The 72089-nt window shown below is 40.5% G+C and overlaps 1 long non-coding RNA gene across 5 annotated transcripts; it reads right to left on the reverse strand.

Moving 5' to 3' along the window:
• Window positions 1-350: 350 nt before the first annotated feature.
• LOC138745096 (uncharacterized) lies at window positions 351-39666 on the reverse strand. Of its 5 annotated transcripts, XR_011346015.1 has the most exons (11): window positions 39401-39666; window positions 24174-24270; window positions 14984-15158; window positions 12621-12724; window positions 11613-11741; window positions 9226-9342; window positions 7217-7609; window positions 5790-5876; window positions 3291-3493; window positions 2637-2731; window positions 351-470 (listed from the first exon to the last, which is right to left on the reverse strand). It is a non-coding gene; the product is annotated as an uncharacterized lncRNA (long non-coding RNA). The 5 variants fall into 5 exon arrangements; XR_011346013.1 differs by lacking the exons at window positions 24174-24270; window positions 39401-39666 and adding an exon at window positions 21119-21245; XR_011346017.1 differs by lacking the exons at window positions 24174-24270; window positions 39401-39666 and adding an exon at window positions 19717-19859.
• Window positions 39667-72089: the final 32423 nt, after the last annotated feature.

Genomic DNA, 72089 nt, shown 5'->3' on the forward strand with positions numbered 1-72089 from the left:
AAGGGTGGGAGGAAACCAGAGCAGCCAGAAATAACCCAAAAAGAACATACAAACTTCCTGCAGACAGAGCCAGATTCAAACCTGGGTCACTGGCACTGTAATAGCTTGGAGCTAACCACTATATTAGCCATGCTGCCCAAAAGGCAAATACACTCCAGCCAAAATATCCTTGATTCTGTTTCTTGGAATACTCTGACAGTCTTTGAAAGTTAATTGGTTACGAAAGGTTTTTTTAAAAAATAATCGTAAATACTGCTTAAAGAAATTTAAAATCAATTTAAGTTTTTTTAAAATGCAAATAAAAGGTGCCTTAGAAAAAAGGAATTAAAGAACCTACCTTCCACCCCCCCCCCCCAAGAGAAGAGGAGTCCTGTATTGATGGAAATGGGTAGATGTGGAGTCTTCAGTGCGTCACTGTCCCACCACTTGGCTCAATGAAGACTCACTATCTTTTAACATGTCTCTGGTTCCTGTAGGAAGATGAGAACAATGAACAAACATACTGAAGGAACTCAAAAGCACACATAGCATCTGTGTAAAGCAATAGGCAGTTGAAACTTTGGGTTCAGCCCTTCATCAGGCAATTGAAACCCTTCAAAAGGCAGTTGAAACTTTGGGCTCAGCCCTTCATCAGGCAATTGAAACCCTTCAATAGGCAGTTGAAACTTTGGGCTCAGCCCTTCATCAGGCAATTGAAACCCTTCAAAAGGCAGTTGAAACTTTGGGCTCAGCCCTTCATCAGGCAATTGAAACCCTTCAATAGGCAGTTGAAACTTTGGGCTCAGCCCTTCATCAGGCAACTGAAACCTTTCAAAAGGCAGTTGAAAGTTTGGGTTCAGCCCTTCATCAGGCAGTTGAAATCCTTCAATAGGCAGTTGAAATTTGGGCTCAGCCCTTCACCAGCTTTCCTTTCTTTTGCTACACATTCGATTCCATTCATCAGGAGATTTTACAATGAAGACTTGATCACCTCAGTCCTGATTTGGAGATTTCTGAGAAATATCAGTTTTAACAGAGAAGCACCTCATGAAATAACTAGATAAAAGTTGCAGAGTTTACAATATTTTTGTGACACAGTGGCAACATCTAATTTCAGCTGCTCTAACTAATATGTGGTTGAAGAATACAAGTTGGTTGAAGACAGAACAATACAAATCTGGATCTGGGGCAAAAAGTACATTTCTCAAACAAATCAATGGGTTTAGCAATATCTGTGAAAGCAAAAGGATGGTCAACATTTCAGGTCAAAGTTCAGGTTTTTTGTCAGTGTCTGTACAGGACATCATGAACAACCCTGACTGAAATGCTTTTCCCTGCAGGCACGGCAGAATCACCACCAACTGGTCGTGCAAAAAACTATACTCAAGACAATACATACACATGTAAGCAAATAAAAAATGTAAACAAACTGATTGTGCAATACAGAGAGAAAAAAAATCAATAAAGTGTACAAGTAAGTGTCTTCGGCTGACTCTCTGATTGAGTTTGTCATTCAAGAGTCTGATGGAGGAGGGGGAGCAGCTGTTCCTGAACCTGGTGGTGTGAGTCTTGTGGCACCGATACCTCTTTCCTGATGGTAGCAGTGAGAACAGAGCATGTGCTGGGTGATGCGGATCCTTGATGATTGCTGCTGCCCTCCGACGGCAACGTTCCCTGTAGATTTTCTTGATGGTGGGGAGGGTTTTGCCTGTGATGTCCTGAACTGTGTCCACTACCTTTTGCAGGGATTTTTACTCAGGGATATTGGTGTTCCCGGACCAGATTGTGATGCAGGCTGATCAACACACATTGTACCACACATCTTTAGAAATTTGTCAGGGTTTCTGGTGTCATATCAAACCTCCGCAAACTCTTGCTTCAGGACTCAGAGTTCAAGGGGAAGATAACCAGTATATTAGATGATGGAATGCTCTACCTAAAACAATCGGGAATGAAATGCCACCTTTTTCAGCTGTTGGGTTTATTCCTGATTCTGACCAAGAAAGCAGTGATTTTAATCTCTGTTATGCATGTAATTACATAACATATTCTCATAATTAAACCCCTAACAGAGGGAATGTTGTCTGGTTGGATGCATTCCTCGGAGTTAACAATCAATTCAGATGCTCCAAACCATCCAGGGCACAAGGTGGAGCGATGACGTTTCTTGATGTTTGGTTAATTTGATAAAAGTTCAACTGGTATCTCTCTCCATGACTACTACTTGACGTGCTGCAAAATTCCAGCATTTTTGGTTTTCAGTTTATTTGTCCAGTATTGTATTCGCAGTTGCTTTTGCTTTTTAAATAACTTCAGTTTGTTTTTCAGTTATTTGTGAAATGCTTTAAGCACAAAATGGTGGTCATGTTCATCCACGTGGGCTGAAATTCACTCTCAATCCTTTGGCTGAAAGAAATTTGGGGCATCCTGAAATGCAAAACAGGCAAGTTCTCTCTTACAACACTGATACATCATCAAAAGATATTTTCTGTCCCACATCCTCAGTGAATGCCTCTATGTCCTTCTCATAGTGAGAGAAAAATAGCAAACAAAATTCACCAGAGGGGAGTTTTGAATGAGCAAGGAATTATCAACATTGCAGCCTATGAAAGCGATTTTAGACGAATCAGTAACATAGAAAAGAAACAAACACTTACCATGATCAGCAGGATCCAGAACATCGACTGAACCATTCACGTTCTTTAAAGCACGACATGTTGCCGGAAACTTCATTCTCCTGTATAGGTTTTTTCTGATTTTATGACAAAAAAATTTCAGCTACAGGATCTTTCAGAAGGTGGATAATAAAAGCAGCAAACATAAACATGGAGAACAGAGAAAGTGAGGATGAGGTATTTTTAGGGAAGAGATTATCTAAATCTCATGGGCTGAAGAACTCCATCCTTTTTTAACTACGCAGTTAAAATAATACATACCGGTATTTTTTTCCCACGTATTTGGCCCAGATTAATGTTAACTTTAAATTCAAGATTCAATCCTAATCGGAAATATTCCATATCCCATTATATTCCCTTTTATTGATTGACTATCAACCACCTGCTAAAAGTGCCCAGCGACTCTATCTCAGTCATTAAGTCTGTTAAAGTAACTTCATATTCTACATAAGGAAAGTTGATCTCACTTTCTGTCATTGGTCTCTATCTACAATGGATTTCTCTTGGCCATTAAAGCATTGGGGGGAACAAAGTCAAAATTCAGATTTATTGTCAGAGAACATATACAATCCTGAGATTCTTTTTCCTGCAAGACAGGCAGTATACACACAAGGCTATTTAACAAGACAAGAGCACCTGGTATAACAGGAAACATGCAAGTGTGGCCAAGCACTAGTTGTTTGGTAGGAAGCAGAGAGTCAGACTATAGGGATCATATTCTGGTTGGCTGCCAGTTGCTAGTGGTTTTCCACAGGGGTCAGTGATGGGGCCTCTTCTTTTTATGTTGCGTGGGCCAGATGGTGTGTCTGTGATTGAACGGTGGAACCACACTGATGCTCCTATAAATAAAATAAATACTGAAACACAGACATTACGTTATTTAAGTTTACGATTGTCTCTACTCAAAGCTCGTAATGTACAATGTATAGACATAACTGATGATAATTTATCAAAGAAACAATCCACAGATAAAGTTCAAGCAACAAGATCAACCGTATGAATTAATAAAAACAGAAAAGTCAAAAAGGAGAAAAATTAGTCACAAAACAGACAAAAGCTCAAAATCAGTGGGAACCTTGATTTTGTTTGTTGTTTGAAAATGTTTCGATATTGGGTGATGGAGTTGTTGATTAAACCAACAGCAAGACCTCATCTCAAGGAGTTGTGCTGACATTCTTCCCACTGGTAGAACCAAGACCTTAGCAGGAGTGAGAAAAACAACCCTTGCTGGATATAAATATTTCAAACGTGTGTGTGGAGAGCTGCCAACTGCCATTTAAACTTGGTTCCTCTTAAATAATTCTTCAAATAGTTCAGGAGTTTTAAAAATAATCAGTAACAATTATTTTTGTTGCCAAACTACAGACATAAATAAATTTGTCAAATGCAGCATCTTGAATCTATCTCAGCAGAAGCTGTTGTGAATTCCTCTCAACTTCTGCCTTTGATCCAGATCTCCCGCTTTGATTTAATTTCTCTGCCCTCCAAGGAGTGTTTTGAACTACGAGGATGTGAGGAAAATCCCATTTCCAAGTGAACAAGATTTGATTTGTGCTGAATGAATTTTGCTGCAGCCGAAGTCGGGTGAAGGAGCATCTGGCCTTGAGCCTTTTTGAATGGTTCGGGGGAGACGGGGAGGTGGGAGCAGGGAGAAGGGGGGTGGGTGGGGTGGAGGGGAGCAGGGAGAAGGGGGTGGGTGGGGTGGAGTGGAACGGGTAGAAGGGGGGATGAGGAGGGGGGATCAGGGAGAAGGGGGGGAATGGGGAGAGGGAGGGGGAGTGGGGAGGTGGGGAAGCAGGGAAAGGGGTTGCTTAGGGAAGCAGGAAAGGGGGGGCAGTTGGCAGCAGCTCAGGAGAGGGGAGGGGGCACCTTGGCCTGTTGGTTGCCTGGCTCCATATTCACCAGTGGGTGAGTAGCCTGGGACCAAGAGTGAGACAGCTCGCCATTGACACACAGCTTGTCTTAGGGCCATCTCGAGGGTAAAGCATGTTCTCGGGAGCGCCTTGGTCAGTTATTTTTTCCAGGGGAAGAAAGTGATGTGATTAATGATCGGTTCATGGTTGTAACGACGTGGAGAGACTTCAGTGAACATTCCACGTAAAGGGAGTCATTTCACTGCCAAGTTCATGATCCCGAAAGAATGGGCAGCATTACAACTTAATACCCATGACTCTGGACAATAAGATCCTGGACACCTGGTGCCACAGGGGATCAGATGTATCAAGGATTGTTACAACTGAGGGCAGCTCATATCATTCAAGGAGTTGAGGAACAAATATGATTTGTCTAATAAAACATTCTTCTGTCTTCTCCAACTAAGATCCTTTTTGAGGGACAAATTGGGACCATCTATGACCCTGGCAGGGTGTAGTTACATGGAGACTCTATTTCGAAGGGGGATTGTGCTTAAGTTTATCTCTATAATCTATTCCATATTCCAAAGTGAGGGCTCAAAGCCAGGGTTACACAAATCAAGGGAAAGGTGGGTGACTGACTTGGGCACGGTTATCCATGAGCAGTTATTAATGTCAGATACAGGTTGGTGCATTACAATTTCCTGCATCAACTGTACCTCACACCACAAAAATTGCACGAATCTGAACCAGAAATTTCAGAAATATGCTTGAGGTGGGGTGTGGAGATTGGAACCTTTATCCACACAACCTGGCTGTGTACAAAGGTGAGTTCCTTCTGGGAGGTCCTGGTGAACATTCTGAAAATAAGATTACAAAGGTGGATTTTCCACAGGATCCGGATTGTACCTTTTGGGCAACATTATGGGTTTGTGTTTTAAACTGTCCAAGTACCAAATTCAGTTTGTGAAGGGCGCCTTGTTTTGTGGGTGTGAGGCCACTACAAGCAAAAGAAATGGAATTTCGGTTCAGCTGATATACTAATTCAAAATTGTGCGCTTAAGAGGCCTGCGCTTGAGGGGATGTCATGTGATGATGTGGGGTTAGGACGTTGAATCCTCACCCTCCTGAAAATCTGTTGAAAAAATACTTTAAAATTAATGCATGAAAACTCCTTTAAACTAACTTTGAATATATCCACTTAGTTACAAATATGGGGAAAAAGAACGAATAATTTAAAAATAAAAAATTAAAAATTTTTAAAAAATCGCTGTTGACTTACCCGTGCAACGCAAAGACGACAAGAAGGGAAGGATGACGAGGCCTGAACTGACTCCAGAGCCATGGGCCAGCGTTTCAGCTGTCTCCGCTGCCACGATGAAGTGTTCCGCATCCGGTGGAACGAGATGATGGCGCCAAAGAGGAAGAGGAAGAAACCAGAAGTCAGTCAGGTCCATCCAAATCAGCGTCGGAGTTGGAAAGTTCACCTGACAGTGACCAGGGAGAAGGTGCATATACAGAACCCAGGGAAGTGAGTAATGTGGTTTAAGGAGATTAGAAGTTTGAAAGTAGGTGCAAAAGCTGGAATAAGTAAAATAACTGAACACTATGAAACAACATATTGACAAAATAAACATGAAGTGAATCAATTGAAAGAAGATATGGAGAAGTTAAAGACAGAATGTCACGTGTGGAGAATAATGAGGCTACTTTGGTTGTTTTAAATCAAAAGCTCTGCCAAAAAATTGATGTTTTACAAAATTACAGCAGAAGGAAATAATATCATGGGTTTAAAGAAGGGGTGGAAGAAGATAGGGCACAATTCTTTTTCAAAAATGGATACCAGAAGTACTGGGTCGAGAATTTTGTGGGAGAAATTGAAAGAGCAGACATAAACCCCCAGCCCCTCCACCACCAATCAAAACCCATGTTCAGTACTGGTGAAATTTCTGCATTGTCAGAATAAAGAAAAAGTATTGAGAATAGCTGCACAGCAAACTCGTCAAAGACCAGGGCCACTCAAGGGGAGTAAAATTTTATTTTATCTGGACACCAGTGAAGATCTTTTAACCATGTGTAAAAGGCCCTGTGGGAGGAAGGAGACCATTCTTTTCTATGACAAGCAGCGACCTTGAAGATTTTTCTCCAATCACCATGAGACAGAAGAATTTGTTGAAACCTTCCCAAATCAACAAACAGGTTGAAGACCTTGAAGATGAAATAGGTTGAAGACCTTGAAGATGAAAAGCAACATTTTTTTGTGTTGTTGACTTATCTATTTGAGATGGAGTTTATTTTTCATACATAAGATAAAAGAAACGCATTAAGTTTTTTCGGGGGAGTGGGGAGGTGAAGGAGGGTGCTGACCTGCTGCCAATTCATGTGTGTACCCATGACCTCGGTCATGGCCCGCACAAGGGAGGGTGTTAGTTTTGCTTATGTTAACCACGCAATGTGTTTGTATATTCTGATTAATGGTAACATATTTAGCATCGTATTTGATTTTACTTCTTATTCATATTCTTCCTTTTTACGTTTGGATTGTCAGGTGGACAGGGACCAAGCGCGAAAGATGCAGGGATAGTTGATTGTTTGGTGAAGGTTCATGGGACAGGGTGATAGAACTAGAGATTAACTAAACAGCAATAAGTAAATCAATAAAATTTAAATTTTAATATAAATAGGCCCATGTGCCAGCACGTCACTCACCAGGGCTGATGGCATGCGGTCACCCAAGCTGTTCAAATGTAGCAGTCACATGGCCCATTCGCGGTGTGAGAGGCCAAATATGCCAACAAACAGGGCCTGGAGTGCTTCATACCTGCCAGCCTCTGGGGGCTGTTGCAGAAAGTTGACTACTCAGCCCACTGTTTCCTGGTCGAGAGCAGCCGCCACGAGGTAGTATCTGGTCTCATCAGAGATAATGTTCCTGACCCGGGCCTCTGCTTGTTGAAGCCAGATGAAGGGCTGAGTGCTCCAGAAAGCTGGGAGTTTATATAAAACGGCATTCTGAAGAGTCGAGTCCTTCACATTGTCCATGTCAATTGTGTCTGGTCCAAATGTTGTTGGATCTTCAAGGTCACCAATGTGGCTGTCATGTGACTACAAGCAAAAGAAATGCCCTGACTTGAGTGGTGTTTTGGTTCAACTGATTGACTAACTCAAAATTGTGCGCCTAAGAGGCCTGTGCTTGCTCCAACGACCCTTGCATTCTGCAGGGAGGGAAGTGAAGTAGGCTTCCAGGCCGAGGTTTTGCCCCACACAGAGTCCCTGTGAATGCCACCGGCTGCAAATTCACCTGCTGGAGCCAGATCGCCTGCTGCGAGGATGAACAGCCAGAATTTTTTTTATTTCTTACCTTTTGTTATTTAGTCTCCTTGGTTGTTTTTCCTAGGTTTTTGTTGGGGTCGTTGACCCCACCAGTATTTGTGTATTTTGTATCTGTAATAGTTATATGACTTTATTCTCAGTTGTAACGGGGCAAGGGGGTGGAGGTGGGGTTAAAAATGGATTCTGTATTTCATATTGTATTGTTCATTTGAATTTAACGATTCTTTAAAAATCAAAAATAAAATATTCAAAAAAAAGAACGGGCAGTATTTATATAGACACAAAGTATTTCCTTCGTCGAGGAATGTTTAATCCAAACGCAGTCCCCGGGGTCACTGACGACAGAAGCTGACAGTTTAGTGTGGCGAAAAGTGTACGTTGGAGTGGCTGAGGGTGATCGGGTGAACGCATTGGGTTGCATGCCAGATAAATTTGAATTTCAGACCAGATCCAGCTCGCGGGACATAGGTTACCCACCCTGACTTAGTTATGGAACGAATAGGTTTGTAGCCAAGCTGTAAATGATATGAAGGTAGGTGGAGGAGCAGGTAGTTTTGAGGAAATAGGGAGACTGCAGAATGGTTAGGAGAATGGTCAACGAAGTGGCAAATGAAATATAGTGTTGGAAAGTGTACAGTCATGCACTTTGGTAAAAGAAATAAATGACAGATTATTTTCTAAATGCGGAGAAAATGGAAAATTCCCAGATGCAATGGGTCATTTCGATTGTTGAAAGTAGATTGTCAGAGTAGATGTAGAAAGGTTGTTTCCCATGGTGGGAGAGTCTGAGACAAGAGGGCACCACATCTGGATTGAAGGGTGTCTGCTTAGCCAGCAGGTGGTGAATCTGTGGAATTTATAGCACAGGCTGTTATAGAGGCCAAATCATTAGTATTTTTAAAGCAGAGATTGAAAGGCTCTTGATTATCCAGGGCATCAAAGGGTATGGGAAGAAAGCCCAAAGTGGGACTGAGTGAGAAAATGGATCAGCTGTTGATTAAATGGCAGGGCAGACTCAATGGACTGAATGGTCTATTTCAGCTCCTATGTCTTATGTTCTTAAGATCCAAATACAAGGGAACAATGGCAAAACATCAATTCTGGATCAAAGAAAATAAAAAAAAATGCAGGTGGGCAATATCTGAGAAGAGAGAAAATTGGCATTTGCAAACAATGCCTTTAATTAGAAATTCAGAGATTACTTTGATATTTGGACTTGACTCCAACTTGAGTAGAAAATTTATAACAAAAATGTCCTTGATGATAAATTCACATCTTGGCCAAGTTTCCGATATAAAATTCTGTCTGAACAGCCACAAAGGACATGGAATAGGTTAAAGAGATTGATAAAAATGTTATACTCATTAATTTGCATTAATCTCATTCACCCTTTGTGATGTTCCTTAGAAAGTTCTTGGAAGCCTTTCAGCGGTCCAACTGTTCATTCACATCATTATAAAGTCTCCTTCATGCAGGGAAATTCTTTCAATGGCAAAAAGTCATTTCTAAGGAAACAAATATTTGAAAAGAAGTGTGAGTAAAAATGAATGACTGCATTATAACAGAAGCCAACCATGCACATTTGATTTTACTCAGAACACCCAGACAGTTTGGAAGAATAGTCTGTCCATATTAATGATAATTTAGTTCAGGCAACTCGAAAAGGAATTTAGAAAAAAAAATAATTAAACAGAAACAGACCATGTAAGAAGCAAAATGGCTAAACACACAACTCTCCCTCTTGATTGCAGGGTTCGAAGGAATTGTTTTACTTCCCAATGCAAGTACAAAGCATTAGTTACTTGATTTTAAAGGAGACCTGATGAAGTATATGGAATGTTTTACTTTCTAATCTGCCAAATTTAGAAAGTATTGCTAAAACTAGTCCTATCTTGTTGTACTTAAGTTTAACTTGATAGTGCTCATTCGAACTAAGTTAACAGAGGTATCACCACCAGCAGGACCACTTGTTATAACGGCCAGGTAGAGAGGGAGAATGCCACCATGTGGAAGGCCATCCTCTTTGCCCTTAAGTCCAGGGGCTGCCTGTCTCTCACAGGCATGAGGTGCTTCCTGAGGCATTCCACGTAATCAGGTCACTGCCACCAATGCTACCCCTCACAAACAAATTTTCTCCTTCCCCAGGAAGTCCACATCAGGACCACCCTTCCATCCTGGTTAATGTCCCCAGAGCCAGTCTTGCTATGGAAGCACATGAGGGACTATAAAACTGACCACTGGTCGAAAGGGTCCAACTCCTCCATGCGAACCCCCAATCCACGTATGTGGCCTACCCGGATGGTCACAAGGAAACTGTCTCTATCTGGGACCTCGCACGTGCGGGGGCACCCGAGGAGCATGCCCACCAAACTGCATCCTCCCCTCCCATTGTCACACACTACATACCATGGCACCATACCCCTGCCCCCACCCCAGTCACTCCGGTCGAATCGCCCAGCAGGTCAACACAGAGCTGGAGGGCCAGGATGAAACAACGGCCCCAACTTCAGTAGAACAATCGACTCTGCCGGTCACAACGGACGACCAAGCCACCGAACAGATTTAACCTCAAAGACTTCTGTAAGACTTTGTGCCCATGTCATCCCACTGGACAAAATAAAAAAAAACAAGGGGTGAATGTGGCGAATTGCTGTACCCTCACTAATCTGGTTCTGCCCCATTCTATGACTGTACCCAAGGCTCCTCCCCCTTGTCCCTTTATAAAGGCTCCAGTGTCATAATCCCTCCCCAGAAAGGTTGGATCACAGCATAGGATGACCTTCACATTTATTGTAAATAAAAGCCTATGGTCTTTTGAGTGCATCAGGTGCACAGACCTGAAGTCATGGGATCAAATTCAGACTTGAGAAAGGGAGAAATAAAAGCAGGTGCTGAACATTGAGCTGCCCTGTTAGAGCATTAACAGTACAAGATAAACACTCACATCCAATTTGCCTGCCAGTTGCTGAACTTCAATTCTATTAGAATAAAATACATCTTGTCCAGAAAGAATGGCAACCTTCTGCAGAGCAAGTAACAGTGTTGAAATTAAGGGGGAGCGAGTGAGGGCTTCTGTTCAAAAGCATTACAAGTAATCTTATTAATGGTCATAGTCTGTTAAGCATGCCATTTACACATGTCCTGGTGCCTTAATGAGTAAAAAAAACCTTTCGTCTGATGAATTGATAGAATAAAGGATCGCTTTAATCCAGCCCCTTGGAAGAAAATTAATATCGCAGGACATGAAGGAGCAGAAATCACACATATTCATTGAATAGAACACCATGCAATGTACCAAAGCCCAGACTGGTAGCTTACCTGCAGAAGGCTTATATAGGAGAGGAAAGCAAGACTGAAGAAAGACAAGTGAGTCCAGAGATGCACACTACATCAGCAACACACTTAATTCTCCAGGAACAGCTCGAGCAACACCAGTTACAAAGATGAAAGAGAATTCATTAAATTTGTTCTCTTCAAGATCTAGTTCCAGATCGAAGGAAGGCCAGGATTTATTGTCCATCTGTAATTGCCCTTGAGAAGCTGATAAGCTGTCTTCTTTAATAGGTGCTGTCCATCTGATGAAGGTACTCCCACACCAGGGAATTGAGTATTTAGACTGAAGCTAAGTATTTATTTTACAAAATCAGGAATGTTCTGTGGTTTTCAGGGGATCCTGCAGTTTGTGTTCCCATACCATTATCCTTTTTGAGTACAGTCGTGGGTTAGAGTAGTTCACGTGAGCAATTTTAGTGTGCTTAATAAGTAGAAAAAATACCTGCTGAGAGTAATCGATGGGGTGATCGCCAAGTGGCTGTATTGTCTTAGATAGTGACAAGTTTCTTTCCAATTATTGGACAATTGACATCATGTCCCAAAGAGCCTGTTCCTGTTCTGATCTTTGTTCCTTTTAAAAGAGGAAGCAGTGGTAATAATTCATTCAAATCTATGATGTTAGTAAATGACATCATATGCACTGCTTGGAAAAAAAAACAATGACTGACTGACCAAGCAAAACTTAAAACACCCTATGTTCTCTCCAAATTCCTTGGAGTGTAGAAGGGAGAGGGGGGATTTGATAGAGGTCTTTAATTTTGAGGGGGACAGATAGAGTAGATGTGGATAGACTTTTTCCATTGAGGAGAGGGGAGATTGTTTTGCGGCAGAATAAGGTGCAAATATTACTCTGACTTACAATTTCGTAAATACCAGATTTAAATTAATAAATAAGTCATACGAAAAGAGAAAAATGAGTAGGTTCGCTGTCCATTCGGAAATCTGATGGCAGAGGGGAAGAACCTATTTTTGTCCCATTGGGTGTTTGTCTTCAGGCTCCTGGACCTCCTTCCTGATGGTTGCAGTGGGAAAAGGGCATGAGTGGTGAGGGCCCTTGATAATAGGGTTTTTCAATCAGCCAAACTTCACAGATGGTAATGTCAGGGAAGATTTCTCATTCCAAAGACCAAAGTTGCCCTTTAGTTTCTAGCCCTATTACTTTTCTTCTTCTACTTCTCAGCAGCATCCTTTGTGGTCTGCAGGATCTGTTGGGAGCTATTAGTTCTCCTTTATCAGATCAGTAGTCACGCTGAGCCTGAGCTTAGTACAAATGAGGCAGCCAAGATTGATTTGACAGAATGCTGCCTGTGCTCAGGAGAGTAGCACGGTATTTTTACTGAGAGGGATTTGCTGCTTGTCGCACCTACATCATTTAAGTGAGGCTCCACAGCTTGCAGATTTCCTAGTCAGGCAAATATGTTACCCATGCACGCACTGAATCTTCACCCACCTCCAGTTTGTCGAGTTACCATGACAGTGTGGACTTGCATTGCGTGGACCCCATTCATATCATTAACATCAATGATACTAATGCACAGATGCTACCTTATGATCCTGCAGACATGAACATAACGTTGGGACATGCATTAACATTCAGTGAAGTAACGAGATTTTAAAAGGAATAATCAGTTCAAAGGGATGGCTGCAATTTTGTTTCTTAAATTATAAACAAAATGAGATTAACTTGTTTTTTTTCCCTGTACTTTTTCATATTATTGCAGAGTATTTGAATTAAATTTAGAGGCGGGTCCACACTGAAAACCTGTGTAATTTACATTTCTCTCAAGATTCATTTCTGTATAAGCAAAGTTGGCCTAATGAAAGAATACATTGCTCTGTAACATCTAATTACTTTTTAAAAATCTTGAAAGCATTTGATTTGGTTGGCAATAGCAGATGATGATGTATTGAGGCGATCATCTGATATTACAATGGTCCCAAATGCACTCATTTTATTTGATGTACATAGAAACTTACAAAAATGACATCTCCAAAGGTATTGCTTTCGAAGCTGCCAGTCTGATCCTTGTTGGCTAACTGAACAAATGACACTTTTCATTCTTCCTTTCTTGTTTTATCATTTGAAAATGGTGACACATTTTATGCTGTCAAAGTTTCTAGTCCAGATCTCCAACTATCAGTATGAAAGGAACAATTCCAAGGCATAGAATAAGACCATCTACGTCATATTGTCATTCTATGGCCATCTAATAAGATGTTCCTGTCTGGTTTTATTCCAGTGTCTGGATGGTCTCAACCGAATCTTCATATCTTGCACGATTGAAACAACATGGGAAATTTCTACTTTCATGTCCTCAGTAAAATTGAACATGAACGATGTTATAATTTGCTGCTTTGAGATTTTACACATCTTTCACTATTTTACCTCAACATTGAACTGCGAGCTATAATACGAATATCTCGTGGGGTTTTAAATGCATTAATATTTTGGTGTCCTTACATTTTGAATACTCAACATTATGCTTCCTGATGTCAATGTTAAAGATGTTTTTCATTTATTTTACTGTTGAAATCTTCAGCCTTGAAAACACTTTATATGATATCTGATATTACCATGCAAATGCTGAACATAGTGGCCTAATTAACTTTGCCTATTATTTTAAACAGGTGAGAGCTTGTTTTATTAAATATATTCAAAGAACTTAAAGAGGAATGCATTTACATCATAAAATCAGACAGGGCTTTTTCAAAGCATTTGCTTTTACAAGCAAAGGTCAAACGTAAATCAAAATATTTCCATAATACTCTTGTAACAATAACCAATAATTATTTATGAATTTTATCCTGGTAATTTGACTGTGGGCATTACATTGGGTGGGATGTGCTGCTATTATGAATTGTTTTGACATCTTTTGTAATGAACTTCAAAAGGGTTCACATATGATAATTAGAGTAGACGGGAACCCAACCTCATGCAAAAATAAGGATCTTTCTCCAGTTATTGAGGACCCTCCCCAGTGCAGATTGCCACTTGCAAAGTTTTATCTTATTAATCAATCAAAGACAATATTTTTAAAAGAACATTTACTGCTGCAGGGCCACAAACATTTTATTTTATTTATTAGCTGAGAAAAAGTCCAGTGGAGTCAGTGATATGATCAAACCCAAAGAAAACAAATCTTAACAGTACAGGATCAACTATGTTGGATCAAATAAAGGGTGGCTTCACATTTCATTCAGTATCTCACAATTGTCTTTTGAAAAACACAGTTGAGATAAACTATGGTGAGACTAGAAACTGCACAAAAATGTAACTTTAATAGGCTACTCAGTTTATTGGCATCTTTAAGGAACCCAAGGGAAAATGGACCCCTACTTGGATTGTGGCCATGTAAAATTTAGCTTTTTATACTAAATCTTATAACTTTATTTTACATGAAATGACATTCTTCAGTCTAAAATGTACAAAGATAAGAGTCCCTGCTCAAGTAAGCCCTTCCATTGAATGAGATTATAGCTGATTTGTAACTCCTTAATAGCAGTGAGAATTTAGTTACATGAATGCAAAGGACCAAGATTGTGATAATTAGAACAGAGTAGGAAAGTGCAATGCTGCATTCAAAATGATTCTATGGACTGCCTATTTAATGTTCCCTCTGCTTAAGTGTATAGATGTAGCTCTGAAAGTTACACTTGCTAAACATTTGATCAAGAGTTCCATTTTCTCATAATCCATTGGAGAGAAAGAAAAAGAGAGTATGTGCTCCTTTCAGTCAACTGCAGAAAGAATTATTGCTTCACTTGGGCAACATTAAAATAAAGTAAAAAAACAAAATTTCCTTCACTACTTACTTTTTTCACCTCTTTAGTAGCTGAAGAGAGTAATTGTTCCTGCTTTAGTTCCCTCTTCTTAATGCTAAAGTTTGGAATGAAGTGTCTCTGTATCCTCACCTCTATATTTCCCCTGCCTGGTGTCCACGGTGAGTCCAATGAAATGCTGGAGAAACTCAGCTGGTCCTTTCAGCATCTGTAGGAGACAAAAATATGTCACCAACGTTTCAGGCCTGAGGGCTTCAAGGAGAAATCAGAAAAGGCAGAAGTAGGAGATCTCAGAAAGGCTCAGAATTCAAACAATGAGGGAGGAATCCAGACCAGCAAAAGGTTTTAATTCAAAATTGTAGGTATCCGATGCTGGGAAAGTTTGGGCTCTGTAATTGATTGTGGACTTGAAGGAGTCTAAGACTTCCCAGGCCATCTCCAGCACGAATTGACCCAATAATCAACTCGAGCCAACATTTCTTACAACCCAGCTTGAAGAAGGGGGTGGTGCAGAGCGACCATCAACATTGCATTTCTTCCCAAACAGAACATATTGCCAAATGGATTTAACAATTTCATTACCAGAATATGTGTCAAGAGAAATGAATGAACCTTGTAGAAATTGACAATATCAGCACATTGTATAGAATTCTGGTCTATTAATTGCAGTCTCAAACCTCTCACATCATCCTCAGTTTGATTGCTGGTTATTTAACTGTTTTTCCTTTTACAAATCATATGTTAGTGTTTCTTTACAGAACTCCAAAATCAGTCCTTGAATGGGATTGACATCTTATCTAGAACATTGGAAATGAAATATCCAATCGGAGGAGAAAATCTGATAGATTTTCACTGGAGGCTGAGTCCATGCTGAATTGTGAACAAATATATGGTTGACAGTTAACAGGATGAGAACTGGTCGAATAAAGTATCAATTGCACCAAAAATGAACAAGTCATTTAACCGTGCACAGAGCCACTTCACCACTTGCACACAGGATGGTTTGAGAGAAATGTCTTTACTTGGTCAAGAAAATAGATTTATTTACAGCTGAATCTTTTATTTCTTACTGCCTTTGAAGTGAGCTGGACCTGGCTGTAAGGTAGTCATGAAATTTCCATTGCAGAGGAGATGGCAAAATAAGTCACCTGAACATGGCCTAATAACTCATTAACAGCGTCTGAAGCCCAAATTAATGGGGAGTTGTTGTTCTCTTGTGCAAAGTACAACTCGACCCATTGGATAATTTCCCCTTGATGGGGAATAAAGACTTGGCAGTGATTGACATTGCTCCTTTTCTCCCCCTGGTAAGTGTTCTCTAGACACATTGAGAAGATTTGACATTTCATGAAATACTCTATCAAACTTCTACCAGGGTACTGTGGAAAGTATACTGACTGGATGCATTGCAGACCTCCCATTCATTCATGTGAGATGCTTCATGAAGAAGGCAGCCAATGTCATAAAGTGCCAAATTTCCTCAGTAGAGTACATTGTAATTCAAGGCTGTGAATTTTGACTTCCTATTTCAGCAGGTAAGGTTTAACACGAGATGAATGGTAACAATTTTTATAACTTCAATGAAGTTGCCTCATTTGCCATCTGTAGAATACACAGAATGTACAGCCAGGAATAGGCTGCTCAGTCCATGAATCTGTGCTAAATATAATGTCCAAATCAAACTAAAACTCTTGCATTAACTGCAAATGAACATCTATCTTTTTATATTATCTTCTTTGTGGTAATTGAATGTTGGCCATTGTAGTATCTTATGTAGCTGTTTAGCTGCAGCAAGTAAGAATTTCATTGCATTAGCCGAGGACAAGGACCTGTGTTAAAACACACCAAAATGCTGGAGGATCTCCGCTAATCTTTTCAGTGTCCATAAAAAGCAGGAGATGTATTGTCGATGTTTCGAGCCTGAGCCCTTCTTCAAGGAATGAGCCAGAAGCAGGAAATCTCAGAATGTCTCAGAATTCAGACCGTGCCAGCTGGGGGAGGGACCAACTAAGGGTGTTAACTGGATATGATCAGGGACAAGGTAAGAATCTATCATGCTTGTGCAAAAAGAGAGAGACAGACGGGGGAAGAAGTGGGGGGGGGGGGGAATTTAAATGAAAGCCAGAGATGTCGATGTTTACGCCATCTGGTTGGAGGGTGCCCAGTCAGAAGAAGAGGTGTTGTACCTCCAATTTGCGGTTAGCCTCAATCTGGCCATCTGCATCCAGTCTCACCGACGTAGAGGAGACCACAATGGGAGCACCTGTGGGCCATGTACCTGGTGGCTTCAGTGGTCTCCTGAAGGAGTGAGAATCCAACCAGTAAGAAGGAATACTGAAAGAAATTTCACGATGTTTTCAGACCTATCAACCTGATTTATAAGCTGCACTTGATATCAAAGTGGAGAAAGTGTATTTTATGTAATGGTCTGAGTACTTATAAATCAAATGTCATCCATCAGGAAGTGCAGAGGTCTATATTTTCCATCTATTGTACCTCATGTCTTAGATCTCCATTTTGTCTTTGACCTAGTTAGAATTTATGAAAATAACCTGCCTGCGTTTTACTACCCAGTCCCAAAACCTTGCTCACTTATCTTTGCCTCCTCTGGACATGTTGAGTTTGTCACAGCTTCTGCAGACTTTCTGGTTTCACTTGAGAGTGGCGATTCTCAACTTTTTCTGACCATGGCCACTTTAGGTATCGGCTCAAAGTTTAAGGGCCCCCTTCCCCACGAACCAGTCAGGTTTAGTTGGTTTCATCCAAACTTATCTCCTACCAACTACAAAAAAAACCAAAAAAATCTATGATATCATTTCCAGTTAAATGTGCAATGGCCCCTGTTTTTTGGAGGGTGGGGTGGGGGGGTGGAGGGTGAAATGGCTTCCATTGAGAATAGCTGCTCTGGAAGGTTCTGTAGGTATTTGTGTTTTGCTGAGTGGGCAAATCATTGCTGTCCACTCTAAACACCAGAGCGGTTCCAGCTGCGTGGGGGATTATGGGTAAGGAAGACAGCCATTGCTCCTGCATTGAGCCAATCACTGCCTGCTTCTCTCCCTGGGGTCCGAGTCACCTTTCTACCAAAAGTAAGAGAGGGTGTCCATGTGGACTGGGTGGGGAAGGGTCTCCTGAAAACTGAGAATTTATTTTGGGAAATTAATGTTAGTTACGTGTAATGTCATCTACTGAATGAAGTGGCGGTCTTTGGAGGTTTCCAGTGTTCAGAATCCTGGATAAAAGATTAGGCAGCTGTATTGTTGAAGAAAGACCCCTATCCCCAGGGATGACTTGTGGGAAAGCAGCTTGTGTTCCAGTTAAAAGTGGCCCAGTGGAAAGAGCAAAAACAGCTTCTTTAACCGGGACACAGAGCGCCAATTAACTGAGATGCCAGTGGAACCCCTGAAGGTCTGAAACAAAGGAAGGATTTTGATCAAATGAAGTAGCTATTAAATGTAGGGGTGGAAGTGGATCAGAATTTTGGGACTATGAATGCCAAATTTGAAACAGGAGAGGTTGGGATCTGACCAATTGGTTTTCCAATCTAATAAAATCTGTAAATCCAATAGTACATCATATAGAAGACACACGAGGTAACTGTAACTTACAGTTGCTACTCGAGAATGAAACATGAGATACACTGAAGACAATATTTGAAATTTCTCATTGCAAATTTCAATGAAGATTCAGAACAGGATAGAAGAGCAAACCCAACATTCCAATTGTGTGTCCTCAACATTCATGTGATAGTCACATGAATAGGAAGTGGGGTGAGGGAGGTTTGGAGGGATATCTATTACATGCAAGCAGTAAGAGTTTTAGTTTGATTTGGACATCATATTTAGCACAGGCTCATGGGCTGAGCGGCCTATTCCTAGCTGTACAGTTCTACATTCTATGTATTCCACAGATGGCAAATGGGGCAACTTCACTGAAGTTATAAAAATTGTTACCGTTCATCTCATGTTCAACCTTCCCTACTGAAATAGGAAGTCAAAATTCACAGCCTTGAATTACTTTTCTGAGAAAATGTGGAAATTTATTGGGGTAGATTTCTTTATCTTGCTGCTGATGGTGTGAATTGGGGAAAGTGGGCGGGAAGACAATTTCAGTTCTCAAAGGCAATTATCTAGAGTTATCCATTTCACCTCTTCCACAAGAGCCATCAAGAAGAAGGTAATGTCATTTGGCTCAGAAGTAGAAGAAAGAAAGCAGACAGCATTGGTGGAAACAAATAGCAGCTTCTGGCAACTCGGTCAAAAGTGGCAGCAAACATTTATCTTAAGTGGTTGTGAAAAACAGACAAAAGAGATGGACAGCCCTTTCAATTAAACACATTGCAAACAAAACATTATGCCTCTCTTCTCCCACTGCACTACTGACCAGTCAATTTCCATGCCAGTCAGTACATGGAAAGGGAAAATGGAACATGAAAATTCTCCAGAAACTATTAAAATCTTATCCAAGGCTAGCTCTTAGAAGAACAATAATTGCTAAATTGTTTCCAGCAACATTTCTTCTTAATCTTATTCAACTTCAATTCATATCAACATCTCTGAGCCTTTTCACTGTTCTTGTCAGACACACCGACAATTCCAATAATCTGTCATTTGTTTCCTCTGCTGTAGTTCATCATTTCTTTAACAAATGCCTTATCTATGTCAGCTTTAAGGTTGCCAAACCTAGCTGAGGTTCCAGGCTGCCAATTTGATGCCATTCAATTTATCCATCAGCCAAGCCAGCATTTTATCTGTCAATTACTCCCCCACCTTATCTTCACAAACAGTCAGAAAAATTTCCGCTTTCCTCAAGTCCTCTAAATCATTCAAAGCCTCCTCCTTTTCAATGATTGAAAGAGGACGGTGAATTTTTCAGTAAAAAGCTACCACCAAGTTGAATAGTTGTCCTTTATTTCACTTTTTTTGGTTCTATGTTGTGTGTGTGATAGTACAGGATCCTATCACCAATGTATATTTACATAGAGTTGTTGTGATTGGCTGAGAGATGTAGCCACACCCACTGGTAGGTCATAAAGGGCTGCTCCTATCCAGACTCGGGTCAGTCTGGACTGGTCGACCTCGATGTACTACGCTCCAGTCTTTTGCTGATTAAAGCTAAGAAGTCTTTGGTTCATTCCATGCACTGCTGGAGCAGCAGATGCCTATTAATTGGTCATTCATAGATTCACAAGATTACTGTAAAGGTATAGAACGAGAAGAGGCCTTTCAGCCTGTCCAGATTGTCTCTCTCCCCAAAGGTCTTATCAGTTCCCTCTCATACTCGAGAATTGAACCCACTCTCATGACCTGCATTCCAGATCTTGACAACTCACTGCTTGAATGTTTTCCTCATGTATTTCTCTCACCTAACATTTCACCTCATCAGGCAGCCAAAATAGTTGTAGCTCAACGTTGCCGACCCTGATCACACCTGCCTTTTACATTTTACATTTTCTGCTGTAATACATTCCTTGTTAGGGTTAAGATTAACATATACGACTATTTATCCTGGATCAAACTTACCACAAGCAATACCACAGGCAATATCCTTACAGAATTCCTGACCATCTGCAGTCCATGGCTCAGCTCAACCTAGACTTGTAGACAAAAGTGGTTCATACACCATTTCGAGGCAAGCAGGAAGTCAAATGCACTTTGCTTTCAGCCCTTCAGTTATACACCAGGTCAGTCTAACACAAAAGACATTAGGGTTTGGACAATGATCCCCAATTTATGATAAAGGTAAATTAAGGTGTTATATGCCAGACATCAGCAATAGAAATTAGCCCAGTGTTATATTTAAAATAATATTTTAAATTATTAATTAATATAACATCTTATCCAAACTTAACCACTGTGTGTGTGTGTGTGAGAGAGAGAGAGAGAGAGAGAGAGAGAGAGAGAGAGAGAGAGAGAGGGAGAGAGAGAGAGAGAGAGAGAGAGAGAGGGAGAGAGATAGAGAGAGAGAGAGAGAGAGAGAGAGAGAGAGAGAGAGAGAGAGAGAGAGAGAGAGAGAGATAGTCTACAGTTCAGGCATCATTCTGAAAAGGCAGTTTAAAGTTCAGCCTCAGAAAATCCCGTTTTGACATGCAGGCTTTAAATTGATGCAAAGAAGTAGTCATCGAGTAGGTGGGAGGGAGAGATTGGGGTGGCAGACTGTTTATAAACTCACAAAATCCTTATCAAGGTGCTTCAAGAGAAATGTCCTTTTCAAATGAGTGGCAAATCAGAATTCCCCTTCTCTGCTTAGGGGACATGAAGCGAGTGAGTCTCCCTTTTCATGGCTCAGCCAAAATGCAATATTTCTTCTGCTTCCAAAACCGTTTCATGGCTCAGCTGTTCCAAGTGACCTTCACAATGGTCACAATCCAACTGCAGAATTCTTCTGCTTCCAGAACTCTTTTGTGGGTCAGCCATTCAAAGTGACCTTCCCTCTTGGTCACAGTGCAGCATATTCATGAACAATAATCTCTTAACAATAACATAGAGACAAATTGTCCATAACCAAGAGGCCAATTCAGCACACAATATCACTTCAAGACCTCCTTGCTGCTGTGCTGTCTCCTTAAAAATGGCCCCTGAGCCAACACTGTGGCTTTAACATGTGGGTCTCATGATCTCCACACCTGTGCCTCCATCTCTCCTCAGAAATATTGAATTTGGGTCCTCAGCTTATCAACCCACAGTCGATCTCCAGGGACAGCAGTCTGATTTGTTCTCTTAAAATGACAGTCCCACTCAAATAAAAATGAACTGAAAATGGGAGCATGTAATAAAGGTAAGTGGTTACTTATTTTACATTGCCTGGATGAGTTTATTTATTTGCTATCATTTTCAAGTATTTTTAATTACTTTGGTTTATTTTTGCCTTTAAAAATGATTTAAATCCTTTGAATAGATTTCACAGGAGACTACAAATGCTGAACTATGGAACAATTTCCCTCTACATCTGCTGCCAGATCCCAGAGTTCCACCAGCAGTAGATTCTAAGGGCCTGAGATGGCACCAAGCTGTCAAAGGCCATTTGCAAATTCAGGGAGTTGTCAAGCAGTTTCTTGTCAGTGGCAATGATCTGTTGATTAAAAACCCCAGGAAATTGTCACTTTCTTTTCATTTTTATCATACAATGGATTTTTGTGGGTTTTGTGGGATCAACCAGCAATGATCCTGTGCCAATCTCATGTCAGGCAGTGAAAAATCAAGAAAACGCAATAGCAGCTTTAGAGCAATTTTTCCTTTATGATCCTGTACTTTTTTCCCAATAGTAGCAGAGTGAAGGGGACATGGCCTGGGTGGTGGGAGTCTCTGAGGATAGCAGCTGCTTTTTTTAAGACACCGCCTCACGTAGATGTCCTTGATAGAGTGAAGTCTGGTGCCTGTGATGTTGCAGACAGAGTTAACAGCCCTCTAAAGTTTATTCTTGTCCTGAGAGTTGGCACCTCCATTCCAGGCAGTGATGCAACCAGCCAGAATGTTTTCAGTGACATACCGAATCTCCTCAGACACCTCACAAAGTATAGTCGCTGCCGACCCTTCTTCATGATTGCATCAATGTGGAGGCTCCAGGACAGATCCTCGAAGATGTTGACACCCAGGAATTTGAAGTTCTTGACCCTCTCCACTACTGAGCCCTCGATGAGGACTGGTCATGTTCCCCTGACTTCCTCCTGAAGTCCATAAATCATATCCTTGGTTTTGCTGACGTTGAGTGCAAGGTTGTTGTCATTACACCCTTCAACGAGCTGATCTCTCTCCCTCCTGGACACTTCCTCATTCCCATTTGTGATTCTGTTGACAACTGTGGTGTCATTGGCAAACTTGTAGAGAGCATTGACATCGTGCCTGGCCACACAGTTGTGTATGTAGAATGAGTAGAGCAGTGGGCTAAGCACGCATCCTTGGGGTACGCCTGTATTGATGATCAGTGAGGAGGAGACGTCGTTTCCAATTTGTACTGACTGTGGTCCAACGAGAAAGTCAAGGATCCAGTTTCCGGGTGGGGTGCAGAGGCCTAGAGTTTGTAGTTTCTTGACCAGCTCTAAGGGAATAGTGGTATTGAAGGCCAAGCTGTAAAGCAGCTGTATGAATTACTGATTTCAAGGTGATCCAGAGCTGTTTGGAGATCCAACGATATTAGCTGTTCCATAGAGTGATTGTGAAGATCGGTGAATTGCAGCAGGTCCAGATCTTTGCTTCGGTCAGTGTTAATTCTGGCCATGACCAGCTGCTCAAAGCATTTCATCACAGTGGAAGTTAGTGTTACTGGGCTGTAGGCTCTTAATTTTGAAGCAAATGTTCGAATCTATTCTTCTGTCTTTTCAAAATATGATTTCTTGTTCCTTTTTTCTAGTTGAGGATATTTTGGAAAATGTATTTAAATAAAAATTTGACTTATCCGGCTGGATCTTTCAATCTGTTTTAAACATTCATTGTTCCAGTTCCATGAGATTTTCTGAAACCAATATTTTCCTTTTTTTTTCCAATATTTAGGCATAAATTATGTTTTTTTGTAAATCATGATTAACCACTGAAATCCCCAAAGTATTTCAGGAGGTAACATTTGTCTGAGATAGTAAAGAGGATCTTTTGTCAATTGGTCAGCGATACTGTAATGACATTATGATTAATTTATATACCAAGTTCTATTAATTGGTTGTAGCCAGAGGAAAAAGAATGTGTGGTGTGACATTTCAAGACAAAAAACTCAATGTGAACATTATCATCATTCAGCTGTTTCTGGTAATGACTCTTCAGAATTGATAGCCATGTAGTTTATGGTGAGACGCTAGTTGATAGTGTCGTGGTACATGCGATTTCAACTGCATGTGTGGATGGAGAGTTCTGATTAATTTTGACTTTTACTTCACAATCGGGATAGAAATCAGTGATCCATGTCACCAACTCGGTGGTGATGAAAAAACCCAATAATTAAAAACAGAAATGGGCATATGACTATTCCATCTCCTGGGAGTAACTGCTGCCATTAGGCTGTCAGGCGATCTGTCAGAACGATTTATTCTCACCAGAATGAAAATTGGCAGAAGCACAAATGCCACCCACCTTCACTTGCTAAAGTGCTGGAGAGAGAATGATCTTATAAACCTACATGCAGAGATCGGAATGATCCTTTCTCTTCCCATGGGTATTTTATAATTTACAAACTGACCCAATGTTTGAAAAATAATAGTGGTACCGTACTGGTGCCATGGCAACAGGAAAATTATCACCTCCTTGAACGCTGTTCCGTGCAGACATGGAGTGAAGTGAGAAACCTCTGAAAGCACAACTTGCTCGGATTTGAAAATGCTTTTCCATTATTATTGCCTGTAAAAAGAGAAACATTAATGAAATATTTTAAACAAGTATAATTTCTGTGCTAAGGACAGTGGATTTGAACGGGAAATTGGACACTGTTTAAAATGAACTACCAGCTAGCTGCAATTCATCATTTATTAATTGCCAAGGTCAATTTTATCTCCACTGAGGCAAAAAAAAGAGCCACCAAAGGAAATCGGCAGGTCAGGCAGCATTTGTGGAAGCAAGGTCAACAATTGCTGCTCTGAGATGGCTGCGAATGTTTGGAAGTCACTTCCTTAAAGGGTGATGAAAACATAATCTTTAAAGGATTTTAAGGCAGGTTAGTTCTTGATAAACAAGGAGATAAATCATTACTGGGTGCAGCAGGGGTAAAATGGAATTGTGGTTAGAAGACGATCATTTGGGAGTGTGCATGATTTATCCCTGCTAGTGATTCAAAGTTCATATTTTGTCGGAGAGTACATATATGACAGCATATACACCCCTGAGATACATTTTCCTGTCAGACAGGCAGAATTTCCACTTATCGGTAGTGTGGCTAACATTAAAAAAACCCATAAAGCATTAAAAATTGGCAGGAGGTTCAAATAATCTTTGTCTCAGTTGTTTATAGAGTTCAGCTTAAATTATGCAATGCCTTTATGTTGAGATCTTACTGAATGCAGTAGATTGATGTTAAATGTGTCATAAGTGGCCTATTTCAAGTTAATGAATTTCATTGATGTTAGGAATACGACTCAAGAATCTGCTGATGCTCTCCAAGGGGGTGACATTGGAAAACAAGTTTCCAGTGGTTATTGGTACTAACTCAGTTGCAAGTTGAGAAGACCGTGAGAGGGGCTTTCCCAAGTTGTAGAACTTGACAGTGAGAGTGCACCACACTTAGATACGTCCTCTCTGACACCATCTTCATTGACATAGCTAGAATATCTACTCACTATTCAGAACTGCAACTTGAAAATTGCCCAGGGACAGTCTCCTAATTGAAATTCTTCCAAGTAGAATCCTTTGGATTCATGTGAGAAGTGATGTATTCCCTCTCTCCCTGTGCCAGGTTCAGCTATTATCTGGAGCCAAACTATCCCAGTTGTGGACTTTCTTTCATTGCGTTGATGGACTTTAATGTGGAGGGGCAAAGCTTGTATTTTCACACAATTTGCATAGTTCCATGATAATACTGGATGTAAGGGCTATTGCTCTCCATTGTTGGTCGGTTTACAAACCAGATACTAGATGTAAGGGCTATTGCTCTCCATTGTTGGTCAGTTTACAGACCAGATACTGGATGTAAGGGCTATTGCTCTCCATTGTTGGTCGGTTTACAGACCAGATACTGGATGTAAGGGCTATTGCTCTCCATTGTTGGTCGGTTTACAGACCAGATACTAGATGTAAGGGCTATTGCTCCCCATTGTTGGTCGGTTTACAGACCAGATACTGGATGTAAGGGCTATTGCTCTCCATTGTTGGTCGGTTTACAGACCAGATACTGGATGTAAGGGCTATTGCTCTCCATTGTTGGTCGGTTTACAGACCAGATACTGGATGTAAGGGCTATTGCTCTCCATTGTTGGTCGGCTTACAGACCAGATACTAGATGTAAGGGCTATTGCTCCCCATTGTTGGCTGGTTTACAGACCAGATACTGGATGTAAGGGCTATTGCTCTCCATTGTTGGTCGGTTTACAGACCAGATACTAGATGTAAGGGCTATTGCTCCCCATTGTTGGTCTATTTACAGACCAGATACTAGAGCACAATGATCACTAATGGAATAATAATCGACTTAATTGTGAAATTATAATGTGACAAAGGAAAGATGCACAGGTATAATTCAATAAATTCATCAATCCCTGGTCCAAAACTGGACACTCCTGAATGAGAAACATTTCAAACTATATGGGCATCACATTCCCCTCTATAAAATAGTATAAGCTCGAAGTATTCAACTGATTTGGCAAGATCTGTGACAAAAGCAACAGAATGAATGGTTCAGCCCTTTGACCTTTCAATAAAATTACCTTCAACAATGTTATTTCTTCCACCCCCCCCCCCCCCCAACAACACCCCCAATACCCCTGCCCCCCACCCCCCACACTCCCCAGCTCTTTTCCAGGATTTTTATTTTAGTTTTCCACCATCTGTAAGATTTCTCTTCTGGGTCATCACTATCTTGTAATCTTAATTATAACAATTAGCCATACTAATGCAAGTTACAGAATTGTATTCAAGAAATTAATAAACATACTAATTTTTGCATTTATATTTATGTTTGAACAGTTTCTCCTAAAGATTACATTTCTATTCATTGATATATTCCAAGAAAAAAGAAAATTATGGAAAAATGGCACAAATGTGGTTACAAGAGAGGTTAAAGCTAAATAAAAGCAAAAGGGAGGGCAAACAAGGAAGCAAAAACTAGTAGGAAAAGAGGACTTGGAAACTTTTAAAAACACAGAAAGGGACAAAGAAATTCATTAGGAAAGAAGATAAATTCTGAAAGAAAGTTGCCAAGATTTTTTTTTAAACATATGAAGAGTAAAAGAGAAACATGGGTAGATATAGGGCCACTTGAAAATGATGCTGGAGAAATTATAATGGGTAACAAAGAGATGGTAGAGGAACTAAATGAATGTTTGGAGTCAGTCTTCACTGAGAAAGACAACAACAATATACCTGATAGAGGTCTCAGGGAATAGAATTACTAGAGAGATAATGCTTGGTACACTAAATGGACTAAAGATAGATAAGATATGATCCAATATGATCAGGAAGAATATAAAGAAAGATAATCTCCCTGACTAGATGAGGTGCACCCACAGGTTTTGAAGGAGGTGCCTTTGGAGATTGTGGAGGCATTGGAAATGCTTTTTTCCAGAAATCAATAGACTCTGGCGGGACTGGAAGGTCACAAATGTATTTCAATCTTTTTATTTCCACCCACATACCACCTTAAGCAATCCCTTACTAATCACAGAGCACTCATAGCATAGGGAATACTTAAAGTGGTATATGAGTGGAAAGAAAAAGGTTGGGAACCACTGCTCTAGGATGACGTTATAACATGATAGGTCCAAGTCAGCATGGTTTCATGAAGGGAAGTTCTTACCTGACCAAACTATTGGAATTTTTTAAGTAAATCTCAAGTAGGATGGACAAAGGGAGAGTCTGTGGATGTTGTGTATTTGGATTTTCAAAAGCCCTTCGATAAGGTGCCACATAAGAGGCTGCTTAATAAGATGAGAGTACTTGGAATTACAGGAAAGATATTAGATTGGGTGGAGCATTGGCTGATAGGAAGGAAGCAAAGGGTGGAAATAAAGGGATCCTGTTCTGTTTGGTTGCCGGTGATGAGTGGTGTTCCACAGGGGTCGTAGTTGGGGCTGCTTCTTTTTACAATGCATATCAATGATTTAGATTATGGACTGAATGGTTTTGTGGCGAAGTTTGCAGATAACACCAAGATAGGTGGTGGAGTAGGGAGTGTGGAAGAAACAGAAAGGATGCAGAGAGATGTGGACGGTTGGATAGTGGGCAAAGAAATGGCAGTGAGAGACAATATTGAGAAATGTACAGTTGCACATTTTGGAAGAGGAAATAAGCAGGCAGATAATTATTTGGATGGGGAGAACATTCAAAATTCGATAATCTAAAGGTTACCCACCAGGTTGGATCAGCAGTGAAGAAAGCGAATGTGATGTTGGCCTTCATTTCAGGAGGAAAAGCATCTAAGAGTAAGGAGGTGTTGATAAGGCTCGGTGGGGCACTGGTGAGGCCTCATTTGGAGTAACTGTGTGAAATTTTGGGCCCCTCATCTTAGAAGGAATGTGATGATGTTGGAGAGAGTACAGAGAAGATTTACCAGGATAATTCCTGGAATTCAAGGGCTCACATTTTATCAGCTCTTAGACTGTGTTAATTGGAGTATAGAAAAATGAGAGGGGATCTCATCGAAACATTTCGAATGCTGAAAGGATTGGACAGAGTAGATATGAATAAGATGTTTCCCTTGGTGGGTGAATCCAGGACAAAATTAGAGGAGACCCATTTAAAACAGAGATGAGGAGAAATTTCTTTAGCCAGAAGGCCGTGGATTTGTGAAATATATTGCCAAATTCAGCTGGGAAGGCCCAATCATTGAGGGAGTTTAAGGAGGAAATTGATAGGTATCTAATTAGTCAGGGTATCAAGGGATATGGGGAAGAGCTGGAATTTGGAATGAGATGTAAGAACAGTTGAGCTCAGGGTGGAGCTGTGAATGGCCTACCTCTGTTCCTTTATCTTGTGAAACTAAAGACAAAAGATCAGAATAATTGAGGAACAAGAATTAAAGTGACAGGTGAATTTTGGCTCAAGTTTACACTTTGAACAGATGGATCGCTAAATCTGAATTTGCTTTGTTAATTGTAGGGGGTAAAGGTAGAGGTTCCATTATTGTCACATAATACCATATTTAGAATATCATATACATGAAATTCTTTAACTTTGTCTTCCGTATGGAAGACAGAGTGTTGCCACTTTGTCCAGCACCCCTCACAGAAATGATACCCAAGCAAGGAACTAACCCATGACCCTTGGTTTATAAGATCAGTGGTCTAACCACTGAGCTATTGGAGTGTAAATATTTTCAGTTAAAGTCAACCTTTTCCAGATGCTTAATACGATCATTCCCATCAGCTGTAAATCACAGGCCAAAAGGAGTTTGTTTTCCTTCAGCTTGCAGCTCTAAGACATTCCATTGGAAAATGTGGATGGACTGTCAGTGCCCTGTCCAAGGGAATAGAAGAAGAGAAAAAGGAATGAATCCTTGGCTTATCATGGTTAATGAAATGGGAGACCACTGATATCATTTTCTAAGTGCAGATCCAATATCATTTTCTAAGTGCAGATCCGAAGGGCTGCGAGCACTGAAGGTTTCCTGATCATATTGGAGGTTTGGATCTGGAGCTTGAGTTGCTGATCGTTTTAACTGGAGGTTGTGTGACTGCAGAGAGAGCGAGAGGGAAGGAAGTGAATCTCCTGTTGTTAGGAGCCATCAGGCAACACTCATGGCAACTCTTTGCCTTACGACAGACCAAAGTTGAAGTTTATCATGTAGATTACATTTTTAATTTATAATTATGTGACAATAAATGAACCTTTGAACATTTAATGTCCATTTTTCACAATTCCAAATGCAATCAAAATATTTAATACTTAAGGAAAATTTACCAGATCTAAAGTACAGTTGCCAGAGTAATTTATCAATGTGACTGACATTCTTCTCTAACTTTTCAGAAGGACTATGGAAGTCTAAATTAGAGCAAAATTGAAAGGATTGCCCTTGACCAAAATTGGAAGTGAATGCAGGGAACTTTAAATTCTTTGTCACTGATTCATATAATCATTATAATTTCTCTTTTTCAAGCAGCAATTTTCAACATCATTGCCCAGACGCTGATGTCTGTCAGAGCAGCACCTAATTTTCATTTCTAAAGCAATTTTAAAATCAATTTTGCCACTTTGTGTAGTCGGTAGTTTCTCCCCTTTGCCTTGCATTAATGAGTCAATAATTGCCTAGGGGCTTAGAACAGCACAAGAACATACTGTAGGGACAGGAACAAGCTTGATTTATCATTTAACTCCATATGGAAAGATAAAACACAGAAACTGGCCCATTTAGTTCACACTGACCATCAATTATCGATTTTATATTTATCCCTTTTTAAAAATTCTCTCCACATTCCCTCTTCCACCCCTCCCCCCAAGATTCTCCAACTCACCCAAGGGTGATTTACAGTTACTAATTAAACACGTTTTTTTGAACGGGGAGGAATGCAGCAAACCAAATAACTTGCATGTTCAAAGGGGTAATTACAGAACTACCCACAGACAGCACTCAGGATTGAACAGCATTTCTGGCACTGTCAGGACTTGAAAGCTTCTTTCACATAGGTGGTATCCATGATTTTTTGAGATACTCTTTGCTTCCTTGTATGAACCAGCATTGCCCTTTATGGGTGTATACCAAACACGGTCATTCAATAGGTGTCACTCCCAAGGGTGGATGTCAATGCTGGAAACTCTAGGGATGGTCTTTGAATCTTTTTTTCTGGACATCACGTGACCTTTTGCCCTCAGTCAGCTCTCCACAAAGGGGCTGCTTCAATATTCTATCACCTCCTGCCCATCTGATCTGTGATTCAACAGTGTATAGATGCTTGGGAGGACTGTCTCTACCAACTACTATTCTAAGTGAAAACATTAAATAAAATTGGCCTCTATTCCAACTTTGTCACACCCAACACCACTTTCCCCACTTCATTTCAACCACATGACATAGGAGCAGAATTAGGCCATTCGGACCATCGAGTCTGCCCCACTATTCCATCATGGCTGATTTGCAATCCTCTTCAAACCTATTCTCTTGCCTTCTCCCTATTATCCTTGATTTCCTTCCTGATCAATGTATCGACCTCCTCATTAAATACCTGAAAGACTTGCAGTGAATTCCACAAATCCACTAGGTAAAGAAATTCTCTATTCTAAAGGGGCATTTTTGTCTTCTGAGGCTGTGCCCTCTGGTCCTATTCTCTCTCATCATTGAAAATGTCTTATCCATGTCCACTCTATCTAGGCCTTTCAGTATTTGATAGGCTTCAATGAGATTTCCCCCTCATTGTTCGAAACTCCATCAAGCCTTTGTGTTCATGCACTATGGTTTTAAAAATTGTATTACTTTCAGATTAAGGTCACCAGATGACTAAGCATCTGGTGCCATTTTTGGACAGGAGTTCAAAAACACTCATCACCCTTTGTATATGGACACATTCCCAGTCTTCACTTTGAGACTCTGGGAAGGGAGGTAGTTCCTTTCTTCTCCTGATCTCCTTCATGACATCAGCACCTAATGTTTCTAATTTCAACCTTACTAGTGACCAATTGGTCTTCAGTAAACTCTGTTAACTACACCCTGGATTTATTCTCCTGACCATCTAAATGGGTAATGAGAATTGTTCACCATTCTTCACTCTAGTCTAAACATAACTTTGTTTGGCCTCAAAATTAAACAGTCAGATTTATTTTAAACACTACAATTTAATGTGGCTGCTTATTTTGGATAACCAGTAGTTTTATGTAGATCCTCTGATGCACATTACACCACAGTTGCAATTTTGGTTTAAAATTAGATATTTTGCAAAGCATGCTTGGATCTGTCCCTCTAGCAGATGAACCAGGTTTGTTACAAGGACATGTTGAATTATATCAAATTATGTAAAGATATAATATGGAAAATGTCAAAGTATGTCTTGGTTTGATTGTTCAAATTGTTCTAGATTCAGAAACGGTCCCATTAAATTGGAAAGCAGTGAATTTAACTCATTCATAAAGAGGGAGAGGCAGAAAGCATGAAGCACATCCCATTTCGGTCACGTAATTATTAAATATATTATAACAAGCACCTAAGGGTGGGAAGGTAATAATGCAAATCAACATTGTTTATTGAAAGGGAAATCATGTTTGTCCAGCATTTGAGTTATTTGATGTATATTGTGAAATTGTCCATCTTGGCAGGAAAAAAATGTTTAAAAGGAAGCTTTTGACTCAATTGGTCAAATATTAAAGAACTCAAAGAAACAGAGACCTGGGTAACTTGATGCACAATTTGCAAAAGGTTGGCATGAAAATAGAGTAAGTAATGAGCAAAATAGACCACAGGTTAGTATTTGTTCCAAGAGGAAATGAATGCAAATATAGGATATTTATTGGGATGCAGGTGAGGTTGGATTTGGAGTGGGTTGGTCTCCTTGTTGAAGGAAGGATATAAATGCATTGGAGATGGTTTAAAAAAGAAGTACTTGACTGATATAGGGATTGAGTTAGTTGTCTTATGAAGGAAGACCAGACAATTTAGGCTTATATGATCAGGAGTTTAGGAGAACGAGAGAGGTGCTAACTTTGAAAGGTTTGGAGAGGTAGATACAACTGGATGTTTCTTCTTGAGGATGGTGGGGTAGGGGAGGGTGAAATCTCAAATCGGGAAATTCTGTTTAAAAATGAGGTCACCCATTTAAATCGAATGTCAAGTAATATTATTTTCCACTTGAGGATGAAGAATCTTCAGAGCTCTCTTCTTCAGTGAAAATAATCTTTGGAATTTTAAGGCAGATACATAGAACCATCTCAGCACAGAAACAGGCCCTTCTGCCCTTCTAGTCTGTGCAAAACTATTTTACTGCCTAGTCCCACTGACCTGGACCCAGACCATATCCCTCCATACCCTTCCCATCTATGTACCTATCAAAATTCTTTTTAAATGTTAAAATTGAGCCTGTATTCATTACTTCACCTGGCAGATCATTCCAGAGTATTTCCCTTCACGTCGTTGGCCAAAACCACCTCACATCTTCTTTTAACCTTCCTGATTTCTTTCTTGAGGTTTTTCTTGCATTTTTATACACCTCAAGTACCTCAATTGCTACATGTTGCCTGAACCTGCTGTACACCTCTCTCTCTTCTTCTGAACTAGATTCCTAATATCCATCAAAAACCAAAGTTCCCTACGCCTGCTAACGTTGCCTTTGATCCTGACAGGGACATACAAATTTTGTACTCTCAAAATTTCACCACAGAAGGTCCTCCACTTACCTCACACATCCTTGCCTGAAAACAACTTATCCCAATCCACGCATTCTAGATTTTTTCTCATTTCTCAAAATTGGCCTTTCTCCAATTTAGAATCTCAACCCAAGGCCCAGAGCTATCCTTGTCCACAATTAATTTGAAACTAATGGCATTATGATCACTGGACCCAAAATGTTCCCCTACACATACTCTGTCACCTGTCCTTTCTCATTCCCTAATAGGAGATCTAGTATAACATTCTCTCTAGTTGGTACCTCTATTTATTGATTTAGAAAACTTCCCTGAACATTTTTGACAAATTCCAAGCCATCCAGCCCTTGTACAGAATGGGTGTCCCAGTCAATATGTAGAAAGTTAAAATCTTCTATTATGTTTCATGCATCTGTCTGCTCTCTCTCTACAGATTTGCTCCTCCAATTCTTGTTGACTACTGGGTGGTCCATAATACAACCCATGAGTGTAGTCGTAACTTTCCCATTCCTCAGCTCCACCCACATAGCCTCAGTAGACAAGCCCTCTGGTCTGGCCTGTGATATTTCCCTGAAGAGCAATGCCACTCCTCCCCTTTTGATCCCCTCCCCCCATCCCTGTTCCCTCACGTGTAAACCAACAGAAGCCCAGAACATTGAGCTGCTAGTCCTGTCCCTCCTGCAACTAAGTTTCACGAATGGCCGTAATGTCATAATTCCATGAGCCAATCCATGCTCTAAGCTTGTCTGCCTTTCCTACAACACTCCTTGCATTGAAATAGTTGCACCTAAGAACATGTCCAACCCTTTGACTTCTAATGTTACATGTAATTTTCCGATCGGAACAGGTATACAGATAGATTCTCATAAGCAAAGGAATCAGCAGGAATAAGACACCACAAACCCTTACACACAGAAACCATTTTGAAAGTCAAAATGCCTGCTAAACCATTGTGGGCTGAAGGATGTGTAAACAGCCAAAAGACCGGAAGTGATTGACCATTGAAATGTTGAAGACAATGCCGTTTACTCAGAGAAGCTCCTGTGCATACAAGGCAGGCTTTTGCTTCAATAATCTAGGTATACACAAAACCATTGGTTTGTGACCTGGGCAGACAACTCAGAAGCATTTTCTCATTAACTTTTGAAAGAGAAGAACTTCAAACAAAATCAGCAGTGAGGTCATGTCATGTGATTAAAGACACTTCAAGGATACATCTTTAATATTATACTAGTTTTCATCTGAAGTCAGAAATGCAATAGCATCTGGTTAGAGAGGTTCTGTATGTGTTGTATCCTCTTTACCATGGGAGGTACCCAAAACCAGTGGTAAGGAAGAGCTACTTTGAGGAGTCATGTGATGGAGTAGTGGCCAGTAGGAAAATACCAGCCCTCTCCAGAAAAGAAGGAAAAAAGTGACAAAAAGCAAAGCCCCAGACACACAAATAGCAACAAATAAAAAATAAAGGTGTGGAGGAAATGGCACCTAAGAAAGAAAAGCCAAAAACAACAGGAAGAAAAGAAGAAAGAAAGAAAGACACCAGAAGAGAAAGGTGAAGGCCTTACCTGCATGAAAAAGCAGGGGCCCGCCATGGAAAGAGGATCCCACTCCCCGAGGTTAGTGGAGACCCCGCAGGGTCACGACCCACGAACCGCAGGACTGCAAAAATGGCTCACGGAGCCAAACAGGGGTGCGCAAGGACAACACTGATGGGAGGGGGGACCAGCTGTAGAGTGAATCTCCACAGCACAGCTGAGAGAGACCCGACAGCAGGTGTCCCAACTGGAAGATAAATAAAACAATGGGAACGGGAGGGGTAAGGAAGAAAAAAGGAAACTAGAGACATAACCGGCCCAGAAGATGACCAACATCAAGACAATATTGAAAAAAAATACCCTGAGACAAGCAGCTCAACAAGAAAATCAGAAGAGACACAGATACAAGGAAGAGAAATAGAAGTCACAAACCCAAGAGCAAACACAGAAGAAGAGGAGGAGGAAGAAGAAGAAGAGGAGGAGGAAGAAGAAGAGGAGGAAGAAGAAGAAGAGAAGAGGAAGAAGAGGAGGAAGAGGAAGAAGAGGAGGAAGAGGAGGAAGAGGAAGAAGAGGAGGAGGAAGAAGAAGAAGAGAAGGAAGAAGAAGAAGAGGAGGAAGAAGAAGAAGAGAAGAGGAAGAAGAGGAGGAAGAGGAAGAAGAGGAGGAAGAGGAAGAAGAGGAGGAGGAAGAAGAAGAAGAGAAGGAAGAAGAAGAGGAGGAAGAAGAAGAAGAGGAGGAAGAGGAAGAAGAGGAGGAAGAGGGAGGAAGAGGAAGAAGAGGAGGAAGAAGAAGAAGAGGAGGAAGAAGAAGAGGAGGAAGAAGAAGAAGAGAAGAGGAAGAAGAGGAGGAAGAGGAAGAAGAGGAGGAAGAGGAAGAAGAGGAGGAAGAGGAAGAAGAGGAGGAAGAGGAAGAAGAGGAGGAAGAGGAAGAAGGGGAAGAAGAGGAGGAAGAGGAAGAAGAGGAGGAAGAGGAAGAAGAGGAGGAAGAGGAAGAAGAGGAGGAAGAGGAGGAAGAGGAAGAAGAGGAAGAAGAGGAAGAAGAGGAAGAAGAGGAGGAAGAAGAAGAAGAAGAGGAAGAAGAAGAAGAAGAGGAAGAAGAAGAAGAAGAAGAAGAAGAGGAGGAAGAAGGAGGAAGTTCGAATGGAGAGGGGAGTTGTGGGTGTCCGGCAAGGGACAAGGGGAAACTCAGAGAGGGGGGGTACACTTGGGGTTAAGGGAATTTTAGATGTGGGAATGGTTGAAATATTTTATGTTTCAGAAGTGTTGTCATACAGTGCGTTCAAAAAAAAACTGAGAAATGGAAATGGGGAAAAGGGGAAAGGTGGTGGTGAGGAAGTGGAAATGAGATGTAAACAAAGTATGAAATGGCCATGTTGAACTATATGACTATAAATATTAATGGAATACATAACCAAATCAAAAGGAAGAGGCTATTAAATTTACTGAAAAAAGAAAAAAATAGATATAGCATTCGTGCAGGGAATGCATCTAACTGAAGTGGAACACAAGAAGTAAAGAATTAGGCCTCAAACTGGATGAAGCACAAAAAAGATTTATTATGATAACCTTAGCTGTAGCAAAAAAAATGTATAATGTCAACCTGGAAATCAGAAGAGAGCCTGAGAGTACAGCAATTGTACATAGAAATGAATAAATGCATTCCATCGACAAAAATACATATAATTTAAGAAATAACGTCACAGTATTTGAACAAGTTTTTGAACCATACATGGAACACAGCAGAGAGGGCCTACCGCGGACCTGCACCCTCTAAAATGACAGAATGAGAAGAAGATGAAATGAACTGACCCAGTGTGTAACAGTAGATGACACAATTTTCTTGTTTATTTTCATTGTGCGATGACATTGTTTAATGGGTTTATTGTAATGTATATGTTGAATGTTTAGTGGGTAGGGAGGCGGGAGGGAAGGGAGGGGAAAAAGGGTAGAAAATGACACTGTATATTCAAGAGGGAAATGTTTGTGTGTATTTTGGTTAATATGGTTCAGAGTAAACGTGGATAGGCTTTTTCAATTAAAAGTGGGGGAGATCCAAACTAGAGGGCATGGTTTAAGATTGAAGGGGGAAAATTATAAGGGGAACATGAGGGGAAATTTCTTTACGCAAAGGGTGGTGGGGATGTGGAATGAGCTTCCGACAGACGTGGTCGAGGCGGGATCATTGGTTACATTTAAGGAAAGACTAGATAGTTACATGGATAGGAGAGGACTGGAGGGGTATGCTGGTCAGTGGGACTAGGAGGGTGGGGATTTGTTACGGCATGGACTAGTAGGGCCGAACTGGCCTGTTCTGTGCTGTAAGTGGTTATATGGTTAATATGTGAAAAATAAAAAAAAATTAAAAAAAGGATGAGCTACTTCACCTGCCACTTTGAAAAGAGGACAGTTTCACGGTGTCCATTTTTACAAGACCAATTCATGTAACCCTTGCTTGGATTTGTTGAAATCGACATGTAAAACAAGATACTGTAACCTCCATTCCAGAGAGGGAAATCATTCATATGAAGAAAAAATTCTCTGAAAACAACTCTACAAGAATTTTGTGAGTTTTGAGAAGTCTGAGGCCTCACATCTACTCCATAATTACTTTTGAGTAACATTTTAAAGAACAAAACTGACTGAACTTTAAAAATTGATTAACAATCGTATCTAACCTGTCATGTCAAGAAGAGTTATGGTTTTTGGACCTGCTACGCGTACACACACACACACATTTGCACAGGGTGTGGTTAAGTAAGAAGTGATATAGTTATTAATAGTTAATAATAATAAATATTGCTTTGAAGATAGTGAATTTCTATTACTCCTGGTCTAGGTCGTAACATATATTGAAATAATCACAGTTCTTTTTACTTAAACCAAATAAGCATTAAAAATGGGTTTTGGTTGTGAAAATAAGAGCCTTTGGAGACAGCACTGATGCTGTGCCTGTCCACAGAGCAGGTGACCTTGCTCGGGGATATCCCAAAACCAGCTCTGGGACAACTGGCAAGTGCTGGTAATGAATTGTTGGCTGCCTATTTCATGCAAGCTGATCTTACAGCAAGCTTCAAGAAACCTGCAGAGTGATTTGAACCAACAATTTCTTGATACAGCTGCAAGAGAAAAGTACAATTATATGATAAAATAATGAAGAGTCAAAACACCCTCACTAAACAAATGTATTTCCTAGCATTATCTTCATTTCCTATTATTTGCAAACTTCCTTGGGCAAGTCAAATGATACACTGCCTTATAATGACAGGAATATTGTACCATATACATAATGTTTTAATCTGCTGTTGTGTATTTGTGTTCAGCTATCCTTGAAGTCCAACTGCTGTTAAGTAAATATAACCTGAGTCAACGAAACATTTTGATAAAGTGCAAAAAGAAATGAGAGAGATAAACAGCTAAACAACAAGAAAAAATCTAAAATTTTAGATCACAATTCAAAAAACTAAAGAATTCACACTAGATTTAAAAATGCAAATATAAAGCTTGAATGAATTGGTCACACAATGGTAAAGATAATGAACTTATTTAAAATATTTTGGCTTTCTAATTTTTCAGTGTTCACATCATTTAACAAATGTAGATGTTTTCAATTACCCCAGAGCAAAAAGAGTTATGATACAATTACACATTTATTTCTTGAATAAAACTATTGTTAACAATTGAAATTCTCTTCAATCTGCATTTCAAATTGGCTCAATTTTTTAAAAGCCAACAAGCAAATAAATGCTCATTTGCTTTTAAGAACATTGCAGGTTTAGTGATTAATGATGGACTTCTCCCTTCGACAACCAAAGCACCCCATTATAAACCTAACATCTGAAGGCAGACATTAAAACACCCTTCACTGAACCAAACCTGAATGTGGACTCAACTCCTACCTTTCTAATCAAATAAAAGAGCCATAAGAAACATATTCCATGATTGTCAGAAATAAAACCAATAGAAAACTGGTTTAATGACAGATAAATAAATTTTGTATGTTGAACTATATTATTTTTATAGTTGTGAGCCAGGTCAAGTTAACTCATAGTGAGTTCTATTCATACAATAAGCTTAATGCCATTTTTGCTGTGGTTAAATATTCTTTCAGTACTTTTCCATTTGAAAGCTTGTTTCTTTTGAGGAGAGGCAGATATCATTATTTTCAGAAGCACTTAATTACTTTCATACACCTCAGAGACATTTATCCCTCAAATATTACATCTCTATTAATATTTTCAACAAATATTGGTAAAAATTTAAACCAAAAAGCTGAGCTAGTTTTCTACAAGCACACTAATAGTGGAGAACTTTATCTGCTGGTTCCATGTCACAGAATCCTGGGGACATTGAGCAGTTCAAGCCACTTTTCCCCATCATGAAATGGACTCCTGACATTTTGTTATTACCTTTGCTCAGCATGGCACCTTTTTCTTTGCAATTTAACTCCGGTAAATGGTATTCACTTGTGATGCAATGCATAAAAATGGACTCCTCCATTATTTTTAAGCACATTACTTTGAAAAACAACTGTTCCTTCTGTACTGACAATAACCCCACACCAGCAGTGCGAGTGTAAGACAGCTTTAATAAACTAACATGGACACTAAGAGGGTCTCGTCTCTCTGCAAGACGAACCTGGAAGACTAGACTGTAGCTCTGGACTGCTTTATAGACAAGTTCACCGGGATGACCCCTGGTGACCTAGTGGTGTAATTACATCTCACCACACTTACTGAGCCACAGAACAACCAACTTTTACAAACCCCTATTCTGCTGGAACAATGCCTTTTGGATGGCCAACCCTCAAACTATATTCCATATCCTGGCTAAGATTTAACCTGAAACACAATCTCACTCATATGCTTGGGGTGTCTTATACCATGAATTCAAGATCAGAATCACATTTCCTTTCCACTTCCTGCCTTGAGGGTCATTCCAGGGAGATGTTGCAGATGTCTGCAACATTTTGGTTTACAGCTCTCTACTACATTTGGGATCTCATCCTACCTCCAGAGTTAAGGAAAAATGTTGTCTACTTTCTGCATCACAGGAACAAGAAGACTGAGCATGGCAATTTCCCACTGCAGACTTCATCAAAGTCCAGCCATCTGGAGGTGTCCTTGACAATCTCCTGTTAGATGTAGCAATAAGCAGCATATAATCCCCTTGCTTCTCCGTGCAATCTTCTTCACCAGTCCAAGATCCTCGGACCCTTCATGAGCACGCTTACTCACCACCTATCATTAATTAAATCCATTCATTCAATACCTACATCCCCTTAGAGCAGAAAAGAGCGGATTACATTGAAGTAAGTGTCTTTAAGGCCACACCAGTGAGGATGGGCAAGAAGTCAATAAATGACGTGATGTTGACGTCAACACTGAGAAACAAGAGCTTTAGATGATACAGTTTGCAATATCAAGATAAACATAATGAGAAAGGATCATTCTTGTTCATCCTCCACAAAAGGTCAGCAAAGCAATCGATCAATCAATCAAACACATTTTATAAAGAGTTTGTGTACAGAATCATAATTTATTGTCATGAGCACGACACAAAATTCATTGATTGTTTTGTGGCAGCATCACATTTCCATATAATAGAATTAAATAAAATAGTGCAAGAAAAGGTCAAAGTGAGGTGGTGTCTGTGGTTCATTGTCCATTCAGAAATCTGATGGCAGTGGGGAAGAGGCAGTTCTTGCGCTACTGAGTCCTCATCTTCAGGCTCTTGTACCTTTTTCCCCAATTGTAGCGGAGTGAAGAGGGCATTGTCTGGGTGGAGGGGGTCCTTGAGGATAGAAGCTGCTTTCTTAAGCCATCACCTCTTGTAGAGGTCATCGATGGAGTGAGGTCTGGTGCCTGTGATGTCGCTGGCTGAGTTAACAACCCTCTGGAGTTTTTTTCCTGTCCTGAGCATTGGCACCTCCATACTAGACAGTGATGCAACCTGCCAGAATGCTCTCCCTGGTACACCTGTAGAAGTTTGTGAGACTCTTTGGTGACATAACAAATCTCCTCAATCTCCTCACAAAGTATAGCTGCCTTCATTATTGCATCAATAGGCAGGCTCCAGGACAGGTACTCAAAGATGTTGGCACTCGGAAATTCAAAGTTCTTGTCCCTCTCCACTGCTGACTCCTCAATGAGGACTAGTTCGTGTTCTACTGATTTCCTCCTGAAGTCCACAATCATCATCGTGGTTTTGCTGACTTTGAATGCAAGGGTGTTGTTGTGACACCATTCATCGAGCTGATCCATCTCCCTCTTGTACACTTCCTCATTGCCATCTGGATGAAACTGTGTTCTTCAGTCCTTGGTGTTAAAACATGCAAACAGACATAGCACACCTATAGACAAAAGGCTCATATGCAGTGGACTGATAGATATATAAAATTAAATAAACATTGTTTAATAGATAGTAGAGTCTCAGCGAGTTTGTAGAAGCAGTTCCTCAGTCATTCAGCATTCTGCCCATGGGAAGAAGCTGTTTCTCAGCCTGCTAGTTCGGGGTCGGATATTCCTGTATCTCTTGGAAGATGCTGTGTGTAGGATCTTAATGTTTTTGTGAGCCTTCTTCAGACAACAATCTCATCGATGATGTGGTCGGTGGGGGGGGGATGCAGATTCCAGTGATCATCTCTGCTGCTCTTATTGTCCTGAGGATTGATCTCTGACCTAATACTCTACAGCAGTGATTCTCAACCTTTTTCTTTCCACTCACATCCCACTTTAAGTATTCCCTATGCCATCGGTGCTCTGTGATTAGCAGGGGATTGCTTAAGGTGGGATGTGGGTGGGAAGGGAAGATTGAGAACCACTGCTCTAGACCCAATTGTTACTGAAATATTTTGCTTGAGAAAAATTGAAATTGGGTCATTTATTTTGGAGTTATGAAACCATGCACATAATGAGTCAATTAGGGACGATTAAAACAGTGGTTTGCAAACTTTTTTTTTCTACCCACGTATCTCCTTATGCAATCCCTTACTAATCACAGAGCACCTATGGCATCGGGAATGCTTAAGGTGGAATGTGAATGGAAATAAAAAGTTTAAAATCACTGATCTACAGCAACCAAACGATATTGTGATGCAGTCGGCCAGGATGCTCTCAAGTGAGCTCCTGTAGTAAGTTGACATGATGGTGGCTGGTAGCCTTGACAGCCTCAGTCTTTTTGAGGAGGGCAGTTGCTGTTGCGATGTCTCTATGGTCTTCATTTCCTCTCTAACAGAGGCCCATTCCATTCACTGATGAGATTGTAAATAAGAACTTCACAGTGCCGGGGAAAATCTCCCTCTTGGACAGGATGGAAAAATGTTATTAGTAAAAGAAATGTTGGTATTTCTATGCTCTCATTAGTGTGGCCAGGAAACATTGCATCCATTATTTACAATGTAACTCTCTTCCTGCTTCAAGGGAGGCAGGCAGCAGATGAATTCGGGAGCTCTCCAATTTTCCATACATATAAAAAGTACAGTAAAAGCCCTGCTACCTGGCACCTTATGGGGATTGTTAGATGCCGGATGTGAATTTTCTGGTTGCTTAAGATTGTTTGTTGTGTGGATTGGCAAACTAACAGCAAGGAGTGCCAATTTTAAACTTCCTCATTTTTTACCAATTTATTTTCCTTGATTTTTTTTTGTCAGTTGCTTGAATTCCAGATAACAAAGGGTTGACTGTATATAGAAAAAGAGGTGCATTGCATTTTCCATGAAGCAATCTGATGAAGAATTACTTAATACTGAGCCCTGTCCTTCACCAAGGCAAGCCAATGAACCGACACATTGGACTTGGTAGCTCATCACAGGAGGCCATTGTCTGGCAGTACCTTGTTCTTGTATCATTCTGGTTCATTTGAAAACATTCTGATCTCTATTATATACTTGTTAGTTCATGCCCCATGCACATGCACACTGTTACTCCACGTCATGTTATGAGCCTTGTCCTTGAACTCACACTAAATCAAAGTCTTGTTTGCTTGATCAGTCTGACTACATTGGACATTGAAAATAAAGTGGCACCAATATAAGTCCCATTTTCTTGATCAGATTATCGTACTCTGGGGAATCCTGAAATAACTTGTCAGCTTTTGATTATTCCCACGTTTGTTGATATAACGGCAAAACAATAATTTGAAAAGATTGCACTATACCTTGCACACTTTCTTACAGTTAAGATAAATGGCATACAACAGAAAAATGGCCTTTGGTATCTTCTTTTCTCCAGACGTGGAGACCTGGTGCAGCTGAAACAGTTAAAGTGACAATATCATTTTTCAAATAAATGAGATGGTGGAATGAGACAAGAAATAAATTGAGGGAATTGGAACCTTGTCTTTAGGGCATGGAGTGAAGGCCATAAATGTGACAAGATAACATGACTGGGACTTAAGATCACCTTATAAGATCTTTATAAAGGATAAGAGAAATAAAAAAGATATGGGGTTTATTAAATCAATTACAGTATTATTAAAAGAAGATTCAATTCAGGGTAAAACAATTATCTATTACAATTAGGATTAGGACTGAGGAGGGCAATGTGAATGGTCTGCAGGTCATCTGATAGCAGCAAAGCACCAGAATCTATTCATTCAAAGATTAGAAACTTTTGAAAAACAGACACAAACCTATCAGTCCGAGTTTTCTTTCCCTGCGGATAGAAGAGCTCAACAAGCAAATCAGTAATAACATGGTAACTTTGTAAAACAAAATGTTGCAGAACCAAATGGCTATTGAGAAAAACATAATATTCAAAAAGGAAGGAAAACAATTTATCATAATGGTCATAATCAGATCAAAGTACAGGGTATTTTTTTTAAATGAACATTTCAATAAGGCCAACTTTCAATAGTTGAAAAGCAATTAATAAAATAGTGAGAGATGTTCAAAATTGTTTAATTCGGAATTAATGTAGCCCTAAAGGGAAAATTTATCTAAACATAGATAAAACTTCTTTATTGATCTAAATGTGAATAAGGATTTTTTTAGGTTATCAGTCCTCTTTCTGTATCTGAGGATGAAACGCAGGCTGCCTCACGCGAGTGAATCTGAGAAAAGCATCCAGCCGGATGGAGCAAAGCTGGGTCTTTTCTCTTCGGAACATAGAAGAATGAGAGACTTGATCGAGGTCTACAAAATTATGAGGCACAGATAGGTTGGACAGCTAATATCTGTTTCCTTGGATGGGAATAGCAACCACTAGAGGAGACATGTATAAGATTAAGGGAGGGAAGTATAGGGCAGACTATTAGATAGGCACATGGATGAAGGAAAGTAGAGAGTGATAGGGTAGAGAGGGTTTAGCACTTTTATATGGTTCAGCACAACATGGAGGGCCGAAGGGCCTGTACAGTGCTATAATGTTTTAATGTTTAATGTTAACAGTGATGAAAGGCTGGTGCTGAAGTATGTCAGCTCCTGTCTGAGTGGTGACATGGATCCGTTCCAGTTTGCCTACTGTAGCAACAGGTCTACAGTGGATGCCATCTCACTGGCTATACACAAAGCTCTGGAACACCTGGACAGCAAAGATGCTCTTTATTGACTAGAGTTCGGCATTTAATAACATTATCCCCTCAAAACTGATCAGCAAACTCCCAAGACCTGGGACTTAACACCTCACTGTATAATTCGGTCCTTAATTTCCTCACTTCCAGACCACAATCAATGAGGATCACCAACAACATCTCCACAATCTCCATCAGTACTAGATCACCACAGGGCTTAGCCCCTTGCTCTAATCTCACTACACCTACGACTGTGTGGCCCTGTACGACAATAGCACCATCTATAAATTTGCCGATGATACCACAGTAGGGGGTTGTATAAAGGAAGGGGATGAATCAGCAGACAGGATGGAGACTGAAAACTTGGCTGAATGGTGCACCAACAACAACCTCGCACTCAATGTCACCAAAACTAAGGAGCTGATTGTTGACCTCAGGAAGGGAAAGCCAGAGGTGTACAATCCAGTGATCATTGGGGGATCAGAGATGGAGAGCATGAGCAAATTTAAGTTCTTGGGAATCTCTATCCCAGAAGATCTTTATTGGATCCAAAAACTAATGACATCGTGAAGAAAGCACATCACCACCTCTACTTCCTCAGGAGTTTGTGGAGGTTTGGTATGACAACAGAAACCCTGGCAAATTTCTAAAGAGGTGTGGTGGAAAGTGTGCTGACTGACTGCATCACGGTCTGATATAGGGACACCAACATAAAGCCCTGCAAAAAATAGTGGACACAATCCAGTACATTGCAGGCAAAACCCTCCCCACCACTGAGAACATCTATAGGGACCACTGCCATTGGAAGCAGCGCAATCATCATGGATCCACACCACCTAGCACATACTCTGTTCTCGCTGCTACCTTCAGGAAAGAGGTGTTGGTGCCACAAGACTCGCACCACCAGGTTCAGGAATAGCTGCTCCACCTCCACCAACAGACTCCTGAACAACAAACACACTCAGGAAATCACTTAAGGGCTTTTACTTTTGTACTTTATTGATATTTTCTCTCCATATTGCACTGTTCGTTTACATTTCTTTATTGTTTACATGGATACATGGTGTGCAGTTTTTTTTGCATTACCAAGAAGTGGTAATTCTGCCTCATCACAGGAAAAAGAATCTCAGGGTTGTATGTGATGTAATGTACATACTCTGACAATAAATCACTGTTGTAAGGCAATATAGGTCTAAAGTTATAGATTCAGATTTGAAAGAAAGATAAAGACATGAAAAATGTAAAAGGTGGCATAAAGGGATGATGGAAAGAAGTTTACAGGGACTGCAAATGCTGAAAACTGGAGCCAAACACATTTTTCCAATATCCAATGTGCTCTCTAAGTACAGCATTCATCAGGGGTGAGCAAATATCAGGATAGAAGCAGTACGAGTTCTCACCCTGGAAGATGAAATCTGTTTCCTCCATTGAAGGCAATCCTTCATTAGGGGTAACTGGAAGAAGAGTCTGACTACCTGAAGGTGTTGGGAATCTGGCTTGGAGGGGCTGTGGCATGCAACCAAAATTGGTTGGAGCAGATCACAAAGGTCCACCAGCAATTGGATCTATTGGTGCACTACTCCCTCTCTCAAACAGGGAAGCATCTGGTCAGCAGGTGTGAGGTGCTTTTGGTACTGCTGGACGTGGCACAAGTGTGGCCGTCACCTGCACCTCCATTCTAGCAGTTACTCAGAAATCTTGCAGTTCACATGATGATCCAAGATGGAAAAGGTCCAAAGTGTTGAACAGTGGGGGTGGGAACAGTGTTCCTAATATGGCCTTCATCCTAATACCAGCTTCCTTGGTGGTTATATCTTTGACCAAAGGTCCATCAGGCAGTGATCAGCACAAAATGTCCTGCTGACGCAGAGAGGTGCGGATTCAATGGACCTTGTGGGATGGTTCTTGAGCAGACCAACCAGGTCGTCAGCCGGAATGGCTCATCGCACCAGGACTTGGCTTGGTTGGTGTTGAGAGGAGCCTTCCCAGTCAGATCCTTCCTGTACGACAGGAACATCACCCACAATGCATGTTTTCCTAGAGATGACTGCAATGTTGTGGATACAGTCTCACACCTCTTTGCTGAATGCAGATTTGCCAAGGATGCGTGAAGAATGATGCAAAGGTCCTTCTCACAATTCATTCCCAGCAGCAGCATGACAGAGGACTCTGTTCCTGGGGACGCCCAGAGAGTCAGACATCCAGAACTGCTGGAAGACCATCAACGGTATAAAAGGCTGGGGGGGCGTGGCAAGATGGCGTAGGGAGCGGACGTGTATTCCCGGTCTCCCCCAGGCAGTTATATAAATACCCGTTTTAAGAATATTTCTTTTCTGTTAAAAGTCTTTGTTTTGTTTATCAATTGTTTTTAGTTTAAAATGGCAACAAAGATTAAGGAAAATAGAGTTCAGATACAGAACAAAACTACACTCTCCGACTTTGGAAGAAACTCGGCCTACTTGCCCAGACAGAACCACGGAGTCAAGGCTGGAATCTTCTTAAGAACGGAGCTCATTAATTGGACTGTCGGATAAGCTGGCCTTGGACACCCCTCTGAAAGATGGTGATGAATATTGATTTGAAATGTTTTATGAAGATAAATTGCAGTAATTGGCATTGGTTGCCCGTGAGTTTTAAAAATCCAGATAATATTAAAGTTTATTAGTGATTTTTTTTGGATGGAATATTGGAAGGATGAATTTATTATCTATAAATACAGAACAAAATTACATTCTTTGACTTTGGAAGAAATTTGACTTATTTGCCCAGACAGAGCCGGAGTTGGTGCTGGAATTTTCTCAAGAACAGAACTTATTAAAGTTGATTTCGGACTCCTTTTTGAAAGATGGCGACGAATGTTGATTTGAAATATTTGAAATATTTTCTGAAGATAAACATATATATGGAACTCCTTGACCTGCAATAAGGTTTATCAGTGATTTTTTTTTGGATGGAATATTGGAAGAGTGAATTTATTATCTGTGAGTATGCATACATTGCAAACAGATTTTAATAGTTTTGAAAAGGTTTTTTTTAAACTAAACAACAAGATCAGTTTAATATTGAGAAAATTGGAAAAAATGGAAACTTTATTATTAAATTTGGAAATTCAGTAGAAAGAAACTATGAACAAGATTGATGATTTATAAAATTAAAGTCGAAGGAGCAATGTCCAAGAAGAGTTAAAAATTTTGAATAAGTTTTTCTTGAAAATAAACAATAATTTCAACTTAACATTGAGAAGATTGACAAAGTGGAAAATTTGGTATTAAATTGGGAAACACAGAAGAAAGAACTTATGAATAACATTGATGCTTTAGAAGATCAAGACCGAAGGAATTATGTTCAAGAAAATTTTAAAAGATTTGAAAAAAACTTTTTTTGAAAGTAAGCTACAAATTCAACTTGAGACTGAGAAGAATGGAAGATTCGGTGTTGAACTGGAATGTTCAGAGGTGTTTTAATTCAGTGGATGAAATTCAGGAAGACTTGAAAAAAAATTAAAAAAAAACTTTTATTGATTGTAAACAATGTTTAACTCAGTGTTGGGAGGGTGGAAAGGGTGCAAAATTTAATATCAAGTTTGGATTTTCAAAAAAAAGAGTTTATGAATAAGATTGGTTAAATTGATGGACCGGGGTTTTATGGCTATAAGAAATGATGATTTTTCGGTTTATACGTGTATTTTGTCTGCCTGGGGGTGGGGGGAGTGGGTGGTACTCCTGCTCCTGAAAGTCATATGCCACTTGTGGTTTATACCACACCCATTTGGGTTTTTGGGAATTAACCACCACAAGGTGGTTTCCTAAGGGGTTAGGGGAGGTGGGGGGGGGGGGGTGAAAATTTGAAAATTATTTAGTATCTATTATGTAATATTATACTAAGTCAATTTGAAATGAATGTATGGAGATACTATAAATAAATTTCAAAAAAAAAACAGTATAAAAGGCTCTTTCGTCTGCCTGAAAACAGATGGTCTTTCAGCACACGGAGTTGTCAGTTTGGGAATGCTGCCGACTGGCATATTCCAGGCTGCAGGAGTACATGCCCAGGCTTGGCTCAGCCAATGTGAGGGCACTGTGGGGAAGGACCATAGTCCAGAGTGGCTGAAACAGAGCGAAGTCCCTCAAACAATAAGAGTAGGGAGTAATGACAAGGTGCCACACTGCTGTCATGCTGCTAAATGGAAATAAATGTAACTATGTAAAATGATGGAAATGTATCCATACAACACAAAGGGCACAACAGGACTTCCATTTTCATTTGGCAAATAACTTACTGTGAATAAAGACTATTTTGGGCATCAAGTTCCTTTATTAGAGATGTTCACACTTCATGTACAGAGGATGTTGTCATCACACTTGGCATAATTCTTAAACTCGAAGAGACAAAACAGCTAAAGAAGCCATAGCCTGAGGCCTAATGATTTACAATGCTTGAAAAGTCACAGGAGGAAGAAGATGGCTACCAGATATTGTTTTTCTTGGTCAGCATTCACATCACCCCAGCCACATGGAGAGCGGAAGCATTGAGTTATTAGTGAGTGCCTGATAGAGAACAGATGGTACTGAGAATCATGCAAAAATCTAGATCTCAATGCAAACTTTATAATTTGGAACCTTAGATCCTTCTGCAAATGGAAACAATAATCCCTGCAACATTGAGTATCCTTCATCTCGTGAAGGCTTTGTTCCTGCAGAACGCAACCTCATTTGTCAGAGGATAAATTCAGCTCAAGCTTATTGAGAGCTTGAAGGCACTCACTCTACAACCCACATTTTATTGCTCTTTTACTTGAATGAAAAAGTTACGTGGGTTGACAATTTATTTACAAACCTTCCAATAAGAATGTGTAGATTGTAATATTAGAGGTGTTAACGTGACGAATGTTTTTTTTGGAATTTGGAGAAGATGTAAACATGCGCTCTCAAGTTTTTGCAAAGTTAAATGCACACTCTCTTCATTCAGAGAAGAAAGAAATCTTATAATTGTAAGTCAAGGGATCTAGACCTGAAATCTTCAACTATATTTTCTCTTTAAATAAAATACCGGTCAACTGATTGTTGGCACATTTCATTTTTATTTATGAGGAACCTTTTGATGCTAATCCATATTTTAATCTTACTTTTGCATGTTAGTTTTCATTTGACTCATTCAATTCTCGGCACATTCATGCCTTGGGGTTCGCGGCTGATAAAACAGGCATTGATTGATCAAATAAGCAAGGAGCATTCTCTCTTTGTCACTTGGGGTATATTTGTCTGCCTGAAATCTGATAAACACTGACCTTGCATCTCAAAAGACTTTTTACAAGATATTTCTGCTCGCTGGTAAAAGGGGATTAGCAGACAAATGCATCATAGCTGCAGAAATAATATTCTGTGAACTGTGTGGAACAGAGTGAGGTTTAAACTAATCAAACTAATTTTTTGATTGATTTAATGTCATATACCCCAAGAACATCATCTGTCCAACTTTAATCAGTTTAAATGAACTTGGTTTAAATATTCCAATGACTTTAATGAATTTCAGAACAAGTAAAAGGAAAAGAAATTCATACTTTAGCCTTAATATATACAATATAATTATATTGTAACACAAGCGACATTTCCATTAAGTGTGTGAACGTTGTTACCATTTTATATGTTTGATTTCCTTTTGATTTAGAACGACTGAACAACATGTTCTTTGTGACATTCGTTCGGAGCCTCCTTTCCTTGAGACCATCAATTCAGCGGTGTTATGAGATTCATTCCAACTCTTTTACTGATACAGCAACCTCAGGCTAGATCACAGTTTTATTTCAGTTATTCCTTCACAGAAACACTATTATTATTTTTGGGGAATGTCATCCCGCTGCACATCAGAAATTTCTAATAAGATAACAAAGCAGTGGGAGTTACCAAGTACACAGAGAGGCAGAACACCTCGTCTATTGGAATTTCCAAAGCATAAATCATCTGCAGGGCTCAAAGGATCAGGGACCGAGTGAAAGACGTGACCTTTTTTAGGTAAAATTGGCAATATTGCACTGTCACTTAGCTGAAATGTCAAATAATTGGATTGTGTTATAAAAAAAATCTCAGAATAAAATATCAATCTTTATGTTAATTAGCTCAGATATAGCTTAAGCTTTTCTCAATGAGGGACAGCCATATCAATCTTTTGTCTATTTGACTGCGATGGAATTAATCATTTTGGATGAAAACATGATGGATATGGCTGGGTGATCACACGTGATTGGAGTTGTACATATTCCCTGGATTCCAATGTAGCTGAATTCATTCGGTTCCATTTGCTCTATACGCACGACAAATGAAGCTGCTAACATCAGAATGCAATTGACTGTTAAACACAAGCAAAAGAACCGGCATTGAGGGTTTCATCAAGGTGGCAAAATTTCCACCATTACATGTCATTTCTTTGTTTCATTTACTTAACAAACACGATTTTTCAGAATTAAACGACCTGAATTACATATTCAGAACAATATTTCATCCATTGCATCTTTTTTGAAGATGTGGTCAAATGCTTACATTAGGGATTTCCTAGTGGGTTAGTACTGCATGAAACACCATACAGCTGTTATACAATTGTGGACGTTTATTGGAAGAAAATCTTTCCAATTATGTCCAATTCATAAATATGTAATTTTTACTTGAAAGAATTATAACAATTTTCATCTGGAATGCTGATCATTAATAGCCAACATCCCATGTAAATCTCACTAATATTAATGTTATCACGAAAGTCCTGACAATAGACAGTCTCATGCCCTTGCCATTAAAATATGATGTTGTAGTTGTCTTGTACATTCTGCTTTCTGATATTATTCTTGTTTTGAAATGCTGTGTAATCATGTGCCATGATCTTGCCTTGTTTAAATTGTATCTTAGAAACATTATCCTCCCTACTCCTTGCATTTGTGAGTCTTGGAAAATCAGAAATAAAATATTCAAAAAATAAAGAGCCAAGCTCAGAGCCTACCAGCTACAAGAGGTCGCATCAACCCTCATCTTATGCTTCATGCCACTGAGCCAATTTTGGATCCAGTCTGTTCCTCTTATTCTTTCCATAAGCAGTGTGTGATCCAGTTCACAATTACACTTCATTGGACACTTTTACTTTAACTATGTTCTGAATTGCATTTCAAAAGCATTCGGAAGTTAAAACATACACCATCCATCACTGCATTCTTATCCATTATTGCCTAATTGGCATGAAATTCTGTTGAATAACATTACCCTTCTTCAGCATTTTCATTCACCATTGTACTTCATTCTTGGGGTAAAAAACAATGGTGAATATTTCCAGGTCATTTCAGTCCTTTGGGAATCTTGGGTTCCTGACACAATTTTGACATCATTAAAAATAATGATGTTATTACCCTTACAAAACATAGGAAATTGAACCACAATTTCCAGTTGATACCTGTTAGCAGACTGTGATTGTCTAGCATGGTCTCACTCCATCAGAATTTACAATCGATAAAATAATTATTCAAATCCTTACTCAACCCTGCAATAAAAATAACTCCCCAGCTCACACCAATTTCCAAGTGCCTTTCTAGACTTGCGATTCTGATCCACCCCTCAATTCTATTCTTACTCCACAATTCTATCTTTCTCAATCCCCAGCCAAAGTTGATCATATGGTTTCATATTCTCAGCTTTCACTACTGGACCGCACTTAACACCCCACCCACAATTTGGCCAGGATCAGAGTTCCACCCTCATCACACAACAAGACAGTCACCTTTCTGTTCTCCAAAACACCACTCTCCTGGCCCAGTCATCACCAACCATGGCAAGACTTAGTCCACTTGGGCCTTGGTATCATCTGCTAAAATCTATTTGCAAGAGTGTGCAAAAACAACAAAGACCTTGGGTCAAAGATGCAAATGCTGATCAAACCACTAAACTACAAATAATTTATCTCGTCCTTCTTACCCACCAACTGCCTCTCATATCAAGCATCACATTCTTCCTTGGTACCTGACCTCCAACTCAGTCTCTGTGAGGCAGAGAAGTTCAATTTATGCATCTGCCTTTTCCATCTTTGCACAAAGAGCCTCCTTTCCTCTCCCAGGACGCTCATTGTATATCTCCATGCAATATCCTGCTCACAGGCAGGTCTTCTTTATCATCCTATTCATATGAAGATACCAGCTTTCCAAACTCGAGTGATGCCCTCATCTTCTTTTAGAGTAATTAATTGAATCTGTTGCAAATGTAATCATCCAGATTCACCCAGTTCTTTTTCAGGCTTTTTTCAAAATAAATATATGATATAGTAACAATTTTCTATGAAAATCTTTTTTGTTGAAATACTGAAAATATTATTACTTAAATTGAATTCATATCACAATATTGCTTGCTTTTATTTTACTTAAGTATTTAAGCATTGTGCTGTTGTGTTTATAAACTATTGTTAACCTGAGAGCATCCTTGGCACATTATAAATTATATGAAAGTAAACCTCAATGTAATCATTGCACAAAGGCCCAGAATCTTTTTTTTTGCATGATTAGCTTGAGTTTTACTTCAATTTTTCATTAAAAAGTCTATCAGTATAATCTGCTCCATTGGATTTCGCTATCAGAAACATCTGATACAGATAAAGAAATAAAATGTGTTTTATCTGCCACATTAACTCAGTTGGTTTTCCCTGATCAGAGATATTCTCCATTCTATGCATTTCTCAATCAATATTTCTGCTGCTGTGACAAAATATAGATATGCTTTTGGGAGATAAATTGGGGTAGGTTTGTTAGTGTAGATCACATACAAAAACTTTAAAACAGATCTTATTTAAAAACTGGAATCTGCTCAGGCGAGACATATCAGGGCCAACAGTCTTTGCCCAAGAGACTTCACTAATGGATTGTTGTTTACAAAAAGGCAACAGGTGAAAGAACTTGTCAGATCCACAGACTGTCTGCAGTGCAACTTGCTGTTCGAGGAGGGCCATGTGTTTTTGCAAGCAGAGAGAGTCAAACAGGCTTTTTCCCTCAGAGAGAGAGAGAGAGAGAGAGAGAGAGAGAGAGAGAGAGAGATCAATTCTACAGTTTTACAGTCAGCAGCAGCAACTGGGACTGGAACAGGACAAGCTGACAAGCTTGTGGAAAACCCTATTTGGAAGATGGGTTGTGAGTTCTTAGTTTAACCTGGTGAAAGCCCTTGTGGTTCATGCAAGAAGAGAGGATTGACTATCTATGTTTCACTTGGAATAAGTGAAACAGAAAAGGCACTCTGTGGTGGCCTGAAAGAAAAAAGGTTATCATCTGGAGAACCCTGAGGGGGCAAGTTTCATTAGCAAGACACTGAAGTGGTTGATTAAAAACGAATCAATTGTGGTGTCCTGGAACAAGAAATCTCTCTCTGAAAACCATCATGAACCTTCCTGAGCAGTAATCATTTACCTTTCAAGCACCAAGGCCTGGTGAAATTTACAAATGTTAAATTCTGTGCACGGTATAAGAATTGCCTACAACCAGTAAACTTGGAGAAATAATTGGACTGTGAATCAAATAACTTTTCTGAACTTACACACACGTTACATACATATGTGCTTAGAATTAGAAGGGGGTTAAGTTAGGCATTGCATGAGATGCCGCTTTAGTTGCCCATTCAGAGCCAGCTCTTCAGCCCTTGACGTCCTGTTTTGCGGAAACTGCCAAAATGTTTGGCCTGGAAGTCAGCCTGAAGAAAACTGAGGTCCTCCATTAGCCAGCTCCCCACCATGACTACCAGCACCCCCCCCACATCTCCATCGGGCACACAAAACTCAAAACGGTCAACCAGTTTACCTATCTCGGCTGCACCATTTTATCGGATGCAAGGATCGACAACGAGATAGACAACAGACTCGCCAAGGCAAATAGCGCCTTTGGAAGACTACACAAAAGAGTCTGGAAAAACAACCAACTGAAAAACCTCACAAAGATTAGCGAGTACAGAGCCGTTGTCATACCCACACTCCTGTTCGGCTCCGAATCATGGGTCCTCTACTGGCATCACCTACGGCTCCTAGAACGCTTCCACCAGCGTTGTCTCCACTCCATCCTCAACATTCATTGGAGCGACTTCATCTCCAACATCGAAGTACTCGAGATGGCAGAGGCCGACAGCATCGAATCCACAATGCTGAAGATCCAACTGCGCTGGGTAGGTCACGTCTCCAGAATGGAGGACCATCGCCTTCCCAAGATCGTGTTATATGGCAAGCTCTCCACTGGCCACCGTGACAGAGGTGCACCAAAGAAGAGGTACAAGGACTGCCTAAAGAAATTTCTTGGTGCCTGCCACATTGACCACTGCCACTGGGCTGATCTCGCCTCAAACCGTGCATCTTGGCGCCTCACAGTTCGGCGGGCAGCAACCTCCTTTGAAGAAGACTGCAGAGCCCACCTCACTGACAAAAGACAAAGGAGGAAAAACCCAACACCTAACCCCAACCCATAAATTTTCCCCTGCAACCGCTGCAACCGTGTCTGCCTGTCCCGCATCGGACTTGTCAGCCACAAACAAGCCTGCAGCTGACGTGAACATTACCTCTCTGTTAGCCAAAGAAAGAAAGGTTAATTAAATCAATAGTGATAAGTTAAAGTTTGATTCTATTTTCATGTTTAAAGATAATTAAAAGCAACTTTTGTTGAATTAACCATTTGTCATGGTGAATATCTATTGCTGCTGGGTTCTGGGGTCCTCTGGGCCTGTAACACTACTGAAAAGTAACTTGTTTTTGTTCTTTTCCACTTCAGACAAAGGATTTCAGACCTGAAATGTTCGCTTGGTTTCTTTCTCCACAGTTTAGATTGGTGTGGGGTGGGGGGGGTGGGGGGGGGGGGTTGCTGGTGGAAACGGTGGTAAGTGCTGACTTGCTGTATCCAGCAGGTTCAGCCTGGAACACAGAACATTCATAGCTAGTTAATTAATGTGTGTTTCCTTTTACTACATCACAAGCTAGTCGAGAAATTAATATTCACTCAGTATCCATGCTGTACCTGAAAGAAAGGAAGCTTTGTCCAGATGATGGAGGGAGCTAGCAGTAGTTATTCATGAAAATGTACAGAATGAAAAAGCAGCTGCAATAAAGAGATGAAAGGCCCACTGAAAACAGTTGATATTTGCATGGTGTTCAAAATCTTGCAGGATATGGAGTGCACCCCAAGATAAAGGGGTCCAGAGGACTATATGGTTTGATGCTTGTTTCACCAGCAGTTGGTTCGAAAGTCTCACTTAATTTTGCAGTGCAGCAAGACAGGGCTACAATTGGATCACGTCATTTTTCCAGTGTTATGTGTTCCAAATTTCATAATTTAATGCAGAGTTAGATTCTTCGCTGAAGGACCATATTCAGAGAAAAATATCTTCATTTCTTTTATTTCAATGAGGATAAAGTTGCATTGCAGTACTTGGATTTACCTGCAATTCTGGCATTCCAAGATTGCCAGCACCCACGTGCCTGTGAGTAACAATGAATGAATCAGAATAATTTTATAATAATCATTAATAATTTCCAGTCATTCAATGTCCCAAGGTCATGGGATGAAGTTTATGACCACTAATCAACATGTTCCTTTGAATCCATTATCCCAGAAGAGTCTGCTTTGTTTTGCTTTACATTTTCAATAGATGGATTCTGGGGAAGAAGGACCACCTTCTATTTCATTGGAGTTTTTCATCTATTTGGATTCCAATCGTAGCATCTGAGTGGATCAAAACAACCAAGTAAATACCAAGATAGAAATGGAGAGTCCCATTGGTTGTGAAACATGAAAGTCTGCAGATGCTGTGATTGTGGTAAAAACAAACAGTAAATGCTGGAAAAACTCATCTGGTCTCACAACATCCACTGGAGCTAAAGATATATCACCGATGTTTCAGGCCCTGAGCCCTTCTTCAAAGTATAGCAAAAAGAAAGAAAAGGAAAAAAAGAGTAAAAAGAGAGGGAGAAAGAAAATGAGAGCAAGAGGAAAGGAGATGGGGAAGAAGATGGAGGGGGGCGGTTGAGGTTTAACAGAAACTGGAGAAATCGATGTTAATGTCACATGGAAGCCGAGGTGTTGTTCCTCCAGTTTGTAGGTGGTCTCAATCTGGCATTGCATGAGATCATGGACAGACATGTCCACAAGGGCATGAGCTGGGGAATTGAAATGGGATTCATTCGAACCTGCATAATTATTGCAAACTACCTCTCAGACGTTCAGAGCAAAGCTGCATTCAGATCTCAGAGGTATCTGCATCAGAGGAGATGGGCTAGAATTATGCCAACTGAAGATAACTTGAATGGCATTTCCATATCTCAAGGCACACATCCATTTCAGGCATACATCTCATTTACAAAGCATTTCCCAAATGGCACAGGAGAACAGACCAGTTTGCTCAGGCAGCAACGAGAGGGCTATCACCGGGCTCAGATCATGTTAAGAATAAAACCATGCAACTTTTGGTCACACCCAAAATAGTCATGCTTCTATAAGGGTTTTACCTCAGATTAAATCTGAAGCAAACAGGTGAAGAAAGATTTTGTCACCTATCTACATTGAGAGCAACACCCAGTCTTTAGCACAGCCTCATAATTTATATCTAATGTGTTGAGTGAGGCTAAAGCAATCTTTGAGTTCTATGCACTGATGCTTTTAACATGTGGTGTTCCTGGTAGTGCAACCAGATTTTCAACATTACAGCTCTCTGGCACTGTTTCATTCTCCCATGGTGTTCATTGTTTTCAATTGTGTCAAAGCCACAGGAAAGAACAGAGTTCTTCTGGTCCCTTTTAGCCAATGCTCAATGTTTTATCAAACCCCTTCATGCAAGAGCTTTCATATTTTCTTGATGCAGCCCAGCTATTAACTAAAGAAAGACTGTTTGTAAACTGATGGAATCTGGATCACTGATAGAAGATTAAAGAATGACCTTTGTCTGTACTTTAGAAACTCAGATCACAGAAATTTCCAACCCACTGGCTGTGCTTTTACTGTTTTTTTGCAGAAATTCACACATTTATAAAGACAACTTTCCTATCTTTCAGTAGCATGACAATATCCTGGGGAACACTGGTTTTCCCTTGGTACTTTTATTAAAAACATTTTGCCTATACTTATCAGGTTATCAGTAAATATAATAAAAGGAGAATGGAGCTCAGCCCAATGCCTGAAGTGACCAAAAATATGCTGTCACGCTGGGACGAGTATCAGGTTCGGACTGTTCACAGAGAGACGAGTCCAGACACAAATCTTACAATCTAACATAATGTTAACTAACACACAGGAGACAAACTGGGGAGAACGTCTGAAAGCAGTTGACTACTATTTCACTTAAGCAACGATATAAACATTCACCTTGGACCTAGGTTGGACTCCCACAATAGAGAACCTATACTCAACACGCTAAATTGTGCATACACCTGGTTCCCTGGCCAAAGCGGGTGTGGCTCTCTGCAAATATTGATCTATCGCAATACTACAGCTCAGCTTCAGTGTAGTGCACATCTTACCTGCATCACTTCCAGTGAGGTCCATTGTAGCAACCTGGCATGGAGCGATGTCTGGGAGACCATGAGGCAAAGAGCATGAATGTTCTGAGTGTTGGTGTTATAAACAGTGCTAATCTGTGCTTCTAGCTAATGATGACCCTAGGTGAATTAAATTAGCCAATGGCAAGGTGTGCACTAATGGGTGGCCAGAGTCCAGCCTTGATCGACAGGTGATGCGAGTTCTGAGTAAGTGTTAGGCACGGAGGATATGTGACCACCCACAATCCACACATTCCAGACATGCAGGGAGGCCACGTTTCCTCCACTCACAATATATGCTTAGGACTTGTAAAAGGAAATATTCTCCAATAAGCTTCAGGTGTAATTTAGCAGCATCAGGATGTATCTGCAAGTACAAGGTGCCATTTCCACAGGATACAATTCCTACTTCATGTTGAACATTTTTAAAAAAAAGCTGCATTCATGAATCATAAAAGTTGCTTGGGTTGATTGATTTTCTCCAAACTAAATTGGCACAAATCTGAAATTTAAAGCAAAACAACTCCTTAATCTCAATGATTTCCGGGCATTTTACCACAAAGTAAATCTATTTACTTTTGGAAATACCCCTCCAAATTTTCTCCCGCAAAGCCAAGCCAAAGAAAGAAAGAAATCAATCAATTTGGAGTTCTGCAGATATTCGGGTCAACATTTGCTCCCTTTAATAAAAAGTTTGATTATTTCCATTAAGAATATCTACTGAAGCCTGTTCTTTATTAAAATGAGATGGATCTGATGTTGCACAGAACTGTGACTACATTCCACCTTTCCTCACAGGATACCTAGGGTTTAAAAATATCAAACTCATTGCCACAAGTCAACTAGAGCCATCATTATTTTTACTTTTGGGAACTTACACATATTCATGTTTAATCAATCTGCTAACTTTCCCATCAAAAACTCCTTTATTTATTCAAACTTCACTTCCCCTTTTATTGATCTTGGACAGCCACCTTTGGCCTAATGTGGAGTTGCTTACTTGGGATATGACGTTCTGTAACACAAGACACTATTTCCTTTCCTCACATGAAATGTGAATTTGGTACCATTGGGGCCAAGTGTGGTAGGACTGTAACAGGATTTGGTTCAGAGAGTTACAGCATAGTACAGGCCCTTGATGTTCTGCTGACCTATATTCTTCTTCTTTGGCGTGGCTTCGCGGACGAAGATTTATGGAGGGGGTAAAAGTCCACGTCAGCTGCAGGCTCATTTGTGGCTGACAAGTCCGATGCGGGACAGGCAGACACGGTTGCAGTGGCTGCAGGGGAAAATTGGTTGGTTGGGGTTGGGTGTTGGGTTTTTCCTCCTTTGCCTTTTGTCAGTGAGGTGGGCTCTGCGGTCTTCTTCAAAGGAGGTTGCTGCCCGCCAAACTGTGAGGCGCCAAGATGCACGGTTTGAGGCGATATCAGCCCACTGGCGGTGGTCAATGTGGCAGGCACCAAGAGATTTCTTTAGGCAGTCCTTGTACCTCTTCTTTGGTGCACCTTGATGTTCTGCTGACCTATATATTCCTACCAAAAATATACTAAACTCTTCCTACCTCGTAACCCTCTATTTTTCTTACATCCTTGTGCCTGTCTCAGAGTATCTTCAATGCCCCTATTGTTCCGGTCTCCACCACTGTTGTATGTGAATTGTGGAGGAACACGTGATCTCCCATCTGGAACATTGGGGATTGTGGAGGATCACGTGGGCTCCCTTTCTGAAACTTATTCAGAAGTTACAACACCTTCAAGTCAAGGTTGGACTCCGACCACCCGTTAGTGCACACATTACCGTGGGCTCATTTAAATAACTCAGTGTCACATTGGCCAGATGCCCAGCTCAGAACAGTATAAAATACCACATTTCTCTCTTTCTCTCTCTCTCTCTGCAGTTTGGTCCAAATCCTGGAAATCTCTCCATTCCAGTTGCTACTGTGGACATTGCTGGTGGAGTCGTAGTCACGATGTGTTCTACACTTAAGTTGAGGCATAGCACTACAATAGATCAGAGCTTGCAGCGAGCCACACCCACATTGGTACAGGGAATCAGGAGTCTGTTTGAAAGTCCCTGTCTGTGAAGTTCTGTCACGTGCAGGAGATCGTGGTAGTTTAAGCAGCCACCAGTATCAGAGTCCCTTCTTCCCAATGTACCTGCATGTACCTTTATCTTGAACCATGTAGAAGATAGGCAGCCACTGGTATCGGAGTCCAACCTAGGTCCAATGTGAATGTTTATATCATTGTTTAGTAGTAGAGGAATTAATAATTGTTTGACATCTTCACCTGTTTGCTTCCCATGTGTTCAATAAAGTTACCTTTGATTGGAACACTTGTGTCCAGACTCATCTTTCTGTGAACCTGATACTTTCCCAAACACAACAACCCTTAAATGTGTCAAGGCATTCTAGGCACCCACAACTCTGCGTAAAAAAACACCTGCCTCTGATGTCTCCCCTAAACATTCTTCCTTTCACTTTGTACAGATGTCCTCTGGTGTTTACTACTCCAGCCCTCGGAAAAAAGTGCTGGCTGTTCACCTTATCTATGCTTTTCAGAATCTTGTAGATCTGTGTTAAGCCACATTTCATCCTTCTTCATTTCAAAGAGAAAAGCCCCAGCTCTGTTAACCTTGCCTCATAAACCTGGTTTCCCAATCCAGGCAACACCCTGGTGAATCTCCTCTGTACCCACTTCCTTTCTGTAATGAGAGACCAGAACAGAACAAAAATATCTAAGTGTTGTCTCACCAGAGATTTGTAGAGTTGTCACCTGACCTCTCAACTCTTGAACTAAATCCCCCAACTAATGAAGCCCGGCATCCTCATGAGTATAACTGTTTTTTGAGGAGGTAACAAAAATTGATGAGGGTTGGGGTGGTAGATCATGCATCAGGTTACTTATTGCCATTAACACCATACAGCATTAAAACCAAGATAGTGTTCCCCTGACCCAAACAAAAACTGCCTAACAATACAATGCAACATACAATCAATTTTCAAAAACCAGACAAGGGATAGAAGTTACACCCAGATGTTATAAAATGTCTATCAGTTTCAGGTGAAGAAGAACGTACCCCGAACCTGAGGGGCCGCTGCGGGCTCTGTTTGCGCAGCCTTCAACAAGTCAGGTTATTGACCCCTCCACAGATGTTAAGTCTACCAGTGATAGGGAACACAACTAGTGCCCAGTCATAGGTTTACACAGTCCGAGCCCTCCAGCGCCATCCATTCTGTGAGGCCCAGGCATCGCAGCCTCCAAGTCCTCCATTTATCCACGAGGCCTCGGCACATCCCTCCTGACCTCCGAGCCCAGCATGGCTCTGCAACATTCATCACACTAGACGCCATTTCCAACTCAGCCGCACGTCCTTTCCACTTAGCCCAACAAAAGTCACCTCCGACAATGCTCTGAAGAGCAAATGTCCACTGGCCTCCAATGACGCAGGCAATTCAGCCGCCTCCTCACAGCCACGACTGAAGCTCCATACCTCTGTTGGGTGATTTCCACAACTCTGTAGTATCCACTCAAATCCCCTCCTTTTCAGCGGGTTTCACTGGCAACACACAATTCCCTCCAGTCTAATGTCAATTTTTATCTGATTAAAAGTTGCTCATAGTTCCAAGCATCCAAGTTCTTGCAGCAAACACAATCAGGAGTAGCCGGTGCAGACAAGTCTGCGCCACCATTTTCAGAGCTGTCCATTCATCATGGATAAGGTCTACATGGGTTTCAGCAAGGCATTTGACAAGGTCCCCCACAAAAGACTCATCCAGAAAGTCATGAGACACGGGATCAGTGGAACCTTGGCTGTGTGGATAAAAAATTAGCTTGTAGAAAGAAAGCAGAGAGTAGTAGTAGAAGGAAAGTATCTGCCTGGAGGTCGGCGACAAGTGGAGTGTCACAGGGATCTGTTCTGGGACCCCTGCTCTTTGTGAACTTTATAAATGACCTGGATGAAGAGGCGGAAGGATGGGTCATTGGTTTTGTGGCACAAAGGTTGGAGTTGTTGTAGATGGAGCTGAAGGTTACAAGAGGATATAGACAGGAAAAGTGGCAAATGGAATTCAATCTGGATAAGTGTGAGGTAATGCATTTTGGAAGGTAAAACCAGAAGGCTGGGTACAGGGTTAATGGTTGGTTACTTAAGAGTGTAGATGAACATAGGGACCTTGGGGTTCAAATCCATACATCCTTCAAGGTCGCCGTATAGGTTGAGAGGATAGTTAAGAAGGCCTTTTGGAAGCTGGGATTCATTATTGGGGGGGATTGAGTTCAGAAGAGATCATGTTACAACTCTACAAATCTCTGGTAAGACCACACCTGGAGTATTGTGTTCAGTTCTGGTCACCTCATTATAGGAAGGATGTGGAAGCTTTGGAGAGGGTACAGAGGAGATTTTGTTGCCTGGATTAGGAAATAAGTCTTATGAGGCAAGTCTAGCTGAGCTGGGACTTTTCTCTTTAGAGCGTAGAAGGATGGGAGGAGACTTGATAGAGGTCTACAGGATTATGAGAAGCATAGATAGGGTGGACAACAAGCACTTGTTTCCCAGGGCAGGATCAGCAAACAGGAGAGGACATGTGTACAAAGTGAAGGGAGAGAAGTTTAGGGGAGATGTCAGGGCTAAGTTTTTAAAAAAATAAACATAGAGAGCAGTGGGTGCCTGGAATGCCTTGCTGAGGATGGTGTGGAGGCTGAAACAGTGGGGGCATTTATAAGATACTCTGAGATAGACACATGGATGAAAGAACAATAGAGGACTATGGGGTAGGGAGAGTTTAATACCTTTTTTTAGGAAGAAATATGGGTCGGCACAACATCGAGGGCTGAAGAGCCTGTACTGTGCTGTATTGTTCTATGTTCTATGTTATAGGCCTTCTTAATGATCCTATCAACCTGCATGGCGACCGTGAGAGATGGATTGGTTTGGACCCCAAGGTTCCTCAGTTATTTGACACTGTTAAGTATCTGATCATTTATCCTATACCCAGCCTTCAGGTTTGGTCTTCAAAATGCATCACCTCTTTTCTGCCATTCGTCCCAACTCTTCATTTTGTCTCTATCCTTTTGTAACCTACAACAACCTTCAACTCTATCCATAGCATCTGCAAACCGACTTAAAACCATGAGTTAGCCACAGAAAAAATGGCCAGATTTCAGTTTGCCATGAAGTATTTAAAAGAACCTGCAGAGTTCTGGAAAAGTTCTTGTGGACAGATAAGACCAAAATTGAACTGTATCAGAGTGATGGCAAGAGCAAAGTGTGGAGGCAGAAAGGAACTGCCCAAGACCTAAAGCAAGCCATCTTAGCCATGGTTTGCACCTTGTAATATAGCCTGTGTATTTCAGTTCATGAAGTCTTCTGCAGACAGCATTCATTGACACATCCACACCTGCCTCCTGAAGAGTGTTTCTGATCTGTTGGTCATGCCTTTGGGGATTTTTCTTCATTATGATGAGAAATCTTCTGCCATCAGCATGGCGATCTTCCTTGGCCTACCAGTCCCTTTGTGATTACTGAGCTCACCGGTGCACTTTTGCTTCCTAATGATGTTCCAAACAGTTGATTTTTGTCAACCAAGGTTTGGGTGATGTCTCTTCCTGTTTTATTCTTGTTTTTCAGCCTCATAACGGCTTCTTTGACTTTCATTGGCAAAACTTTGTTCCTCATGTTGAAAATGGCAACTACAGACTCCAAAGGTGACCAAAAGCTTAGAAGCAGGCCTAGCTCTCTCATACCTGCACCAATGAAGTCATTAAACAAACCTGAATACTCACAAACACCTGTGAAGCCAAACGACCCAACATTACGGTGCCCTGAAATGAGGGAACTATGTATAAAAAAAATCTGTAAGTCAACTTTCTTTTGTTATTCGCCAGACACAACTTGCTTTCTTCAACTCCCCAAACACCACCCGGCCAAACTCCTAAACATAGAAACATAGAAGATAGGAGCAGGAGTAGGTCATTCGACCCTTCGAGCCTGCTCCGCCATTCAACGAGATCATGGCTGATCTTAAAGTTCAGTACCCCGTCCCCGCCTTCTCTCCGTAACCTTTAATACCCTTATACTGAAGAAATAGATCTAATTCCCTCTTAAATATATTTAATGAACCTGCCTCTACTGCCCTCTGTGGCAATGAATTCCACAGATTCACCACCCTCTGGGTCAAGAAATTCCTCCTCATCTCGGTCCTAAATGGTTTGCCTATTATCCTCAAACCATGGCCCTGGGTTCTGGATTTTCCCATCATCGGAAACATCCCATCTGCATCCATTCTGTCCAGTGCTGCCAGAATTTTATAGGTCTCTATGAGATCCCCCCTCAATCTTCTAAACTCCTCTAGACTTCTCATTCACTCACTGCCACATGGGTGATCCTGACCTTCTCACTCTCCTCCTTCTGAGTTTGAGATTCATCACTTTGTGTCACATGTGTTCCACATCCGCACATGTGCGCTATTAACTCCACATGTCACATCGCTCGCAACAAAGGGAAGTCCAAGAATTCCCATGTGTTTTGGTGAACGGAGACCTGAATCTGGGAGAAACCTGGATGTGCCAGGCCCTCTCCTCACTCTACCATCACGAAGGAGGTACAGGAGCCTGAAGACGAACACCCAATGGTTCAAAAATAGTTTTTTCCCCTCTGCCATCAGATTTCTGAATGGGCAATGAACCACAGACACGACCTCGCTTTCAATTCTTTTGCACTAATTTATTTTTTAATGTAACATAGCAATATTTGCAGCAGTAAAACAATGAACTTCTAACATGTTCATGACAATGCATTTTATTGAAGAAATTCTGGTTGATTATGCCCTGTAGCATCCCATTCAAACAACGGCGACGAAGCAACACTGTTATCTCGCGCAGACATTCACAACATTTAACTAAATGCTTTGTCTTGTTTTCACCTCGCATAACAATTTTTAAATGTTTTTCCATCATCAGTCAGAGAAAAGTATGGAAGAAACCAAAACTTGACTGCTTCACGGGGAAGAGGGGCCATGAACTTTGGTGGGGGCTGAGTCCTTGGTGGGGCCATAGCCCACACAAAGTTGTGAATTGCTATTCTGGAAGCAGCTGCCAGATCTGCTTCCTCGCTGCTTCAGGGTCCACCCCTGATCTTGTTCCGAGATGTATCCTTCAAGCTAGGTACTTAGTCCTGCGTAATTTGGCGATTCAAGCAGAGAGATGGCTGGAGATATCAGTTTCAACCATAAGAGAACAATAATTGGCAATTGACTTATTTTTTGAGTGATGCTGGAATCCTTAATATCATGTAAATGGAAAGTCTTACATTACAACTGATTCGGTTCCACATCTTCATAACATGGTCACAGGAGTCACAGTGTTCTTGATTGAAACCCTTGTCCACCCTAGTTTTGCACTTCAAAGTGTAAATTGAAAATGCCAACACCACAATATTTTGTAAATAGATATTTGTTAAAAAAAAGTCAGGAAAATGGACACTATCCTCTTTAATTACCATTAATGGTTTTTCAGGGAAGGGTAAGGAAGGAAGTTGCAGGGAAAATAAAAGATTTGGGTAAACTGCCTAGTGCCAGGTCTTAAATGGATGGTAGAACATAGCAGAGGAGCCTCTATCAGATCAACATGATGAGAAATTGCTGCCTGTGGTTAAATACAATCTGATCTCAGAAGTGTAGGTTTGGGGTCATACCAAGAAAGAAACTAGTGTCAGGAATCAGAATTAGATCAGCTACAGAAGCAAAGAAACAAGGATGTTCTGTTGGTGCCCAGCAGTTTAGGCAGGTCCCTGAAAGGGAAAGAGATTACCAATTAAATGCAATGTAATCTCAATATCTTTGCAACAGAATTCAACCACTAAAATTAAAAAGTCTGTTCTCATGGGCGATGCTTGAACCAGCCAGAGTCAAGATGTTGCACCTTGTTGTTTCCAGCTGATGATCTTTCCTTAAATAGGCGGCCCAGTTAGTATAGAGGTTAGTGCCAAGTTGTTGCAGCACCCGTGATCGGGACCAGGGGTTCAAATCCATAACGAGTTGGTACATTCTCCCCAGGTCTGCGTGGGTTTCCTCTGAGTTCTCCAGTTTCCTCCCACCCTTCAAAACGTACTGGGAGTTGTAGGTCAATGGGGTGTAATTGGGTGGCATGGGCTCGTGGGTCAGAAGGGCCTGTTACCGTGCTGGATGTCTTAACAATAATAAATTCAGAAAACATTTAAATTTTAAATTTCAATTCAGAGCTCCTTGTTGCATTCAGTCAGTTTAGAAGATTAATTTTCATTATGAGATTAGTTCTACCTCAAACTCTGCAACATGGCAGTCTTCCACCTTGTCAATACCCTCTGGCCTGAAAATGAAGACACTTCCAATTGTATCAGCCTGTATCAGTGGATAACACTACCCCTCTTTTATACTTAGGAATTCTCTAAATTCAACATTTCATGCTACAACTGTTCCAATAAACCTAAATACCTTAACTTGTATGAACAGTCATTCATTTGAAACAACTTCTTCATATAAACTTTTACTTTCTGACTATATTGTTTCAACACAACTTTGTGTTGAAAGTGACACAATTGTCAGCATAACATCTGTAAAGTATTTTGGTTGCTGAACAAGGAGCCTTGGTTGAGTTGTGATGCATTCCCTAGTAGCGTCAGTCCTCTATATCTCTTCCACTGTTACTTCGGATGACATCTTTTCCTGTTATACATGACATACCTCTCTTAATCTTCAACTCAGAGGATTATGTCTGTGACATTTTTCCAATGGTTACAGTTTTTTGACATCTTTCATACAGATTAAATTCTTGCTACAGTATCTTATTTAAAGGGAGATTTCTTAATATGTGTTCCATTATCATAGGAAGGTTGTGTTTCTTCATATCCCCCCTCCCCAGTGAAGAGTTAGGCTTCAACAATCTTGCAGCTATTGTCAATGTTACTCCGCTATGATAATTCATTGGTCTGTGGCTGAACGAGAAGTGATCTTGGAGTTTGAGATTGCTATATTGTCTCCAGAAATCTAATTCCTTCCAGGATCTTGGCCTCCACCATTTTTCTGGGAGAAACTTTCACTCAACTCAATCTTAAATACCTTGCTCCATATCTAGAACTTCAGCTAAGTGAAACATCCTCTGTCTGTCCAGCCTGATGAGACCTGTCAGAATTTTTACTCCTTTTATTCTTATAAACCCGACTGAACACTGGAATAATTCATCTAACATCACCCACCATCTCAGGTAAATCAACTTGCACTCCCTCAATGGAAAGTCCATTTTTGTTTTGATAACAACAAAACCCCATGCAATACTCGAAATGTGTTTTCACTAAAATGTGCAAAATTGTAGCAAGACATTTTCACTCTTGGAATTGAAACCAATTTTAATTAAGGTCAAAATATCAGTTACTACACTTTATTTTTCGCTTTCAGTGCCTTGTGAGCGCAGAATTCTTTGTACATCAATATCACCCAATAGAGTCACCTTTATTAAACATTCAGCCTTTGTCCTTTATTATTAAGGTTAATAACTGAAATGAGAGAACAAAATATATATTCCATTCAGTTGTAGACTCCCCAGGGGTAATACAAGGTGCTGGACCTCTAGTTTGCACTTGGCATCACCCTGGGAGTGGAAGCAGCCGAGGAGAGAGAGGTCATTGTGGGAATGGAGGCTAGTTAAAGTGCAACCAGGAGTACAAGATGGCACTGCACCAAGTCCCAGGGGTCTCACAACTAGTAGACAATCCGAGTAGTGCTTTTAAACCAGTCTTCATCGTTCAGTGCAGCAATTTCATTCATAAACAGGACTCCAAAGTGATCCATTGTCACCCAAAAGCTGAGTCCAATTGTCACAGAGCAATTGGAAAATATTTTGTAACAGCCAGAGCTCATGGAACAAAGAGCACAGCACATGAGCAGGTCCTTTAGCCCCACAATGATATAAAATGAAAGTAAACCTCTGTTACTTGTGCATGAGAATTTGCCCACACATTTTCATATGTTAACCTTGAAACCTCTCAAACACACAAATGATCTGTATCAGAATAATCAAACACAAGTAGAAACAGGCAACGTTTCTGTAAAGAGAAGCAGAGTTTTAATGTTTCAGAATGAAGGAATGACGAGTGGCATTAGAGCTGTTTTATCCCCAGATACTGCCTAAAATGTTGAGTGCTCCAGATTTTTCTGATTTTGTTTCTTGTTTCCAGCATCAGGCATTTGATGATTGTCACTGAAGCTGCTCTTGTCTGTTCATTTTCAACTTCTGATAAAGTACATGGACACTTTACAATTCATCAACACTCACCTTGGGTAATTCTGTCACAGTACAGGATTTGACAGTTTGCTGCATAGGTGCTGTCTCAATTCTGCATTTTGCATCAAGAGTGCAATCTTGTCACATATAGATCACAATGGCCACAAACCACCAAAGCTAAATTTGCCATCAACCATTTCAGTTCACACAAATTAATTCTCCGTCTCCCTATTTCCAACCAATCTCCTGAAAATCTTGAATTATCACAAAGCTTGGAAAATCCCTTCTAGAATCTCATTGATTGCCCACAATGTTGAACATTCTGTCTTGTTGACCCAACAGCTATGAATATTTTTTTTAATTTGCTTTCCCTTGGTTATGAATTGCTAATTTGTTAAAAAGAGAAACTGTCTGCCTTCATTCCCTGACAGTCCAATCCAGATGCTCCACTCTCCCACACAGGCCAATGAGGCCATGGAAAAAAAGCTATTCTGACTTCTCCAGTCTCTGCAATTTCAGAGGTAAAAATCCATTTGGTTGTGTAGCTAATGGAATAAATGGTTTGAACAAATTAACCCCAAACCTCCTTCCATCATTTATATCCATCCTCTTTCTCCTCCAATGAACCATACAATTTTTCTTAAAAGGGAATCAGCATTCCAAGTAAAAACAAACATCAATTTGCTGTAACATTGCCAAACTATTTTACTTTCTAACATTAGGCTGTTCTGAAAAACCTTTCCTTAAATAATGAATTCCCATCCATTCATTGTGAGCTGGAATATAAAGTCATTTCTTTACCACTTACAAGCTTACAAGTCATTTTCCATTTTGACCACACCCTTTGACCTGGCTGATACACTGCAAAACTACCAAAAATGATAATGATGCACATAAATTATATGGAATTATTTTTCTCTAAGCATTTTTTTGGGAGAATGGGTTTCAGATTGTTTCCTGAGTACATTTATTTGTTTACTGTTTGTTCTGCATTTATATGGCTCCACTCCCCTTCCAATTCATTGGCTGACAGTTTCACAAACTGAAAACAAAATAAATTAGGTGGAAAAAATGGTATAATTATTTGTCCAAATCAAATAAAATGCTGCCTTTACATCATATTTATGTTCTGATTGACAACATTCTGAATCAGTGATGCTTAAATTCTGAAACCTTTTAAAAATGAACTAAATTGATCCAGTCAAACTACTTTGCTTCCTTGAAGTGACTGTGAAGTGCAAGATAAATCCTACATTTAAAACGAACAGTTTAAATAGGCACAAGGCTTCTAATAATTGGCTTAAACGGTAAATAGTTATTAGAGTGCAATACAACAAAGTGCCACAAATAATTTGAGTGAAACCTGTTGCTTGATATATGATTGCTCATCCATTAAGAGCTATTTGAAAATTGCCCACTGAAAATTATTATCACAGTAAAATAATGAGTATTGTAGAACACACTTTCAAGTATGAACATAATAGCCTCAGATCCAAGGTTAACTTCGCATCATTTCAAACCTTTTAAGACCAATGTGATTTTAATGCTGTTTATTGACCAATAATGAATGCACGCCTTGGTTATACTGGACAGATTAAATTTGATAGTTAACATAGTCTCAGTGTCCCTTTTTGCACTATGGCTTATGACATTTTAACCATATAACAATTCTTCTTTGACTTGGCTTCGCGGACGAAGATTTATGGAGGGGGTAAATGTCCACGTCAGCTGCAGGCTCGTTTGTGGCTGACAAGTCCGATGCGGGACAGGCAGACACGGTTGCAGCGGCTGCAGGGGAAAATTGGTGGGTTGGGGTTGGGGGTTGGGTTTTTCTAGTCCATGCCAAACATCTTCTCCCACCCAGACCCATTGACCTGGACCCAGCCCATAACCCTCCACACATCTCTCGTCCATATACCTATCCAACTTTTCCTTAAATATTAAAATCGAGCCCGCATGTACCATTTTGGCCGGAAGCTCATTCCACACTCCCACCACCCTCTGAGTGAAGAAATTCCTCTTCTTTCCCGCAAACCTTTCCCCCTTCAATCTCAATCCATGTTCTCTTGTTTGAATCTCCCCCACTCTCGATGGAAAAAGCCTGACAACATTGACTCTATCTGCCCCACCTCATAATTTTAAAAACCTCTATCAAATCACCCCTCAACCTTCTACGCTCCAGGGAATAAAGTCCCAGCCTGCCCAACCTTTCCCTGTAACTCAAAGCCTGAAACCCAGGCAACATTCTTGTAAATCTCCTCTTCACTCTCTCTATTCTGTTTATATCCTTCCTGTAATTCAGTGACTAAAACGGCACACAATATTCCAAATTTGCCCTCATCAATGCCTTATACAATTTCAACGTGACATCCCAACTCCTGTGTTCAATACTCTGATTAATGAAGGCCAACATACCAAATGCTTTAAAGAACTCCAAATGTTCAGGGTTTTTTTTGCTTTTTGTTATCCCATCTCATTTCAGTTCATCTCTGTCTTATAGAGGTGCACAATAAAGGCAGCAACTCAAATTAAATCAAGAGCAAGTATGTAAGACTACTTTTCCAAAAAATGGATAGATGACGGTATTCATCAACATAATGATTCTGGTTAGATGTATAAGGAATATATTGTATTAATATCCTATTTCAAGCATGTATTAAGCACTCAATGGTTGATACATTAATTTACAAAATGGAGATACTTGATAAAGGTACTTCTATTTTCTAATTTGATCAGGTTTGCTATGGCATTCATTCAAGAGTCTCAAACAAAGGACTGCCAATGTGGTTGCCCTTTTCACCAAAAGGACACTGTTTGACCTGCTGAGTTTCTCCACACACCCCCAGAATCATATGTCTGTCCATGGTCTTACGTACTATCCCAACAAGACCACCTGCAGACTGGAGGAACAACACCTGATTTTCCATCTGGGCACCAAGGGCTCACCAGAAACGGTGACAAGGAGGTGGTGGAGCCACCCCATGAGGTGCCTGGAGGGGCCCCCTGAAGTGCAAAGATGGTGCTCCAGTGAGCTCTGCCAGCACTGCACCCCCACTGGGCACTCTCCAACAAGATGGCATTAACATTGACTTTCCAGTTTCTGCTGACCTGCTCTCCTCTCCCCTTCCCTTTCCATTTCTCCTCCCTCTCTTCACCCAGCCTTCCCTCCTCCCCTTGATCGGTGCTGTCCCCTCCCTCCCTTCTCCACCTATCACCTCCAGCCTTTGCGACTGCCCCTCCCTTTTGCTGACATTTTTCTATACAGTGATGAAGAGCTCTAGCCTGAAACATTGGTTCTGTATCTTTACCTTTGCTATCTATATAAAGGTCACTATTTGACCTGCTGAGTTTCTCCAGCATTTTGTGCTTTATATCTTTTAATTTGCTGAATTACTGCTTGTTTCTCTTGAGAAGTGGCCTAACATTGACTTAATTGCGCAGGAAGGCTGAGAATTTAAAGAGTAATGGCAATATGCCTGGGTGAACATTCGTTCAGCTGTAAAAAGTAGATTAGCTGAATAGTGAGAGATTGCAGAGATGTAGATCAGCATTCTCAACCTTTTGTTTTCCACTATGGCTCCCTTAGGAGCCACTCAAAGTTTATGGCCACTCTTCCCTGTGAAGCAGTCAAATTTTGTTTTATTCTGTTCTTCTCTCCCACCAACTACATAAAACATGTAACAGATATTTACATTGTGTGAGGTGAAAAGAAAACCCATTGACAGTGCCTGATGCAGAGAGACCTGAGTGTTCCAGTGCCCTACCTTATGATTCAAAGAAGGTAAATATACAGGGAAAGTTGAAAGAATGTTGTTTCTCTATCAATGGAGGGACTCAAAGGGCCAGGCAGCAGGCATGGGTAGAAATGGTGAATCAGCAGTTCAGGTGATGACCCTTTGTGGAGACCCCACTGAGTTTCAGTTCAAGTCAGGTCAGGACCCTTTGTGGAGACCCCACTGAGTTTTTCCAGCTTCTCATTTTTTTGCCTGAAATTCCAGCATATGCAGTTCTTATGTTTCATGGAATGTTGCTCATTGTAAAAGGAATTTAATGTAAAACTAGGGATGTATGCCTCATTTATATACAGCATTGAAAACTGCACCCATCTGGAGGACAGTCTCCATTTAGAGAAAGATGTAAATTTGTTAGAAACGGTTCAGCCAAGATTTAATATCTGGAGAAAGAGAGAATGAACAGACCAGACGTACACTGTTGGAATTTAGAGAACAGCTGACTCCATTAAAGCATAAGATCTTTACCTGGAGATAGATGGATAGAACATTTCATCAGACTCAGGAACCTAACTTTGAATATTTTTATAGATACATTTTTCATAAAGAAGGGACTATGAAGTGACTAGAGTTAGGGCTGAATGAAGAATTGTAATATCTGTCACAACTTCATTAAATCACTGA

Source organism: Narcine bancroftii, chromosome 10 (assembly GCF_036971445.1).
Source record: "Narcine bancroftii isolate sNarBan1 chromosome 10, sNarBan1.hap1, whole genome shotgun sequence".
NCBI classification, from domain to species: domain Eukaryota; kingdom Metazoa; phylum Chordata; class Chondrichthyes; order Torpediniformes; family Narcinidae; genus Narcine; species Narcine bancroftii.